This window comes from Pyrus communis, chromosome 5 (genome assembly GCF_963583255.1).
Source record: "Pyrus communis chromosome 5, drPyrComm1.1, whole genome shotgun sequence".
Classification (NCBI taxonomy): Eukaryota; Viridiplantae; Streptophyta; class Magnoliopsida; order Rosales; family Rosaceae; genus Pyrus; species Pyrus communis.
This window is the reverse complement of record NC_084807.1, coordinates 17,423,504-17,482,553: the sequence shown is the minus strand read 5'-3', so window position 1 is coordinate 17,482,553 and position 59,050 is coordinate 17,423,504. Positions and strand designations below refer to the sequence as shown.

Below are 59,050 nucleotides of genomic sequence, written 5' to 3'. Positions count from 1 at the left end.
CTTAAATCACTATAACAAATGGAAATTAGCTAAGTAAATGTAAGGAAATAGGCTAACAAAGTCGCATAAATATGCTCCTATCAAATTCCCCCACACTTAGCTTTTGCTAGTCCCCGAGCAAAACAAAGAAAACAAAACAAACCCTAAACCTTCCAACAATTGCCTCAGGGACTTCCAATGCAACATGACATGTTAAAAATCACTACTCCCACAGATTTTAGTTATCCTTACCCTCGAGCATATACTTCACCGTAGTAACCACTCACTAGCTGGCATTTAATAAATTAAAACAATATTTTGAATGTAGTAACATGCCTTAGAGAATCCCTCAATTTCTCACCGGATATACTCTCTATTTTCACACAGATTTTCTAACTACACTCCCTACACTAAGTATATGTGAGAAGATTGATGTAAACATGTAGACTAATACTCACATATGTATAATCAAATAAGACACTTTCTGGAATTATTAACATGTATATGATCTCATGAATGGAATGCGACTACTTAGACGCGAGAACCAGGGATACCATATGCTCAAACCAATTTTAAACTCCACATATTGAAACACATAACAATCAAGATAGAATTCAAAGTGTTGTAACGGGGCTAGGGTATTGGCTAACAAAGAAAGGTAAGGATAAACAAAAAGTTCTTAAAGCAATAGTAAGCAAAGTAATGAAATAAACACTTAGAATTCACTTTTGAATGCAGAAATCAACTTTGAACACAAAGGGAAACTTCACACAACGAATAGGGTCAGATTCAAACTTTTGGACTCTTTCTTCAATAACCAATACTTGTGAGTTCATTCTCACTTAATTTCAACTCTTTTTCTTTCTTTTCTTCAACTTTCTTCTTCTTTTTCTTCTTTTTCACGTTTTTTTTTTCTTTTTTTTTTCCTTTCGTGCCCTTTTTTTTTTTGGCACATCAATCATACATCCTCCTAGATTTCCACGAAAAACACCTTCCCCCACACTTGTTTTTCTGCAAATTGTAGATTAAAAGGGATTCCCTCTAAGTCATGCTTCACTATACTTTAAGAACAAGGGTATGGATATTCCTATTCTAGGCTAGGTAAGGATAATGTGGTTAACAAAGAAAATAGGCTAACTAAGGCTCAAAGGGGTTAAACCTACAATACATATGCAAAGGGTAAGGCTTTTTGGCTCTGGTTTTAACTAAACAACTTCATCTTATTGTATGTTATGCAATCAATATCATGCTTTGAATGAAACGGGCATGAGGTCTAGTATTTAGAATTATAGTGATGAAACGCATTCTAAGTAGCAACCAAGCAAAGAATAATGAGATCATGCAACGACTTTAGAAAACAAAAACATCAAGATTAATAACTCTCCAAATAAAGTTTAGGCTCAAGTCTCTCAAGGTTGTAGCGTTAGTTTGAGTTCCTTCCTTCAAGCATGTTACAAAAACTGATTTTTTTTCTTTTTGTGATTACATGTGAATTCGTAAATGTCAACTACAACTAAGCATAAACCAAAGAGCATATCAAACGTCCATCCATGTTTGTAACTTTCTTTAATAGTCATGCAATTAAAAACCAAATCCTCATCATTGTGTTGGAAGGTACCCTAAGACACAAACACACAAAAAATGACTCTAAAAACAACTCTTTTTGGGTTTTTCAAAACTCTTTTTCGACTTTTTTTTCAAATTTTCGGATTTTCTGTTTAAGACACATAAAAACATTTCAAAACACACTAAAAACACTTAAAAATAGTGAGAAACAACATTAGAAGTGATAGGTGATAAAATCCCACAAAAATCATGCAAAAATAGCTTGTTTACCCACCCCCCCCCCACACTTAAACCAAACATTGTCCTCAATGTTTCAAACATAGACTCATAAACAAGCAAACAAACAACATAACTAACAAAAATGACAATTATGGCAAAGTAAAAGCAATAAAGAGTAGGGTTTAGGAACGCAAATCTGGTTGTGGAGTCGGAGATTCCTAGGTCTTCTTTATTTGTGTGGGTTGCCTCCCAAGAAGCGTTTGCTTTAACGTCTTCCAGCCGGACGATACCTCCTTTTAAGCTTCATTGGAGCCCACGATGTGGAAGGGTATATCCTCCACGACATGCTCCTCAAAGTGTTCATAGTATGGCTTCAAACGATGTTCATTGACTTTGAAATCGTTTTCGATCTTTAAACTTTGAATTTGGACTGCACCATAAGGAAAGATATTAGTAATAACAAAATGACCAATCCATTTAGAACAAAACTTACCTGGAAACAATCAAAGGCGAGAATTGAAAAGTAACACTTTTTGCCCTTTAGAGAACGTCTTGCTACGAATCATCTTGTCATGGAAAACCTTCGTTTTCTCTTTGTAAATGCGAGCGTTCTCATAAGTCTCATTCCTTATCTCCTCAAGTTCATTCAATTGAAGCTTCCTATGAATTCCAGCGGCATCTATGTCCATATTGAATGTTTTGACCGCCTAATGTGCTTTGTGCTCCAATTCAACTGGAAGATGACATGGTTTCCCGTAGATGAGCCGAAATGGGGACATCCCAATTGGTGTTTTCTAGGCCATACGATATGCCCACAATGCATCATTCAAACGTAAGCTCCAATCCTTCTAGTTTGGCCCCACAATTTTCTCCAAAATCTGTTTAATTTTCTGATTAGAAACTTCGGCTTGCCCACTTGTTTGAGGATGATAAGGTGTTGCCACCTTATGCGTAACATTATACTTTTTGAGTAGCGCCTCAATGGTTCGATTGCAAAAATGGGAACCCCCATCACTTATAAGAACCCTTGGCATTCCAAATCTTGCAAATAGGTTAGTTTTCACAAATTTTGCAACCACTTTGGAATCATTAGTAAAGGTGGCTTTTGCTTCCACCCATTTCGAAACATAATCAACCGCAAGTAAAATATAAACAAAACCATAAAATGAAGGAATATGACCCATAAAATCAATACCCCAAACATCAAAAATTTCGAAAACAAAGATGGGATTTTGCGGCATTTGGTCCTTTGCACCTATATTGCCCGTTCTTTGACAACGATCACAAGTCACACAAAAATTTCTAGCTTCCTTAAATATAGTAGGCCAATAAAATCCACATTCTAAAACTTTATTTGTTGTTCTTTGAGTGCCAAAATGACTCCCACTTGCATAAGTGTGACAAAAAGTTAAAATTGAATTAAACTCCGATTCATGCACACCTACGTAGAATTTAATCAGGGCAATATTTCCATAAATATAGGTCATCCCATACATAAAACCGAGCATCCTTTTTTAATTTATCACGGTGGTGCTTAGTTAGGTTGCTTGGAACTTGTTTAGACACTAAATAATTCACTAAATCATCATACCATGGCACACTTACCTCGATGGACAGCAGCTGTTCATCTGGGAATGTCTCTGGGATAGGCACGGCATCCTCTTCATGCATCATACGGCTCAAGTAGTCAACCACCACATTTTCACTTCCTTTCTTGTCCCAGATTTCGATATTGAACTCTTGGAGAAGAAGCATCCAACGAATAAGCCTTGGTTTGGCCTCATTCTTCATAAGTAAGTACTTCAACACTGCATGATCAGAATAAATTATAACTTTAGTGCCAAGTAAATAAGAACTAAACTTATCTAAAGCAAAAACAACAGCAAAAAGTTCTTTTTCCATTGTGGAGTAGTTCAATTGAGCATCATTTAAGGTCTGGGATGCATAAAACAGCTCCAAATGCATCACACATAAGCTAAAAAGGAAGACTCCAATTTGGTGGAACAATGATGGGGGCCAAAGTGAGCATCTCCTTGAGGTGTTTGAAGGCTTTCTCACATACATCATCAAACTTGAAAGGTACATCCTTTTGGAGAAGTCGGCATAGGGGTTAGGAAATCTTTGAAAAATCCTTGATGAATCGCCTATAGAATCCTGCATGTCCAAGAAAATAACGATCCTCTCTCACCGAAGTAAGAGAGGGTAAGTAGCGTACAAGATCTATTTTCGATTATCAACTTCAATACCCTTGGTCGAAACAATGTGACCTAAAACCATGCCTTGTTTTACCATGAAATGACATATTTCCCAATTTAAAACAAGGTTAGTTTCAATGCATCGTTTCAAGATTAAAGTGAGATTATGCAAACAATCATCAAACGAATCACCAAAAACACTAAAATCATCCATGAAAACTTCAATAATCTTCTCGAAAAAATCTGAAAAGATACTTACCATGCATTTTTGAAAGGTGGCTGGTGCATTACATAAACTGAATGGCATTCGACGATAAGCAAAAGTACCAAATGGACAAGTAAAAGTAGTCTTTTCTTGATCACCTGGAGCTATGACAATTTGATTATATCCTGAATAACCATCAAGAAAACAATAAAAAGAATGACCGGCTAACCTTTCAAGCATTTGATCAATGAACGGCAAAAGGAAGTGATCTTTCCTAGTGGTGGCGTTGAGCTTCCTATAATCAATGCAAACTCTCCAACCTGTTTGGATACGGGTTGGCAGAAGCTCATTCTCAACATTCTTCACCACTGTAACTCCTGATTTCTTTGGAACAACTTGAACCGGCAAAACCCAATGGCTATCTGAGATAGGATAAATCACTCCACAATTGAGAAGCTTTATAATTTCCTTCTTCACAACTTCCATCATTGGAGGGTTGAGTCAGCGTTGAGCCTCTCGAGTTGGTTTAGCCCCTCCTCTAGAAGTATGCGATGCATGCAAGTTGTAGGGCTAATACCCCTAATGTCGGCCAAGGTCCACCCTATGGTTGTTTTATGCTTTTTCAACATCCGTATCAATTTCTCCTCCTCCATTGCTGTGAGGGATGAAGAAACAATGATCAGAAACCGTCTCTTTTTCTCCCAAATAGACATACTTCAAATGATTCGGCAATGGTTTAAGCTCAAGAATGGGTGCCTGGATCACCGAAGGTAACAACTTGTTAGTAGAAACAGGAATTGGAATTGGGATTGGAGGCTTACCAAGGTGTTATGACAATGACTCAAGTGCAGCAACCTGATAGGAGCATATTTAGGCGACTTAACTACCTTATTCTTGTGCATTTGTGCTATTATTTCTTAGTTAATGTCGTATTACAACTCAATTTCGTGTGTTTGTAGGTCCTATGGGTCAAAGTACCAAGAAAGTGCATTTTGGTGCATTTTGGAGCTATTTTGGACACTATGGGGATAGCTTGCATATGGGCTAACATGGATGGACGAATTTGAACTTCAAGAGGCTAGATATGTGATAAGAAGAGGAAGGAACTAAGCTAAGGACAAAGTGGATAAGGAAGGAGCTCAAAAGAGGAAACCTTATCCAAAACATTATCTAAACATTATCCAACCTTATCCAACATTATCCAATTATCCAAAACATTATCCAAACCTTATCTCATCTTATCTTATCCAAACCTTATCATGTCTTAATCCTAATTGCATGGGGACCTAAATGGATAATTCTAGAACCTATTTCTAGAAGCATCCTATTCTAGAAGGCCCAAATATGCCACAAAACCTATTCTTTCTATAAGCCTTAGAAAAGTGGCGCCCCAATCCATTCTAGAAGGCTTTGGCTTGCCTTGCAAGCCAAGCAACCCTCTCCCCTAAGTCAGCCGCACCTCCCTAGGCCCAATCCCTTTGGGATTCTGATTTCCAAGGCCTAATCCTTGTGGATTTGGGTATACAATTCCTTTTATAAAACTATGTGGGCCAAAAACCTCTTCCTAGGTGGATTTGACAACCCATGGCCGAATTCTAGGGCCCTAATCCACCAAATCTGCTAAGTAAACCCTAATCTAATAAACCCTAGGACTATATAAACATATTTTCAGCCACAAATTCGAACCAGACCCCTTATGCTAGACAGAAAACCCTTGTGCCGCACCTCCATTCCCCATTCTTGACCTCCATAGACCTCCCTCCACATCCATACACCTCTGCCGCACCCTTCCCCACCATAATCAACCATCTTCCATCCCTCCAAACTAGAAAACACCATCCAAAACCCCCAATTCCATCACCCACACTTTGTGCCGCAGCAAGGAGGAAAGGAAGAGGAGCCAATCTGTGCATCGAATCCATCTTGGAATTGCTGAGCATTTAGGTGTATTCTTTCTTATGATTTCAATGTTTAAATTCAATACTTTTTGTTGTGCAAGCATGAGGAACTAATCCCCCCTTTGGCTAGGGGGGAAATTCGAAACCATGGTTGTATTTGCATGATGATTTGATTACTTTCAGTTGTGATTTCATGAATGATGAATTCAATTTACTTATCTATTTTAATTAAAACTTGCTTATGTATATGAATTGAGAGTGCACGCTTGATTTGCATGCATAAACATGATGCTAGGGTATGAGGGAACTTCACCTAATCGTTGGGAACTTATATTCATGAGTAGTTAAGATTGTTGGTCACAATTATGATAAGTGAATTCTTGGCATAAGTATCATGCGCTTTCATAGTTACGAATGCCTCGTCAACACCTATGATTTCCATAGAATCTAATGATCTTTGATTGTCTTTCTTTTATGCGCTTTCATATAGAAAACTTTTAAGGAATAATTTGATTGCAATGCGCCAATTCCATTTAATTCAATGACCTAAGGGAAATCTGAGAGTTAATTTAAGCGTACCTAATTAACTTGGGGTGTTGAGGTTCATAAATTCATCGAATAAGCAACTGGAGATTATTTTGTATGCAAGTATGCCATGTGTGGAGAAAAACCTCCTAGCCATCTCACCATCCATTTAATTCCACCAATTTCGTCAAAATCTGCCTAGTTTACATATTTGTTTTGTTTTGTTTATTTTCGTCCAAAACCAAATCCCCGTTTATTCTAGAGTGTCTAATTGGTCCAAATATGTTTTAGATTGTGTTTTTAAGAGTTTTGAGTCAAGTTAGAACCAATTTTCGTCCAAGTTTGTGTTTAGGCTCAAAACTGCCCAGATTGTGTTTTTAAGGCAGTTTTGAGTGTTTTTAGCCTATTTTGAGTCTTGTGAACGTGTTTGAGTTTTTTTTAAGTGAGTTTAAGTGTTTTAAAGGTCAGTTTTATTTAATTGAGTCAGTTTAGAGTGTTTAGCAAGCCCTCCTAATCCCCGGTGTAAGAACGATCCCTACTTATTTATATGCTACAATTGTCAAAAGAGGGTTAATTTGTGTGTTAAGCTAATTTTCACATCAAATTTTGGCGCCGTTGCCGGGGATTAGCAAAGTTGCTAATCCCTTGTTATTTCTTTTTAGTTATTTTCGTGTGTTATTAGTTTGTTATTTATTTTAGTTTCTGACCTATTTGTTTCCTTGTTTTAGGCACTAGTTTATGACTCGGAGTTCTCAACCGGTTCATGCGCATATCTTAGACTTTGACGACGATTTTGAGCGAGCCTTGAGAAGAAAGAAGAATCAACAAGAGCCTCAACCACCTCCACCTGCACCAGACCTTGAAGAGGACGAAATACAAGTGGAGGAGGAGGCCACGGCAAGGGTTGTTGAGGAATAACAAGTTATGGCAGCCGACAACCGAACAATCAAGGAGCTTTCCGCTTCGGGATTGGTTAATGCCATGCCTCTATGCATTCAATATCCATGGGCAGCCCCCGACAAGACTGACGAGTTCGAACTCAAGTCCAGTTTATTGCATCATATTCCTAAGTTCCATGGCTTGTCTATGGAAGATCCTAATAAACACTTGAAGGAGTTCGAGGTTGTTTGCTCAAGTATGACCCCGGTGAATGTTGATGGGAGCATTTTGAAGATGAAGGCGTTCCCCTTTTCTCTCTTGGAAAAGGCTAAAGATTGGTTGTATGAACTGGCTCCCGGAACTGTCACATCATGGGAGAGTATGAAAATGGCGTTTTTGGAGAAGTTTTTCCCAACCTCTCGAGTCATTCTTTTACGTAAAAGAATTAGTGGCATTCAGCAAAATCAAGGTGAATCATTTCCAACTTATTATGAACGTTTTAAAACCCTTGTTGCTTCATGTCCACAACACCAAATGAAGGAGGAGCTTCTTCTTCAATATTTCTACGAAGGGCTTCTACTAATTGAACGTCAAATGCTAGACGCCTCAGCGGGTGGAGCTTTAGTGGACAAAACACCTATGGCCGCCAAGACTCTCATTGCCAACCGAGCTTTGAATGCTCAACAATACGAAGGAGTTGGCCAAAGAGACATGCCACGGCAGCAACAAGTCAACGAGGTAAGTGCTATTTCCGAACTTCAAAATCAAATGGCTAATCTTACTTCTCTTCTTTCGCAGGTGGTTGAAATCCCAAAGGTACAAAACGTGGCTGTTTGTGGCGTGTGCTCCATGAATGGACATCTCACGGACAAGTGCCCTCAATTGATTGAGAACGGAGGGTGGGAATCCCTCAATGCCGTGGGTTATGGGAACCAAAACCAACCAAGGAGTGATCCTTTCTCTAACACATACAATCTCGGTTGGAGAGATCATCCAAATTTCAAATGGAAGGAGCCACAACAACCCCAACAACAAAGCACATTTAGGCAGCAACCTCCGGGGTTCTACCAAAGGCCATATGCACCCACACCACCCCAATCACAACCTACACAACCCAAATCAGGTTCGTCCATAGATAATGATCAAAATTTTCAATTACTAACTTCTATGGCGCAGGGAATGCAAAATAGGGACAAAAAGGTTGATGAATTAGAAAAGCAAGTAGGGCAGATTGCGGAGTTCATGGGCCAATTTAGAGAGCAAGGTAAGTTGCCTAGTTCAACCATTGTCAACCCGAAAGGAGGATTCGAATCTGCGAAAGTAATCATGTTGCGAAGTGGAAAACAAGTTGGAACGGCTTCACAACCCTCTAATTCAGCCCTAATGGAGGACGAAAAGTTGCAATTTGAGGAGGGGGAGCAAGAGCAAGCCACGACAAGGGTAACACCACCCATGCCGCAGCCACCCAACCTGCACCATTCGGCTTCCAAGGGTAAGGAGGTTCCAAATTCGATTATTTCTAATGTTATTCCTCCAAATGCACCCTTTCCTCGTAGATTCATGCAAACAAAGAAGGAGGAAGCGGAAAAGGACATCTTGGAGACATTTAGGAAAGTACAAGTCAATATACCACTTTTGGATGCAATTAAGCAAGTTCCAAGGTATGCTAAGTTTTTAAAAGAACTTTGCACTACTAGGAAGAAAATTTCGAACAAAGAGGTTGTAAAGGTAAGTGAAAATGTCTCAGCCATCTTGCAACGTAAATTGCCCCCTAAATGCAAAGATCCGGGTAGTTTTACAATTCCTTGTGTTATTGGCAATAATCGTTTTGAACATGCCATGCTAGACTTAGGTGCATTTATTAATGTTATGCCTTACTCAATTTATGCATCTATGAACCTAGGTGAGTTAAAAAATGATGGTGTGGTTATTCAATTAGCCGATAGATCTAATGCCTATCCAAAGGGTGTTTTGGAAGATGTTTTAGTGCAGGTTAAGGATTTAATCTTTCCGGCTGATTTTTATGTACTTGAAATGGAAGACTCGGTTCATTCTCCACCCTTGCCACTCCTACTTGGAAGACCATTCATGAAAACAACTCAAACGAAGATTGATGTGGCCAAGGGAGTATTAACAATGGAGTTTGGTGGTGATATAATTAAATTCAATGTTTATGACTCTATTAAGAAGCCTAATGATGTTCGTTCTTGTTTTGCCATTGATGTGCATAAGGATATAGGGCAGGAACAATCCACACCTATCAAGAAGGATGCATCAAGAACCACCATTGAAGAGGGAATTGGAGTGGTTGCCCTAAAACCATCCAATCTGGCCGAGAGTAGCCATAGTGACTTTGTTGATATGGCTGCCACTTTTGAGCCTCCATCACAATATGTGTGTAAGTCTCCAACCCCAATTCCAATTCTCATTTCAACTAATACGGTGTTACCTTCTTTGGTGCAGGTACCCAATCGATTTCAAGGTGGTGGGAGCATTTACATGGACTTTAGGAACCAAAACACCACAATCCGGGAGGATCACTATCCCCTCCCATTCATTGAGCCATGTTATGAACACTTTGGGAAGCATGCCGTGGAGGACAGATCCTTCCATGCCGTGGGTACTACTAGTGAAGCTTAACACGGCGTATTCGTCCGGCTGGAAGACGTTAAAGCAAGCGCTTCTTGGGAGGCAACCCATGCATTCAACAAGGAGAAGATGGAACTTCCACTCCAAACCCAGATTTGCGTTTATAAACCCTTCTCCTTGCTGTTTATTTTATCGTGCTTAGTTGCTTATTATTTGTTTGCTTTTATGTGAGTCTTTGTGTGAAACATTGAGGACAATGTTTGATTTAAGTGTGGGGGGGTAAACATGTGTTTTTATGCAAAAATTCGTGGGATTCTATCACCTATCACTTCCAATGTTGTTTCTCACTGTTTTTAAGTGTTTTTAGTGCGTTTTTAGCTGTTTTGGTGTGTGTTGAAGTAAAAATCCGAAAATTTGAAAAAGTTTGAAAAAAGTGTTTTGAAAAAGCCAAAAAGAGTTGTTTTTTTTGTGTTTGTGTGTCTTAGGGTACCTTCCAACACAATGATGAGGATTTGGTTTTTAATGCATGACTGTTAAAGAAAGTTACAAACAATGATGGACGTGTGAATTGCTCTTTGGTTTATGCTTGGTTGTAGTTATAGTTTACGAATTCACATGTAATCATAAGGGATAAAATCAGTTTTGTAACATGCTTGAAGGAAGGAACTCAAACAAACACTACATCCCTGAGAGACTTGAGCCTAAACGTTTATTTGGAGAGTTATTAATCTGTGCATTATTGTTTTCTAAAGTCGTTGCATGATCTCATTATTATTTGCTTGGTTGCTACTTAGAATGCGTTTCATCACTATAGTTCCAAATACTAGAACTCATACCCGTTTCATTCAAAGCATGAAATTGATTAGCATAACAAATAACAAGATGAAGTTGTGTAGTAGTCACCACCATAGCCAAATAGCCGAATCCACCCTTGTCATTTGTATTGTAGGTCTAAACCCCTTTGAGCCTTATTTAGCCTATTTTCTTGTTAACCACATCACCCTTACCTAGCCTAGAATAGGACTTTCCATACCCTTGTTCTTGAAGTATAGTGGAGCATAACTTAGAAGGAATTCCTTTTGAGTGACATTCTTGCAGAAAACAAGTGTGGGGGAAAGGATTTTGTGAGTGTGTGTGTGCCAAAGTCTTAAAAGGGGCACGGGAAAAAGAAAGAAAAAAGAAAAAAAAAGAACGAAAGAAAAAGAAAGAAAAAAATCGTGAAAAAGAAGAAAATAAAGAAAAGAAGTGAGAAAGATCTCACAAGTGTTGATTGTTGAAGAAAGGGTCCAAAAAGTTTGAATATGGCCCTAAGTTTTGTGTGCCTTTCCCTTGGGTATTCAAAGTTGACTTCTGCATTCTAAAGGGAATTCTAAGTGCCTAATTCAATACTTTGCTCACTATTGCTCTAAGAATGTTTGTTTCCTCTACCTTTCCTTGTTAACCAATACCTTAGCCCCGTTACAACCCTTCGACTTCTATCTTGATTGTTATGTATTTCAATATGTGGAGTTTAGAATTGGGTTGAGCATATGGTATCCCTGGTTCTCGTGTCTAGGTAGTAGCATTCCATTCATGAGATCATATACATACATGTTAATAATTCCAGAAAATGCTTTTCTTGTTCTAACATATGTGAGTGTTCATCTACATGTTTACATCAATCTTCTCACATATACCTAGTGTAGGGAGTGTAGTCAGAAAATCTGAGTGAAAACAGAGAGTATATCCGGTGAGGAATTGAGGAAATTCTCTAAGGCATGTTACTACATTCAAAATGTTGTTTTAATTGATTAAATGCGAGCTAGTGAATTGTGACTATGATTAAGTATGCTCGAGGGTAAGGATTGCTTAAATCTATGTGAGTGGTGATCTTTGACATGTCATGTTTCATTGGAAATCCCTGAGACGAACGTTGGAAGGTTTAGATTATATGTTTTGTTTCTTTTGTTTATTTGTTTTGCTCGAGGACTAGCAAAAGATAAGTGTGGGGGAATTTGATAGGAGCATATTTAGGCGACTTAACTACCTTATTCTTGTGCATTTGTGCTATTATTTCTTAGTTAATGTCGTATTACAACTCAATTTCGTGTGTTTGTAGGTCCTATGGGTCAAAGTACCAAGAAAGTGCATTTTGGTGCATTTTGGAGCTATTTTGGACACTATGGGGATAGCTTGCATATGGGCTAACATGGATGGACGAATTTGAACTTCAAGAGGCTAGATATGTGATAAGAAGAGGAAGGAACTAAGCTAAGGACAAAGTGGATAAGGAAGGAGCTCAAAAGAGGAAACCTTATCCAAAACATTATCTAAACATTATCCAACCTTATCCAACATTATCCAATTATCCAAAACATTATCCAAACCTTATCTCATCTTATCTTATCCAAACCTTATCATGTCTTAATCCTAATTGCATGGGGACCTAAATGGATAATTCTAGAACCTATTTCTAGAAGCATCCTATTCTAGAAGGCCCAAATATGCCACAAAACCTATTCTTTCTATAAGCCCTAGAAAAGTGGCGCCCCAATCCATTCTAGAAGGCTTTGGCTTGCCTTGCAAGCCAAGCAACCCTCTCCCCTAAGTCAGCCGCACCTCCCTAGGCCCAATCCCTTTGGGATTCTGATTTCCAAGGCCTAATCCTTGTGGATTTGGGTATACAATTCCTTTTATAAAACTATGTGGGCCAAAAACCTCTTCCTAGGTGGATTTGACAACCCATGGCCGAATTCTAGGGCCCTAATCCACCAAATCTGCTAAGTAAACCCTAATCTAATAAACCCTAGGACTATATAAACATATTTTCAGCCACAAATTCGAACCAGACCCCTTATGCTAGACAGAAAACCCTTGTGCCGCACCTCCATTCCCCATTCTTGACCTCCATAGACCTCCCTCCACATCCATACACCTCTGCCGCACCCTTCCCCACCATAATCAACCATCTTCCATCCCTCCAAACTAGAAAACACCATCCAAAACCCCCAATTCCATCACCCACACTTTGTGCCGCAGCAAGGAGGAAAGGAAGAGGAGCCAATCTGTGCATCGAATCCATCTTGGAATTGCTGAGCATTTAGGTGTATTCTTTCTTATGATTTCAATGTTTAAATTCAATACTTTTTGTTGTGCAAGCATGAGGAACTAATCCCCCCTTTGGCTAGGGGGGAAATTCGAAACCATGGTTGTATTTGCATGATGATTTGATTACTTTCAGTTGTGATTTCATGAATGATGAATTCAATTTACTTATCTATTTTAATTAAAACTTGCTTATGTATATGAATTGAGAGTGCACGCTTGATTTGCATGCATAAACATGATGCTAGGGTATGAGGGAACTTCACCTAATCGTTGGGAACTTATATTCATGAGTAGTTAAGATTGTTGGTCACAATTATGATAAGTGAATTCTTGGCATAAGTATCATGCGCTTTCATAGTTACGAATGCCTCGTCAACACCTATGATTTCCATAGAATCTAATGATCTTTGATTGTCTTTCTTTTATGCGCTTTCATATAGAAAACTTTTAAGGAATAATTTGATTGCAATGCGCCAATTCCATTTAATTCAATGACCTAAGGGAAATCTGAGAGTTAATTTAAGCGTACCTAATTAACTTGGGGTGTTGAGGTTCATAAATTCATCGAATAAGCAACTGGATATTATTTTGTATGCAAGTATGCCATGTGTGGAGAAAAACCTCCTAGCCATCTCACCATCCATTTAATTCCACCAATTTCGTCAAAATCTGCCTAGTTTACATATTTGTTTTGTTTTGTTTATTTTCGTCCAAAACCAAATCCCCGTTTATTCTAGAGTGTCTAATTGGTCCAAATATGTTTTAGATTGTGTTTTTAAGAGTTTTGAGTCAAGTTAGAACCAATTTTCGTCCAAGTTTGTGTTTAGGCTCAAAACTGCCCAGATTGTGTTTTTAAGGCAGTTTTGAGTGTTTTTAGCCTATTTTGAGTCTTGTGAACGTGTTTGAGTTTTTTTTAAGTGAGTTTAAGTGTTTTAAAGGTCAGTTTTATTTAATTGAGTCAGTTTAGAGTGTTTAGCAAGCCCTCCTAATCCCTGGTGTAAGAACGATCCCTACTTATTTATATGCTACAATTGTCAAAAGAGGGTTAATTTGTGTGTTAAGCTAATTTTCACATCACAACCATCTCAGCCTCTTTTTCACATGTAGGCACGGCAAGGACTTCCTCATGCATGCCATGAGTATGGTCATTTCCTGCCCCTTTGTTTTTTAGTCTCATTCTTTTTGTAATGGTCGTTTCAAGGGAATCCCTCTCCAAAGAGTCAAGATAATCCTGCACCAATGAATCAAATACAACAATAGAAAAACAAGAATGATCATCTTTAGGATATTTTATAGTTTCAGAAAGATAGAAATCAATAACTTCCACGTCAAATTCCATTGTTAACGTTCCCTTGAACACATCTATCTTGGTGCGGGCTGTTTTCGTGAAAGGTCTACCAAGGAGGATTAGCAGTGGGGTAGAATGGGCTGAATCTTCCATATCAAGCACATAAAAGTCCGCTGGAAAGATCAAATTGTTAACCTGCACCAAAACATCTTCCAAAACTCCTTTCGGATATGCATTAGAACAATCGGCCAATTGAATAATCACACCATCATTTTTAAGCTCTCCTAAGTTTATAGATGCATAAATTGAGTAAGGCATGACATTAATTGAAGCTCCTAAGTCTAACATAGCATGTTCAGACTTAGTATTGCCAATAACACAAGAAATTGTAAAACTACCTGGATCTTTGCATTTAGGTGGTAGTTTCCTTTGTAACACCACATAAACATTCTCACTTACCTGGACCACCTCCTTGTTCGAAATCCTCTTCCTTGTTGTGCAAAGCTTTTTCAAGAATTTGGCATACTTAGGAACTTGCTTGATTGCATCAAGGAGCGGAATATTGACTTGAACTTTCCTAAAGGTCTCCAGAATGTCTTTCTCATTCTCTTCTTTCTTTGATTGCTTAAACATGTTAGGAAAGGGCACATTTAGTGGAATAGAACTAGAAGAATTCGAATTTGGACTTACCTTGGTGGTTTGGGACGGTTTTGAGGCTTTAGAGGGATGCGGCAAGGTTTGATCTTCCCTTGCCATGGCCCTTGATTCCTGTTCCTCTTCTTGCAGTGCTTTTCCTCCTCGTTAAGGCCTTGTTTGGATGGTTTTCGTTGATTTCCAAGCTCCTTACCACTTCTCAACGTAATGGCCTTGGTGGTTTCAAAGCCTCCATTTGGATTCACAACGGTTGAACTAGGAAGTTTGCCGTGTTCTCGAAACTGCCCAAGGAACTCTAAAATCTGCCCCATTTGATTCTCCAATTCATCCACCTTTTTGGCTTGATTTTGCACTCCCTACGCCAAAATGGTTAATAATTGAATAATTTGATCATTATCTATGGCCGAACCTGTTTTTGGTTGGGCAGATTGTGGTTAGTTTTGAATTGGTGCGTATGGCCTTGGAAACATCCCAGGGGGTGGTGGACGAAATCCCCCTTGTTGTTGAAGTTGTTGAGGCTTCTTCCACTTGAAATTTGGGCGATTTCTCCATCCCGGATTGTATGTATTTGAGTATGGATCATTCCTTTGCTGATTTTGGCCTTGATAACCTATGGTATTGGCAAATTGCCATCCTCCATTCTCAATCAATTGAGGGCATTGCTCAGAGGGGTGTCCTTGCATGGTGCACACGCCATATACACTATGTTTTTGCACTTTGGACTCATCGGCAACCTGAGATACAAGCATAATGAGATTAGCTAATTGAGATTGAATTTCAAAAATTGCACTTACCTCATTCACTTGTTGTTGCTGTGGGGGGTCTTTTTGTCCAACTCCTTTGTATTGTTGTGCATTCAAGGCTCGATTTGCAATTAAGCTCTTGGCAACCACCGGTGTTTTGTCAACCAAAGCACCCACTGCCGAGGCATCTAGCATTTGTCTCTCAATTGGAAGGAGTCCCTTGTTGAAATATTGAATCAAAAGCTCTTCCTTCATTTGACATTAAGGGCATGATGCCACTAGAGTCTTGAAACGCTCATAGTACGCTGGAATAGTCTCCGCATGGTTTTGTTAAATGCCACTAATCCTTTTCCTCAAGAGAATGACTCTTGAAGTTGGGAAAAACTTCTCTAAGAATGTTCGCTTCATGCTTTCCCAAGAAGTGACGGTCCTAGGTGCCAATTCCTATAGCCAATCTTTAGCCTTTTCCAAAAGAGAAAATAGAAAGGCTTTCATCTTCAAAATGTTCCCATCGACATTGATGGGTGTCATGCTTGAACATACCATTTAAACTCCTTAAGATGCTTGTTTGGATCTTCCACGGACAACCCATGGTATTTGGGAATATGATGCAACAAGCTAGGCTTCAATTCGAACTTATTAGTCTTACCTTGAGCTGCCATAGGATATAGAATGCATAAGGGCACAACATTGTCTAATCCCGAGGCTGAAAGTTCCTTGATTTTCGATTATCTACATCCATGACTTGTTCTTCCTCTTCCACTTCTTCTTCTTCAGATTCAGCCTCAGAACTAGGTGGACTAGGTTTTGGACACCTCCTCTTTCTCCTCAACGTTCGTTCAAAGTCATTGTCAAACTCCAATATATGCTCACGAACAGGTTGAGAACTACGAGTCATAAACTAGTACCTATAACGAAGCAAACAAACAAGATAAAATCAGAAAACAAAGAAAGACACACGGCCAAAAACAAAGACGAATTAGCAATTTTGTCAATCCTCGGCAACGGCGCCAAAATTTGATGTAAAAATTAACTTGACGCACAAATTAAACCCTATTGTTGACAATTGTAGTATATATGTAAGTAGGGATCGTTCTAGACCGGGGATTAACTAGGGATGCTAATCCACACAAATAAGACTTAAAAACACTAAATTAGACTCTATAGACTCAAAACTGACTCAAAACAGCAACAAACAATAAAAAAAGACTCAATTCTAGACCTAACAAGTGATTTTGACGAAAATAAAACTTAACTTGACTCAAAAGACTAAAAGAAAACAGATTTTAACTCAAATAACAAGACTCAATGAAAGAGGGAATGTTTTGGACAAATTTAAAACTTAAAACAGAAACTTTGCATAAAACACTTTGTAAAAACGAATTTGGGTGAATTGAATGGGTGAAAGGCTAGTTAGAGGGTCCTTCTCCACACATGATATATGCATACAAACCAATTTCCAGTATTATTCCTTTAGACTAAGAATGACAATGCCCCAAATTAACCATAAAAAGCACAAATTAACTTTCAGATTTTCCTTAACTCATTAAATTGGACGGGATACGCATCACAACCAAATTATCCTTATCAAGTTCCCTAACTATGAAAAGCATGATAGAAAGACATATCAAAGGTCATTAAGTTCTTTGAAAACCATAAGCATTGACGAGGCACTCGTATGATAAGCACTCATACCAAGGATTTACTAAACACAATCATGACTTGTGACTTCCACTACTTATGAATATAAGTTCATAACGATTAGGTGAAACTCCCTTATACTCTAGCATCAAATTCATGCATGTAAATTAAGTGTCAACCCTCAACCAACATACATAAACAAGTTTTGATAACCCAGATAAGCAAATCACATTCAAGACTCAAGAAACAATAACTTGATGTAATCAATTCATATAAAACATATAATCATGGCTTCGAATTCACCTCCAACTATAAAGAAATTAGTTCCACATGTTCATCATAATTGAAAACCAAATTAAAATAAACATTGAACTAAAACTAAGGATAGAAAGAACCCAGAAACATTCCACACTCTAATGGCAAGCTTGCGGCACTCCCTTTGGATGGTGGCAGATTGCACAAGTCTTCTTCTCTTTCTTTCCTTGCTGCGGCACTAAGGTGAATTAGGTGTTTGATGGTTGAATGTATGAGTGAATGGATGATTGATATATGCGGCAAAGACATGTATTTATAGGCTAAGGTTTTGCACAATTTCTGAAGGGAAAAGGATTGCACAATCCAAAGGGAAAAGGACTAAGGTTACACGGTAAAGACCAAGGAGGAAAGGGAAAAAGATTGCAGGTTCTAGAGCTTTTAGAAAAGGGAGAATGCGCCACCTTTCTAGGGATTCTAGAAACAATGTGTTTTGTGGCAAAAATTGTGACTTCTAGAAGGGATAAAGGGGAAGGGTGCAGCACCCTTTTAGGAGCAAATAAGACTCCTAGAAATCAGGTTTTGAGGTCCCCTTGCAGCTAGAAATAAGGTAGAACAAGATTAGGTTAGGATAAGGTTAGGATAAGATAAGGTTGTTTAGATAATGTTCCATGTTTCTTGCTCTTTTCTTATCTTCTTTCTCTTGAACTTGTATTTCCAGATTTGTAGCATTTTCCTCGCCTCTTTTGACTTGAATTTCGTCCATCCACCTTGCTCCATATGCAAGCCATCCATAATAAGCCTAAAACTGCTCCAATATGCACCAAAGTGTACTTTCTTGCCTCTTTTACCATTAGGACCTACAAACACACGAAAACAGCTTAAATCACTATAACAAATGGAAATTAGCTACGTAAATGCAAGGAAATAGGCTAACAAAGTCGCATGAATATGTTCCTATAAAAACTCACTATGCATCTTCATATCGTGAATGTAATTGTCAAGTTGAATTGGAAGATTCATGAGGTTCATACGATCAAAATCTTGAGGATAAAGTTGGGCTAGACAAACAATTTTTGCTTTGTCAAAAGATGCAAAATTATTCACCAGACTCAAACAAGCCATACAAAGAACCAACTCGGTGTTACCTCATTGAAGTGATCATTCAATTCCTTTAGTTGCATATCAAGGACTTGAAAATAGAGGTCTACATGATAGTAATAGAAGTTTGTGAGTCTTGGAGTTTTATGCCTTGATTTTCGGGTACGAAATGCAAATCCTCCATGTTAGGAACGATAATATCATGCTCTTCACAAAACTTTTATACATCATCAAGCAAGTCCCCAAAGTCCTCATCTCTCAAGGATTGTAGTATTTGCTTGCATACTCCTACTAACGCCATCGTATTCACAATATCTTGATTTTTCTTTTGTAATGCTTGTGATAACTCATTTGTAATTCTCAATATGAGTCATAAAAAAAAGGTGAAACACAAAATCAAAAGTTTGTATGCCATGGAATAACTTACTTGCTTCATCGAAATTGTCTTGGTTGGTATCATCTTTAATCCATTCAAGCACCTCCATCAGGGCTTCAAACATAACAATGATACTAACTATAGTACCATAATGTGAGTTTCAACGTGTATCACAAGGATGCATGAGACTACTCTCTTGATTTAACCCTCTACCCATTTCAAGATCACCAATATCAAGAGCTTTTTTAATTTGTTCTAGTTGTTTCTCTCTAAATGCATCACAACGCTTACATGATGATTCAATAGTATTGACCAAAATACTAGCATTGTTGAAGAAGATGGCGATACCCTCACTTCCCTTTGCAACGGCTACAAGAGCCAGTTGAAGTTGATGTACAAAACAATGAACATAAAATGCTTGAGGATACTTATTGAAAATATTTGTTTTAAGGTCATTTAGCTCACCTTTCATATTACTAGCTCCATCATAGCCTTGTCCCCATAAATTGGACATACTCAAATTTATTATAGCAAAGAATCTCTCAATAACCTCTTCAAGCAAGCTACTAGTTGTAGATGAGACATGTTTTATACCCAAAAACTTTTCAATTGCTTATCCTTTTTTGTTCACATAACACAATACCAATGCCATTTGCTCTTTAGTTGAAACATCATGTGATCCATCAACCAAAAGAGAAAAAAATGCACATTCCATATCTTTAGTGATTGCATCTATAGTTTCAATGGCACAAGCACGGACAAGATCTTTTTGAATATCGGAAGAAGTATACTTAAGATTTTTGGGAGCATTCTCAAACACAATGTTCCTAACTTTCTCATTATGCTCGGAAAAAAAAATTGCATAAGCTCCATATAATTACCTTTATTACTTGATTTCAACGATTCATCATGGCCACGAAAAGGGAAACCTTGTCCTAACAACCATCTTGTGCACTTAAGTGAGGCACTCAATAAAGTATGATAATTAATGCGAACTTCATCGGTGTGCTTAATCACAAATGTTTCAATGTGTTATTTTTATGTCATCAAATCTCTAGCTTGTTGTACAGCTTTATTATGAAGATTTCCAACACCTCCCTCACGAACTCGAAGATTTTCGGGTCCTTTCTTCCAATTTGTAAACCCTTTCTTAGTGAAGACATCACTTCCAGTGCTACCCATTTCATCGAAATCACATTTGAAAAGATAGTAATAACAGCAAAATGCAACATCCTTTGATATAATATACTCCAACAACTTAAACTTAGCAAACCAACCAGGTAATAATTCAATTAATTAATCAATAGTCAAGAATTCAAATTTTAATTTTTACCCTAAAAAATAATTTCATATCAATAATCATATAATCATATCAATAACCGATAACCATATTAGTGAATACTATATCATTCTATACCAATTAAACAAAAATTCGTATTAAATAATTAATTAGGGTTAAGGATTATAAATTTAGGAATTAAAAATTTTACCTAAAAAGTGGCTTTGAAGCCTGGACGCTGGCGGCTGAAGAGTGGCTAGCTGCAGCAAAAAGCCAAACGGGATTGAGTGGTTTTCAGTTCTGTTGTTGGGAATTTTGGTGGGGGGGGGGGGGGGCAATGCTGCAGCTTTGCTCTCTGATTGGCAAAGGTTGAAAAAGAAAAGGATTTAAAGAGAGACTGAGAGGGAACGGGGGACACGTGGTCCCCCTATATTTTTTTTTCAAACATATACAAAATGGTGTCGTTTTGTTTGATTTTTTTTTTACCAGGACCAAAACGACGTCGTTTCGGTCTGGATGTTAAAAAAAAAAAAAAAAAAAAAAAAAAAAGAGTCAATCATCTCTGCTACCCAACAGCAGAACAAGATCATTGGACAGGGAGGGGCTAAACCAGTCTGGTTTTCCAACGAGGGGAAGGGCGGCCGCCACTCTTCACCCTCACATAGCTTCACCATTGTCGAGGCCCTTTATTTGCACCATATTCTCATTGATGTACGTATTCCATTTGTTATTAATGAATATCGTACCTTATTTCAAAAAAGATATATTAGAACTACAAATCATCATGTCACTTACCTCAGCTGTAAATTTACTGCATGTAAAGTAACCTCAGTTTACAATTACAACCCTTAATTATTAACAAAAAAAAAAAAAGGACAAGAATTTGCATGGGAAAATGCATATTAATGTGAGGAGCAGTTGGGCCTCAAGGCAATTCAATTAGGCCATATTGCATTGAAAAACAGCTAGGTCCACCAAAACCACGCGCACTTTACCAACTTCAATGTTGATTTATTGTTGGGTTTTTATCACAAATGGTTCATGATATTGATCAAATTCATTATTTTGGTCCCTCAATTTCAAAATCAATCAATGTCGTCCCTTACATACACTACCCCATATCAATTTGGTCATTCTGTTAAGATTCCATCAACTATTCTATTAGTTTGTATGTGGGACCCACAAATGTCACATCCCAACCCGGGGCGGATCACTTCCCGGGCCCGCTCCACCACCGTAGCATGATATTGTCCGCTTTGGGCTTACCATTCCCTCACGGTTTTGTTTATAGGAACTCATGAGCAACTTCCCAGTGGGTCACCCATCATGGGATTGCTCTAGCCCCTTTCTCCCTTAACTTCGGAGTTCCTACGGAACTCGAAGCCAATGAGCTCCCAAAAGGTCTCGTGCTAGATAGGGATGGGAATATACATATAAGGATCACTCCCCTGGGCGATGTGGGATGTCACAATCCACCGCCCTTAGGGGCCTGACGTCCTTGTCGGCACACATGCGGCCAGGGTTAGGCTCTGATATCAAATTGTCACATCCAGGCCCGGGGCGGATCACTTCACGGGGTCGCTCCACCACCGTAACACAATATTGTCCGCTTTGGGCTTTCCATTCCCTCACGGTTTTGTTTTTGGGAACTCACGAGCAACTTCCTAGTGGGTCACCCATCATGGGATTGCTCTAGCCCCCTTCTCGCTTAACTTCGGAGTTCCTACGGAACCCGAAGCCAGTGAGCTCCCAAAAGGCCTCGTGCTAGGTAGGGATAGGAATATACATATAAAGATCACTCCCCTGGGCGATGTGGGATGTCACAACAAATCCAATGAAATGGTGACACGTGGATTATACAAAATAAGGGTTTTTATTGTAAATCGTCCCTGACATTGATCCACTCCTTATTTTCATCCCTGAGTTTCAAATATCGATAAATTTGGTCCCTTACTTTCACTAATGCACATCAATTTAGTTATTCTATTAAAATTTCATCAATATTTTTCGTTTATGTGTCGATGTCCCACTAATCCAATCATATGGCTCCACGTGGATTAAATATAAGAAACTTTTTTTTTTTAAGAGCGAACCAACGAACGAGCATTCTGCACTGACATCGCATCCCACAACTGCAATTGGAAAAAATTCAATCTAAATTCGATAAAATCGAATCCAAATTCAATTCAAATTTGATAGGATTATAACCAACTAGAGAGAATGAGGAGTGAGTTCAGGAGGCCAAGTACTTTAGTGGTGTCAAAGTGTCTTCCTTTTCTTTTTGAGCATACCCTAATGAAGACGACGATGACTTTTTTTTCTTTTAGTTTTGGTTTTTAGTTTATTATTTTGCTTTTAGTTTTAAATCTTAAAAAAAATAAAAAAGTTTCTTATAGTTAATCCAAACGGTGCCATATGATTGAATTAGTGGGACAAAAGATGCAGACGAAACTTTAACAAAAATATTAAATTGACGTGCGGTATTGAAAGTCAAGGACCAAATTTATCGATTTTTAAAACTCAAGGACCAAAATGAGGAGTTGGATCAATGTCAAGGGACCATTGGCGATAAAAATCCTTTTTTTGTATAATCCATGTGTCACCATTTCATTGGATTTGTGAGTAGTTAACGGAATCTTAACAGAATGACCAAATTGATGTTCGATAGTGAATGTCAGGGACGGCATTAATTGATTTTGAAAGTAAGGGACCAAAATGATAAGTTTGATCAATCTCAAGGACTATTTGTGATAAAAACCCTTTATTGTTTAATCAAAAGCCCATATGAGCTACTCAATATTACAGTCTAGTCTGGTAGTATTCATCTTAATTTGTAAATTAGAGGTCTTATGTTTGAATCTTGTAGATGACGAATTCGATACTAAATTAGGTTGCTTATTGTGTGGCTTAACCAAACTCCTCATTTCCCTTGGTGTAAAAATATATCGTTTTACCCAAAAATAAAAATAAAAAAAGGAGCCCATATGAGACAAGCCAGTACCTTGCTCCTCTCCCCTAATGTCCATTGAATCATTTCACACATCACGTATATTTATAAAAAATTTATGGAAAAAAAATAAAATTCTACCCTAGTGTATGACTTGCATCCAAACAATGGATTGAAATCATTTATTTATTTATTTATTTGATCAAGGAAACTAAAGAATCTAACGGCCGGCCTAAAATCTCGAAATTTTATAAGAACAATTAGAACTTAAGTACAACGAGTTGAGCTCACTTCTCTAACCAACTTGATTACGGCCATAATAAAAAAAGTTGAGGGTAGCACAAATCGATTTAAAAATTAATCAAGTGGGAATTTTGTTGTTTAGAAAAGGGATGGACAATTGTAAAAGACAAGAACTTGGAGTTGAAATGTTTCTTTTTATTATTATAATTTCATCCCAAAGTCATCTTATTAGGTGTTGGGGTGGGTAAAATTTACAAATTATAAATTTAGACTTGTAGTGCTACTTAATATTACGGTCTAGTGATATTTTTCTTTACTTGTAAATGAGAGGTCTTAGATTTGATTTTTGCCAAAGGTAAATTTAAACCACATTATTGCTACCCATTGTGAGGCTAAACTCACCCCTCTCCCCTTTAGTGTAGATAATATCGTTTGTTCAAAAAATTTCGACTTATAGTGTGGCAAAGACCTCTTTATCTGATCACACAATGACAATGACACATTGACTATGCCAAATTGCCAACTAACACACAAGTGGAAAACAAGTTGTTTATTGTTTGGACAAAGGAAATTGCCCATTAAGGACAATGTCCAAGTTTTGGATCATGTTGGGAATTGTTTTTGTTTTAAGGAAACACTACTAGCTAGCTAACATGAATTATATCACCAAATCTGTTCATAACTTTTATAATTCATCTTAATATTGTTATTAATTTACATATTATAATATAATTGAGGTGACATGTTTATATTGTAAAGTACAATACTCGTTTTTATTTACAACTTTAGAAGTTTTACAACCATACCAACAAAATTTTATTTGATTAACGGTCACATTTCCTTATAGTGTTATCAATTTAATCATATATAGTATATAATGTATATCTATTAATTTAATTATTATCATTATTACTATAGAAACATGAAATATTAGCAATATCGTCCATCTCATTTTTTTTCCTTCGAATGTATAATTATTAAGGGGGAGGAAACGAGTTTGAAACTATTACAATAATTTAAGGGAAAGGGGAATGAATCAAAACGCATGAGTAGAAACCCAACACCCTGGACTATAGGATATTAGACCATATGCAAAAATACAACCAAATAAAATAATAATATTACGTGACTGCATGATCAACAATATTCATCTCATTTTATAACACTTAAATTAATAATATTACGTGATTGTATGATCGACAATGTCCAGTAAGTTTTCCAAATTTTTTCACGAAGGTGACGATGATGGGGATTGATTTATTTATGATTGTTTGAGTCTTGAATGACACATATAACCAAAAAATTAACAAAAATTAGTTTAATATTAATATATAAAAGAGTCAAATAGAAGAAGGCTAGAGAAGGGAGAGTGACAGGGAGAGCAAACAATGACGCAGCTTTGTCTTGCTTGCAAGTTGAAGATGCACAAGGGTTAGTGGAATTTCAAGGACCACAAGAACCACTCATCAAATACAATCATTTCCAACCAACTTTGCATGCAAATGGAGACAATTGGTACTTTTGGATTTACCATTCAACTTTCCTTCTTGCTTGTAACATTTTCTATTGATTTGGAGGGAAAATAGATGCACATTAGGATATGTTTCATACATAGGATTAGCTTAGTTTTTTTTTTTTTTCTTCTCGATATTATCTACACTGGAAGGTGGAAGAGTGGGCTAAGCCTCACAATGGACGAGCCATATTAATGTGGTTCAAATTCACCTTTTGACGAGAATCGAACCTAAGACTTCTCACTTAAAGAAATATCATTAGACCATAGTATTAAGTGACAAGAGTAGGTTAGTTTCGTCTATTTTGATTAGCTTGAATTGATTTGGCTTGAGTTGGGTTAGTTCTATTTAGGCTCCTCATTTTAAATGGTGTAAAATAAGCCAACATAAATAACGTATAATCCCAGCTTATTCTGTTGTTAATTAATCTCATGTTTCGTCCAAACTAAAATTGGTGTTAGTAATTCAATTTAGTTCTGGTCTGATCAATCAAATGCTCCACAAGAGTTTTAATTTTAACCCTTCCAAAAAGAAAAAAGAAAAAAAAAGGGTTTCAATTCATAAATGTTGCATGGTTGCTTAAAGACGTAACGGGTTATTTGGTGCAACTTATTTATTTGTTTGGTTGGTTATTTTGGTGCAAATTTAAGATAATTTGGGTTTCATTAGGTGTCTATAAAATTGTTGAGCTTGGACTATCAAATTTGGCCATTATCTCCTATCATCTTATTAGAATTACGTTTGTGTTAAGGTTATAATGTAAAGCTCGTACCAAATGATGTCACTTGGTTTACCCTAAATGTTCCATCGTCAATTAAAAAAATAGTATAAAATTCAAAGATATTTATTTTTGTCAGGAAAGGATACCAAGGCACACAATCTGGACCTTTGAAATTTGATCCAATGGCTAAAGTTATTATAGTTTTTAAAGTCGACCCTTATTTGTAACCGTTACATCAAATTTCAAAGATCCGGATTATGTGCCTTGATGGACTTGGTGGGAACGATCCATTGTCATTGTTTAAGAGGTTATGGGATGTTGATGTTTTAATAGAAAAAATTGGAGTTAAACTTGAAAACAGATTTAGGAAATATACGACCTTTAGGGATTTTATATTTGGTGAGAGTATCCCATGTTGTAAGTAGAAGTGTGGCCTAAATAAGTTGCTTGCTATTCATTGCCAATTAGTTTTGCATTAGTTGTTTATATTCTAACATATATAGTGTTATAGTAAACTATTCACGTGTCAGATTTAACAGTTATACGTGCTTTCATGTTATTCTCAATATAAATTGAACACATGTTAATCTAAAGTAACACCACACGTTAAGGGTGTGTTTGAATCTCTCTAAAATTCTAACCACCACGGGTAGTTTAATGGTTGGGGACGAATTCAGGGTCTGTATTTCACACAGTACGTCCTAAGTTTGAATACTGACGATAATGAATCATACGATGGTGGTCAGGGAGGCTGAAATGCCTCTGTGAGTTTTCTCGGCCCCTAAAAAAATGGATTACCATGACAAAGTCACCAGCTGGTCTTAAAAAAAAAAACAAAAAAACCTCTCTAAAATTCTGAAAGCCAAACAACACGTCCTGAGTTTGAATACTGACGATAATGAATCATACGATGGTGATCAGGGGAGGCTGAAATGCCTCTGTGAGTTTTCTCGGCCCCTAAAAAAATGGACTACCATGATAAAGTCACCAGCTGATCTTTAAAAATAAAAAATAAATAAATAAATAAATAAAAACCTCTCTAAAATTCTGAAAGCCAAATTCTAGATCCTTTATTTAATATGTTGCGTCATTACCCCAACTTACTCATATCATCTACCTATTTTAAAAGAACCCAGATCCTCTCCAGATCTTAAAAAACTGAGTCTAAGGATCAAATGATCTGGACTGTTGAAATTTGATTCAACGGCTACAAACAGAGGGCTCCTCTAAAAGTTATAATAATTGTAGCCATTGAATCAAATTTTAATAGCCCGGATCATTTGATCCCTAAGCTCAGATTTTTTAGATCTGGAAAGGATCTGGTTCATTTTAAAACTGACAATAAGAATAAAAAAATGATGAATCACATTAGTCACTATAGGTGGTAGTACTGGTATGATTCATATTTAGAAGAAGTTCATGACAATATATGATCATGGTCCCCAAAGTTTATTTTATTTTATTTAATGTCCTTTAAAGTAGTTTCATATGGCGTAGATTTCAAATATAGTCCTTTTCCAAAATGGTGGGTGAAGTGAGCAAACGACCATGGAAGAACAAAGAATGAACCTTGAGTGGCCAAATAGTTATTAACATTGTGAAGAAATAAAACTTTAGTATCTTTTTGTTATCAGTTTTGTGGTATCACTTTTTATTTATAAGTGTAAGTTTTCATATTTGATTCAATTGATTGATAACTTTGAACATAATTGTTATGACTTAACATATTATGTAATTAGCTCAAATCTCTCATAATTTAGTGTAAAAGATTATTGTTAAAAAGAATGTATCAATAAGAAACTTATAACTCTAATAATTAAAAACATTTTATCTTTGCAATTGAGTTACGTGTTCGATTCCTCTTGGTTCGATATCGTCGTAAAGAAAAAAAAACACCAAACTTGTAATTTTGCCTCCTTGTAAGTATTTTGTGACAAATTTGGGGATCCCGACATTACTCTTTGTTTACGCATTGGGTGCTCTCCTCCATCTTTTGAGAATCCAATGCCTTGACAGTAAAATTTTCATGATTCGTTTGCATGACACGTATACTCGACAAGTAATGAAAGATTTGGTGGCAAAATATAACAGGAGAATCCTCGCCAGATTCTTTTTGTGATGATCCTAGGAATCCTTCAATCACATCCGTTTATCGTATATCGTACGGTCAAAAATTATTGTAAATTTTTTATTTAAAATTAAATATAAATAGTACCTGACAAAAAATGACCGCACGATGTACAATGAACAGATGTAATTAGAGGATTTCCGTAATCCTCACAAAGAGAATCCAGCGAAGATCCTCACTTCTTTATTCAATATGATATGTACGAGGGGAGTGGTGATCCAGAGGAAGTATCGGAGTCCTGCCCATAATATAACTTTGACAACTACAAATTTCATGGAAATGTTCGCCACGATTTTGATTTTTGTTTCGATGATTGACCACCACCATAGGATCTTTTGTTTGGGAAATGTTTACATCTCAAGAGTATTCCCTTGGTGATGAAGGTTGACTGAACTTGTCACAAGAAGCCAGAGATAGAGTCAAAATTTTATCAAAGTAGCCGAGTCAGAATTTCTAAACCTAAAATTTATTGCCGTTTAATTTAACTTTTTTAACTCCTAGCTCCGTTTTCCACCAAAAAAAAAAAAAAAAAAACAATGAAACCGTTATGAAAGAAATTTAGGCAGAGACTTCCACATCATTCGTACGTTCAAAATAAAAATAGAACCACCTTACAAATGAGTCCACCAAAACAGATTCATGTCGATTGTCAAACTCAATTGTCGAGAGTCCTCTTCTATATGTCTTGAGTTTACGAAAAAGATGTGGTACAGGAGCACCTGTCTAATAATCCTTCGTTTTTGTGGTGGTTAGATGTGACGAGCATCACAATGGGTAGCTTTCTCGTTGCATCATGAAATTGATAAAAATAAGATTGAAGGGTATGGAGGATAGTATTTGAAAGATTCTTATAATGGCATCATATATACTAGAAATCTAACTTTGTAAACTATTTAAACATAGAACCAACCAAATAAGACAAGTTATATGTCATATTAGAGAAACAAAACAAAAGCAACTTGTCTTATAAACAACATTTTAGAATTCTAAATCACCTTTCCTTTCAACACATTTGAATAAAAAAGAACCTTATAATAATCCGTTAAAGTAATCCATACACTAAGCAGTCCCTTTTGAAATTCATTACGAAGATAAGGATCTATCACAATGATGTGCTTTCTGATAGAAAAAGCATTGGGAAATTGCAGTGTGACACTTAGCTTGTTGGAGAGCCCTATGTTTACGGGATTTTTAAGAGTAGTGATACACATACTTTTGTTATTTAAAAAAACAAAAAAAAAAATTTAATTTCAACCGTCAAATTAAATGAATTAAAAAATAATAATAATAATAAATTAATAAAAACGCATGAGAAATACAAAATTTGTGTGAATAATACGATCCTTTCTCAAATGATAATGATGATTTACTTATTTTATGTGATTATTTGTTTGTAAAACAAATATCTTGTCCTTATTCTCGAAAAATTAAAAGAGGTTGTACTTAGTTTGGTCGCACGTGTTGGTTCTGGAGAGTCGTCCGCCGACGGTAAAAATTGGGGCAGTTTCTAGTTGATGCTACGGGTTGTGTCGAGCTGGATAGGGACCATCGTAGGCAGCTAAGCATCTTTTGTCAAGCATGTGTTAGGTAAGGGACGTTAGGGCTCAGAGGTAGGGGATTTGACTTTTTTTCATCTTTTAATATTAGTCAATTGCAATAACAATTGAGTCAGAGAACTCATAGATTTATTTATAGTTTTCAAGTAACAAATATAGGATATTGCTATTCACAAACTTATTTTTTCTTGTTACACATTTTTAACATTCATTCTAGTTTCTCACACGTCTTTAACATTTGGTTGTCAGATTGAATAAATTTAATAAGATCGAAGGCCAAAAATTAAAGAGTAGTGAGAAGTGAAATGGCTGTAAATAGCACCATCCTAAATACATAGCCACTTACTGTCAATTCAAGACTTTAAACAAATTTGTTTGTTCTCCTCCGTTCTTATCAAATGCAAAAGTAAGAGACCTTAAATTTATAATCACCAAATGACAAAAGAGAATGAGACTTACAAAACTTCAAATGTTTTTTCATTATAAAATATGTCTTAAGAGGCTTATTCACGAAGAACCTTTTTACCACGTTTTCGCCACTTCCGTTTAACTTATGACGCTTCGAATTGATTGATTAAAAAACACGCTTCAAATTGAGTATTTTATTTACACACTCGACATGTGTGCGCCAAAAACTAAATTGAAAGTACTAAAATCCTACCCTTACGAAATTGAAATAGACAAAACTGTGGGCTCTAAAATAACACAGAGCCCAAGTTTAGCATTTTAAGAACCCAAACGCATCAAAAATATATGGGCCTGCATATAACCAAGAACTGCCAGATAACATTGTGTAATTTGTGAAGTGATTTGACCATTTTTCGAATTTCTGCAACTATGTGGGTCCCAAGGAACATCAATTGGTTTTTTTTTATTTTTTTTTTTATTTTTATTTGAAGAACATCAATTGGTTAATTTTATTCACATTGTAAGATCTGGAGTGGAAGGTACAAGTATAGAAAAGGGGAAGAAAAAAGAAGGTGAACAATTGGACATACCAAAAGCGATCCAACCACCTAATGTTGCAGTTATGGATTATGCCCCCAGCACATGGGAGGAGACATCCACTGCCTGTACAGATAGCAAAAGGCACAATAAATCAGCTAAGAACGTGAGGAGAATCCAACTGAGTTGTCCGTGTGTAACTGTCAGCCGTTGATTAGTTTACGCCTCGCGATGAGTCCCGATTTAATCCATGAATTTCAGTCAATCAAACAATGCGTGGACAACGGTGTTTAGAATATTTTTTATACAAGATGTAACAGTGTACCTTCAGATAATAATTATAGTGTTGCTGCATTTTCTCTTTCGCCTTCTTGCCCTCCTCAAAATCCTGTCGGTCTCTTCCATTACCTCCTCAGCCATATCTACGCCTTTCCAGAGGAAACGAATATGATTACACTTACACTTTGAGCAGATCGATTATATACATAATGCGCATACAAGTACAAATACAACATGCAAGAAGAGGTACAGTTTTTACCCTTTACTTTGAAAAAGTACCTGTTTCCTTCTCACCAAACAAGCAGGAAAAAGCTTCATCAATCTCCTCATCTGATTCAATGATAACTGTGCATTCTCTTTCCTGCATCATGAATTGTCATCTGTTACGGGCCATGGAACTAGATATGGCAACTAAACTGTAACTTGTATCCCAAATGAGCAATCAAACAGGTTTTTAAGCAGCATATATGATAAAAGGGTAACTTTGCTTCTAGTGCATTAGTAGAATGAATCAAACACACACCTATGATATTAAGTCAATCACCTTAACGCCAGAAACATATCTAAATCAGATAAAATATTCTATATAATCAGCACAAAAGACAGGTAAAGCAAGAAACAAAACTACGGGCTACCTGTTGAATGGAAGTAAATCTGCTAGGCTTTTGTGCTTTCTGCAACCCATTATCACTCACAGTGGATCTTTTTACCTTTACAGACTTCCAGCCTCCTGTTTCAATCTTTGGAACTACAACTGCTTGTACACCAACCTTCGGAGGCACAGCTGAACTGGAATCAAGACGAGGCTTTTTAAATTTCCCAGAGGGCCAAACACTACAACGACACAATATACCCTGTTATGGTGCTACTGGTGATCAATGCACCTATATTTCAAAGAAACGGTATAAAGAACACAATACTCTTTCGTATCAAATAAACAATTGAAATACACTTCCTCTCATACCCTTTAATAGGCTGTGGATTTCCTTGTGCAATGGCACAATAGGCAGCGCCCTGCAATTTCCAGATATAAAAAGCTTCCCAGTAAGGTACCATAGTCCGTGCGTGCTTGACTAAGTTAATGTGGTGTAAATGGAAATGTAGGTCACCTTTGGTGGAACTATAGAGGGTGCTTCACATATTTGAATGGAGGTACTCTGATTCCGGCTGCAAGGAAATATCTGCAAGCAAACAAAGATGAGAAAAAAAAGGATTTAATAATCTCCTAGTCATCGAAAGTTTTATAACCGAAAGTTCAACGGGTCGATAGAAAATGTCTGGAAACCCAGATCAGCATTTCTTGCGTCAGAAAGAAAAAAAAAAAGTTGCAATTTATTAAAGAGTTGCTCTATGTTATCTCAATGAAAATGTGATATTTCAAAATTGATGATCTCAAAGCCTTATATGTTTGCATGTGTCACAGAGCTGTCCATTGTACATCATACAGACCTGCATTTCCTTGACAAAGGATTCGTGCAGCTTGTTTTGTGATTTCAGTAAAGTTGCTTCAGTGGCTCCTATCTTTTCTGGTAAGGCTGAAAGCGCCAAGGAAATCTCCTGTAATTTGTCTTGATAGGTAATTTTGCTCACTTCTTCAGAAATAGACTTGATGCCTCCGTCAAGGCTAGTTTTGAAATCTTCTTGCCCCTTAATCTGCTTCACCACAAATCAGTTTGGTTAGAAAGTCCAGAATCATGGACGCGTGAAGGAACTAAGGAGAGACTTTATGTGGGTGCTGTTACCATTAACTGCAATAAGTGATCCTGAGCCATCAACTTCTGCCGCATTACTTCCACTGAATTAAAATTGAAATGGAAAATAATATTCAAATTAATTATGATCCGAAACTTTTGACAATGTGTGCAGTCGAGATCAGTTTTTCTTCCCCTTAACAAGTAATGTATAAGTCCTATCGGTCAGAATGAAGTTCTTTATTTAAAAATGGTGGTATGTTAGAATAATTTAACACTTGGATTAATGAGAAAATGGAACAAACAAGTTAAAATTTATGCTTAGTAATTCAACTTCAAAGCCACTCCTATATATTCAGTAGTATGTAGAGAAATAGATTACTCACTCTCCATAGAAACATCCTTCATCCCTTTGTTTACTTGCATGACATCACTCTGGACAGAATCCAAGATCATTCCGAACTTATTTAATGAAGTTTCCATCACTCCAATCCGGTGTTCAAATTCCTCACTATTCAGACCTGCTCAGGCATGTAATACATTAGGTTTCCAATTAATAGGCATGGTATACATAAAGAGCAAGAATTTAATTGGCTGCTATGCTTACCCAGTTACAAATTAATCTTAACAACCTTCCGTAGTACTTAACAAAAAAGACATTACAAATATACTTTAAAGGCCTTTCTGGACACTATATATTCCTGTCCAACTTTGGATAAAACTTACATTCACGATCTAAAACAGAAGCGGAACTCCACTTGCGCATGAGGTTGGTGGAAGATCTTGAGATCTGCACTTGACTCTCATCACGTGCATGACTACTTAGGGGTAAGTAAGCAACTTTCTTAGCAGAATTCGCTCGTTCTTGAGAACCAAACCTCTGCAGAGATTATATAAACAGAAACAAAACCTTTGAATGAGAACGAATTCTAATAATCAATCCAACTAAGTTCTGAGTAAAAGAAATGACAATGAATGCTATCTACTTCTTTGACTTGTCTGTTCATCAAAATAAAATGACGAAGACACAAATTAAGCTTTCTTTTTCTCCACTTCAATAACAAGCATATAAGAGCTTAACACTTGGCTCGAAGCTGAAACGAGATTTAACCTGATCGTTTGTGAGAATGTCACATTGGGAGTTCTGAGACAGTTGAGAAAACATGTTATGCTGAGATGAGAGTCCCTGAGAGTATGACTGGTCTGATGGTTGAGATCGAAGCTGTGATGCTTGTCCATTTGGTACAGCATTTGGTCTCCTACATAACAATTTAAAAGAAAATATATATTAGAATATCGAAAACAAGAGATTTCAGGAAAATCCACGGTATTAGCCTAATCACAGTTAATACTTGAAATCATATTTGATTTGTTACGCTTTTGCAAGAACTTCACATAAACAGCCGCAAGTTGAAAAGAGCAAGAAACAAAGAAACAGAAGCAAATTCGAACAATCAAATTCCCATAGGCTAGTTGCTGTGAGTATCATGGAAAGAAAATGAAATGCAAAGACTTCCTTTTCCTATCAGAAAGTGAAATCGGTACCTACAATGAGTTACAAAACGCTTACTGAAACAAAATCTGTGAATCCAATCATTTTAATCTCTTTTTTTATGTTTTCTCAGCGATCAAACAGAACCAATTAGAGGCGGAAGCGATTGAGATCCATGTGCTTCACAGGTCAAAAATTTATTTCCCTAGGCGTAGTTCCACACAAATCAAACGAAAGATACTGTGAATTTCAAATCGAACCTGAAATTCATAAGAATAAAATCAAATTCGAGCTCACAGTTTACTCAAATAAGTGAAAATCTGAGATGATAAGACGCTTCAGATTCAAAACTCGATTTTCTCAGCATTTTTCCTATATTCTCGCGAGCCAAACATAACTCTCGTGCATGAAAGGATGCAGAACTGAGATCGAACCTAGATAATTTGTCATCTAAATACAAGAAGTAGAAAGAAAAAAAATCAAATAACAAGCTAGATTAAGTGAAAACTTCCTGAACCAGTGAAATTAGAGATTTCAACAACTTCGACGTTTTTGTGAATCATTTTCCTGCGTTTTCTCGAGAACCAAACAGCACATTGCGATTGAATAATGAAAATTCAGAAAGAAATTACCGAACCTTGTGTGAGGAGGAAGGACGGAGATGGAGCTGAGATCGCAGACCTTGTTGATCTTCAACTTCATTTGCTCGAATCAGTACGACTTTGAGGTCGTTTGGGCTCTACGGAAAATGCGGAGTGGAAAACTACAAGATTAGAAGAGAGATCGACCTTTGATTTTAAAAAAGTACTCGACGGATCCTTTATATATGAAGCCTGGCGGGAAAGGGGTTTTAGAATTGCTTAGATTGGTTTAATGGGCCGGACTATAGTAAATAATTTTGTTAGTGAGGCCCATTATTCATCCAATATTTTGGGCTTATGAGTTTGGAAGCCTTTTAAGTGTAAGCGGGGGAGACTGGCTACATAAGATGCTTGTATTGCAAGTTTCCAAATCGGAACCATTGATTATGTTGGTTCTAGTCTCTGAATATGTAATTCAAAATTTTAATTCACAAGTCTCCAATTCCATGCTTGAACTCCCCCTAGATTCACAATTGAATTTTGAAATATCACTCAAGACCTGCCTCGAGTAGCAGTTGAACGCTCTCGATGAGTGCTTGAACACCTCCTAGATTCATAAGTTAATTTTGAAACGTTATCACTCCTGACCCACCTCAAGTAGCAGTTGAGCTCTCTCGATACTCGTAAAATTCTTCAACATGTTCAAATGTGATTGATATTTAAAATTTTCTAATTCACAATTTAGTGAGGTAAATGTTTGTCCGACAATAGAACATTTTGACAATTTATTATGGGTGAGTTTTTCATTTTCTTTGGGGCCTCAATTTCATTACAGCATTGCACTGAATCATAAGCAAGGGATGAGACAATGTCAAAATCCATCGTAGTAGATTCCTCACTCCTTCAGGGCATGTTTGGTGGGTCGACATGATTGGTCATGCCCAATTAAATTGAATTTGTAATCCAACTATGAGACTATGATTTTTGAGGGCCGAAGTGAGGCTGATCGAAATAGTTACTAATGAGTCAATATTATATTATATATTACCCTAATCTTAGTTTATTTTGGTTATTATTTTGAAAGAATTTTGATACTTTAATTTATATTCTTAATGTAAGACTTTCGACTTCCTCTCAAGCATAAAGTAACCAAACATACGAATTTTGGAGTGATTCTAATTGGAGGATGTTCGTGAGTCTTTCAAGATGATTGTATCAAAGTTTCAGATTTTTCTATTCAGCCATTTGACTGTGGCAATGAAATAAAGGCCCAATGCGCATCTTTCCCAAATTAACGTTTTTGGACGTTTTGGATATTTTGGAGGTCAAGATGACATATTTTGAGGAAGATTTTCCTTTTGAGGATTTGTAGGGGATGACTTAAGCTTTCAAAAGAGACCTTTTGAGACCAAATCGGAGTTGATTTGGTCGGTCAAAAGTCTGATTTTATGAGAAATCCGAATTTTAGTTTAAATAGAAAACCTTTTATTTTCTTTTCTATAATTTATTATGTTTCCTAGTTTTATTCTAAGACATTTTCTAGGTAGGGTTTTATTTTGTAATAGTATAAATAAGGCTATTTAGCCATTAGAGAGGGAGAAGGGAAGAAGAACACACGCACTACTTTAGAGAGCTTTTGAAGTTTATTTTCAAGGTGTTTTTTTTCCTTGTTTTTAATAATATTTTGTTTTATGATTGTTCATAACTAATTTCTTTTATTAGGGCGAGGCCATGAGCCTTTACAAGAATATGTAGTTTCTTTTCAATTTACTTATAATATTATGCATGCATGTTTTGAATTATTAATCATCATTTTAAACTATCTAAGTGTCTTAGTGATTCGCGACCATTATGATATTTAAAAAGTAATTTGATGCAATTTTTGGTCGGAAGGTTCTCTGAAATTGGCACTAGCTTTTTGTGAGAATATGTAGTTTCTTTCCAATTTACTTATGATATTATGCATGCATGTTTTGAATTATTAATCACCATTTTAAACTATCTAAGTGTCTTAGTGATTCGCGACCATTATGATATTTAAAAAGTAATTTGATGCAATTTTGGGTCGGAAGGTTCCCTAAAATTGGCACTAGCTTTTTGTGAGAATATGTAATTTCTTTCCAATTTACTTATGATATTATGCATGCATGTTTTAAATTATTAGTCACCATTTTAAACTATCTAAGTGTCTTAGTGATTCGCGACCATTATGATATTTAAAAAGTAATTTGATGCAATTTTGGGTCGGAATGTTCCCTGAAATTAGCACTAGCTTATTGTGGTTATCTATACTAAAGGGGAGGAGGGTGGGCTTAGCCTCACAATAGGCTAACAATAATGCGGTTCAAATTCGCCTTTGGCGAGAATTGAACCTAAGAATGTGGTTCAATTCTCGCCAAAGAATGTGGTTCAAATTCGCCTTTGACGAAAATTGAACCTAAGATCTCTCAGAAGAGGAATATCATTATATCGTAGTACTAAGTGGCATAAAAAGGTTGGTTAAGACGAAACAAACATAATACTCAATCCATTTTCTATGCATTTATTATCCTCAATTGTTAATGCTCTAATTACTAATTAGTATATTAATTTCATATATTAAATCCATTTTCAAAGCGTTTGTATAACACTTAAAACGATTTAGTTTTGAACATATACATTGTATCATCAACACAGAAAAATCTGGACTTGGTTGAGACATGGGCTGGGCAGTTTCAAGCATGCTAGAATTTCATAGGGGTGTATATATATTTATAGGGATAGGTTTAAGGGACAAATAATTTGACAAATATATTTACACTTCTTTTTAGCCATTAGATTTTATAACATTCACAATGGTCTTGATTAAGAGTAATGTCGAAAATTTTAAACGTTAAGTGACATGGATGACGACATGGATTATAATTAATAAATAAACAATGGGTTATATATTATGAATAAGAATCAACTAATAGATTTAAACTAAAAAAAAAAAAATCAAAACAATGTTGAAATCCAAGAATAGTGACTGGCCACGAACGTAAGAAGGAGAAGAGAGAATCCATCGTCTTCACTCCATGTTGATTTGATTCAATTGATATAAAAATAAGAATCACACAAAGCGTATCAAGCTATCACTCGATCTTTTGAATCATTTTGTTAGGTAAACAAAACTAAACCCGAAACCCTAATTCTTTTTTCCTGATATCTTTGAGTGATAAATTAGATTGTGGAAAACGATTTTTTCCCTCATTGGCCAAGCGTAAGAACAATCTGAATGGGAAAACATATCCCCCGATAAATGGTAATAACGCATGGGCTTGTAGAGTAAAGAGATCAGGAAGGGGTTTTTTTTTTTTTTTTTTTTTTAAACCAAAGAGCAGGAAAAAAAAAGACCAGTTGAAGATCCATATGTGGCAAATCAATGGAGGTCTCTTACCCTCCCCTTAAATTTGAAGTTCGAACGCTTACGGTTCTTTCTTATTTTTTTTCTTCCAGTTTTTATTATTTTTAGTTTTATTTATTATTTATATTATTAATTATAATCCACGTCATTTAATGTTCAAAATCCTTCACATCACTCTTAATCAAGACCCTTGAATGTTATAAAATCTAATAGCTAAAAAGAAGTATAAAAATATTTGTCCCTCGATCTTATCCCATATTTATGTAGTATATATATGCAATTATATCTGCTGATTAAAATTTTGCAAAATATCAAAACATATGTTTTAGCAAAAAATTAAGATAATCAATATTAAATTCATTTAACCTACTGAAAATGAGAATCAAATTTGGGTGTAGAAGAAGGAGCTCACTACTATTGTCAATTTGGCTAGGTTCATGTCTGCGGGTATCATAGCATGTTGGTATTACTATTGGTATAATGGTATAAGAAAATTGTCTTCACATATTATTGATGAATTTAGTGTTTTTTTTTAATCAATCATATACTTACACTAAAGAGTAAGAAAAAAAAAATGATCGAACTTGTTATTTACGAGATTTTAACGTAAGCTTTATTTGTTAATCAAGATACATACAAGTGGAATCAATTTGTGTAGTAGCAAAAATCCGCCGTTTTCAGTCTTGACGAATTTGTACCTACAAAACAATCAACCTCTTTAATCAAAGACCAAAGCCTCACACGCCCAAGAATTTGGGCAATGGGTCTCTATACCTAAGTTAGTTTCTCTAAGAACAGTGAGTGTTTTAATTAGGAGATAATATCTTAGGATAATGAGGTAAGTATCCTTGATTGATGGTGATGAGGATTCCTTACCTATTTGAGTTGTTCTTTAATCACGAATGTATTAAATATAAGATTTGGTGACTAATCCTATATTTAATGTCTTTGACTTTTCCATGCCACGATTAGAGGAATCCTGAGCAGTCGTAGTCAGCTGCTTGAATCTTCAGGATGTTGAGCTGGGCGTTGGAGTATTTGAGAGCCTTGCCCATTCAATGAGGACAATCTTGTCTTTTTTGATATAAAATCCACGCGTCGCCTGCAGAATTTTTGAAAAATATTTTTGGCTCCTTCTCTGTGCTACTAGCTTACTACTTTTTCTTTTAAATTCCTCAGTATGCAACCCAACAAGATCCTCTCCGGATCCTTTTGGTGAGGATAGTGGAGATCCATGAATCGTGTCCGTTCATCATATATCGTGCGGTCAGTTTTTGTCAAGTATTATTTATGTTTATTTTTAAATAAAAATATTTAAAATAATTTACGACCTCAAAATGTAGAATAAACAGACACGATTCATAAATCCTCGGGATCCTCACAACCGGATCCGGGACTCGTATGCAACTCTCTCTATGTACATATGGGCATGGTGATGGACCAACTGTACTTTATGTGGATTATGTCCTCGTTCTGGAATCTGTACATACTTTCTGCAACATCAAATATCTTATAATTTTAATAATTTTAATGATTTATAACTATAATTTATATTTCACAAACCACGGTTTGTTTATGTTTAATTTATCCTTAAATCAGTTTTTATTTATTTTATTTATTTTTATTTTTTATCAACCTTTACTCTAAGCTTAATGATGGTGACGAATTAAGGTAATTAATTAATTAAGTTTCATCACCAGACGAATTGATCAACAAATGGAAATGCTTATGTCCCTTTCTTTGGCTATTTATGTATATTTTTTTTTATGCTTTTCTCTCTTTACTTTTGCCTTCATGAGTAAGTTTATCACCAATTAGTCAACTTGTACAGGAATCCAAACCCTTATTGGAAGATATTTTAGTCGATTAACTCTGATTAAAGAATAAATCATATATCTAAGATTTTTTCCGTTAGCGGGGCACCGTGTCTTTCATCTCGAAGACTTCACCTAAGTCACTAATAACAAATTGTGGAATCTTCTCATCATAACCAATAATTATAATGGTATCAACATACAGTAAGTCGATTAACTCGGATTAAAGAGTAAATCATATATCTAAGATTTTTTTCTTAACAGAGAATGAAGTATTATCAGGTTAGAAGTAAAGGTCCTCGCTAGACGTATCTGATTGTTTTTGCGTATTTATGCTTTCTTAGATTGTGTTGCATTTATAAGTGGAGTATTAGTATTAGTAATTACGTTGGTGAATAAGGTCTTCTCTTTAACCCACTACATTATGAAAAACTTTACTAGTTCTTTTTAGTGTAACTTAAAGTAGGATATCGTTTATAATTAAAAAAAAAATAATGTTGTGTTGTGCTAATGACTGGCAGCTTTACCCTCCCGGCATGAGATGTACTGGTCTTCTAATTATCAATGAAAGTTTGCTGCCGTTGCTTTTAAAAAAAATGCAATAGGCTAATGACTATAGTAATATCTTATGCAAATTTTTTATTTACAAGTGATATTGTACACTAATCTATACTACAAAACGAGGGTTTGAACCTGTTCGCAATAAATTGAAAAAAAAGACTAACCACCAGAGAAATTCACCACTTGTGTATTCCAAAGCAATTTCAGTGGTCTATTTTTTTCTATTATACCATGCAATTTAAGTCTATTCTAGCTACATGGAGAAAAAGAAAAAAAAAGAAAGGCTATGTTGGAAAGGTATATAAGCTCTTGGACCAAAAGGATTAGGAAAAGAAAATTACAAATCAAAGGAAGGGAGATAAACATGGAGACCAGAATGTCCAAAAAAATTCAATGTAGAAACAAAAGAGTCTCTAATGCTAAAGCCACATGTCAAACAGGTGAAGACGAAAGTAACCTTAAATTAATCGACGACTAAAATAGTCGATAATAAAAAAGTGAATTAAACTTAAAACATTTCATAATCAGTTGAACGGTATACAAGTTCATTGGATTTGGTCTTTTAATACTAGTAGGATGATTGACACATAATACCATCCACAAACCGATTGGTCCATGTGTTTACTTATGAAATAAAGAGTACGTAACTTGGGAAGGTATCCATCGAGTGCATGAATTTCAAACTCACTCAATGACATCAAACAAACAAGGTGAAAGCAAAATCCAGTTTGGCGGCTGTGAGTTTTTCTTTTTACTTTTTATCTTTCCTTCTTATTATACCTACGGACTTTGTCATGTCAAAAACATTTTTTATTTTTTTTAACAAACTGATATTATACTAAAGGGATGGAGGGGTTTAATCTCATATGGGCTAGTAATAATGTAGTTCAAACTCGTCTTAAATAATAATCGAACATAAGACTTCTCACTTACTAGTAAAGAGGAATAATTAAAAATCATGATCAATCTTCATGAAGTTTCTTGGTTATTTCACCAAAGTAATTGATTCATTTGACTACCACTCATACTACGGTTTAGTAATATTTTTCTTTACTTGTAATTGAGAGATCTTAGGTTTAATTTTCGCCAAAGGCGAATTTGAACCACGTTATTGCTAGTTCGTTAAGAACATTAGCGCATTTCTCTACCCCCTTAGTGTATGGAATATCATTTGTTAGAAAAAAAGAAAATTGATTCATTTGACGTGATGAAATGGGTTTTGACATATGACGTCCAAATCAATAAAACTATTTCCACCACATTTTAAGCAACAATGCACCCTTATACTAGAAGTTCCTAAACTAATTCTCCCTTTAAAATAGTTCAACTTTCCTCAAGCACGAGGATATGAGGAATTCTGCTCAACACATTTTGTGCTCAATTCATGAAATTTCTATTTATAATTAGACTGTCATATTATAAGGGAAGTGTTATTAGCACTCATAAAATCTCATTTTACATTTCTCACAAATGTTTTTTTCTTTCTAATTATAGAAAATTTGGAGTGCAAAATGAGATTTTTGGAGTGCCAATAACAATTCCCTATTATAAACAAAATAAAAAAAGATAAAATCATAGATAGACAATATAATGTGCTCTCACTTTGTACCCAAGTGTAAAATTTCTTGTAATGTAATTTAGATTAAGTTAGGTTTCATGTCCCCACCTCTTTTCCTTGTATCTTTGTTCTAGAGCCTAAAATAATCTCAAAAATTCTAGAGACGACATGTGAACTTTTGCTCAAGAAAGACAAGATTGTCTTTATTAAATGGGCAGACTTCTCAGATACTCCCACGCGCAGCTCAACACCCCTGAAGGTTTATGCAGCTGAATACGATTGCTCACAGCTTACTTGCCCTTGGCAAGGAAAAGTCAAAACATTAAAGATAAGAATTAAATACCTAAGTCCTATATTTAATACATCTCTCCGTACACATTCGCCAATAAGATGCCGCTATGTATATGGTAAAAACCTTACACCATGGCCGACCCTCTAGCCATAAATTCTACCAAATTTCAGTAAGCTTTTGCTACCCCTAAAAAGCCCGAAACACTTCCTCTTTTTAGAGAAACTACTTAGGCATTGGAGATCCATTGGCCTAACCCTTCACCTCGTGGGCTTGTGAGGCTTAGGTCTTTGATAAAGGGTGTTGATTGTTTTGCAGGTGCATTTTCATCAAAGCAAGAGACGGCGGAAATTTGCATCGACATTTGTTATTTTTGTTTTTAGAGGGGTCAGGTTTGCAGGCCCTTTATGCAAAGGGATCCGGATTATTTGTGGGACCCATTCCATATCAACCTTCAATGATCCAGACCGTCTATTTTGTATGTCTTGATTCATAGATCATCTTTCAAAAATTCAATTAAATCCGAAAATATTTACCTATTTAATTATCATGATGAAATTTCATTATTTCTTTATTGAACAAAGTATTCGCTAATTTCTTTGAACCCAATTAGATATCTCAAATATTTTTGATTTGGCTAATATTTTGCAAGAATCTTGAAAAATATACACTCTGAATCATTGAGGTTCAATGTGGGGGGAGGGGGGCCCACAACTAATCCTTATTTTTAAAAATAAATGAGAACCCCATCCCTGAAAGACCTCCTTCAAACATGTTTTACTTCGGGGAGGCATCAAACGTTCTAGTTGTTACACTCAAGTAATGTGCAAACTAGTTAAATAGTTACGTACCTTTTAGTTCTCGGTTTTTTGTGTTTGTCAAGAATCAAGTAACCCGCAAACTAGGTGAACATGTACTTTCTAGTTTGGAGTTTTTGGCATGGGAGGAAGCAGAAGAAGAACCCGGCATGGATGGATCTCTTCAGTCTTGATCAGTGATGGATTATTGTCTTATTGTTAATTAACAAGCAAAAGAAGATAATGAAGATGTTAGCGCAGTAAAACACAAGTGCATAAGGACAATCCACGATCAATATTTTTAATTTGTAGCGTTGAATAATTGTTTTTCAATTATAATTTTATTCTAATATTTTAAGATGGGCGGCGTAGGCCTTACGGTGCAGAAACAATTATTAAATTATCAGAGAGACGTGCCAAAAGTTCATGACCAACAATATTGATATTGTCTTAAACTTAGTAATTAAACAATTTGTCATGTGTGGTAAAAGATCTCGATATTAATTACAGCAAAAATAAGATATTTAAATTATTCTTTAAAAAATAAAAATAATTGGTATGAGATATTTCAACAATAATTAGGGAGGAGGGACTGTCGAGCAGAAGAGTCAAAATGGCGGTGAAACTGAAGGCGTGGCAGCTGTTGCTCCAAATGGCGTGGACAAAAGCCGTCCGTGACGTTTTCAAGGGTAGGGATCACAAACATGCGACAGGATATTCCATATTTGTACCTTTGCAATATGTCTTACGTTTCGTCCATACATATGTTGACGTTGACTATTTTATTGATTTATTTTTAACTACGTTATTTGAAACTTGATTTTGATCTTATTTTGTCTTTTGAAACTCAAAACTCAAAAGTCTTTATTTTGCTCTCTAGAGCTCGATTTTGATCTCATTTTGCCCCATGAAACTTCAAAGTCGTCACTTTACTCTCAAAAACTTCGAATTCGATCTCACTTTGCCCTTGACTCTCCAAAGTTGCCGCTTTACTCCTTGAAACTCAATATTAACTTCATTTTGGTTTGTTTCTATGTATGTTGTTAAATAACAGTTAAGTTTACTTATGTAGCATAATTAAGGCACACTTATGACTGACATGACACAAGTATAAAGCTCACATATCTAATCAAATGGTGTCACATATACTGTAAAAATTTTAATTTCCAAACATTGTATAACATATTAACAAAAATAAAAAGTAAGAAAAATAACAATAACAATTTCTAGATTTCATCTCTCCGATCCCTCTCTCATTTCTCTCCAATGGTTGCCCATACATTCATCTCTTCTCTCTCCATCTTCAACACCTTATCATTAGTTTCATTGAAAAATAGAAACAATGAGTCACTTAGTGCTATGGTGTAGTGGTATTCAGGTTTGAGGTTCAATTATCCCTAAAGGTGGAGTTGAGCCACATTAGTGCTAGCTCATTATGAGGCTTATCTCACTCTTTCACCCCTCAGTGTAGACAATATCGTTTGTTAAAAAAATAATAGAAACAAGGCAGTGTAAAGCGAATTTTGAGTTTCAATGAGTAAACTGGTGAGTTATGAGTTTTAGGAAGCAAATTGAAATCAAAATCGAGTTCTAAAGAGTAATGCGACGACTTTGACATTTCAAAGGGCAAAATGGGTTAAAGATTGAGTTCCAGCAAGTGTAGCTAAAAATAAGCCTATTTTATTTGGGCGATGGGCTGCTAGTTACATTTTCATGATGTTTGCTAGTATTTCAAAACAAGACATGACAAAAAATTGTGCATTATTGATAAATTTGTTATTTAAAAACGTGTTAAATAATGTGTATTAAATGTGAAAAGTACATATGTACGTTGATAGGAGCATATTTAGGCAACTTACTTAGCTTGTTTTCGTGCATTTATGTTGTTAATTCATAGTTGTTTTAGTAGTTTAAGCTATTTTCGTTTGTTTTTAGGTCCTAATGGCAAAGGGAGCAAGAAAGTGCATTTTGAGGTTATTTGGAGCATTTTTGGGCATGGATTGGATAGCTTAACCATGGAGCCAAGAGGATGAACGAAATTGAAGCCTTGTGTGCACTTTAGAACATAAAACAAAGGGCCTAGCCCAATCAAACAATCCTTTGAGCCATGCAAAACCTCTAGCCCAATCAAACAATCCATCAAAGCCATGCAAAACCACCATTCACACACACTTCACACAAACAACACCCATTGCCGTGCATCCCCTTACATTTTCAGCATTCCACTTCATCATTACACCACATTCTCCCTCTTTAATCCACATGCATTCATCATCATTCACTCTAGTTTTAATTCACATGCAAACACATGCATTTCCAACCCCAAACAACCCTAAGCCGTACCTAACCATTCATTTCCAGCTTCCCCCCCTAACATTTCCAGCTTTTCTTCATCTTTGCAGCCACACTTCCACATGCATTCCCTCTTTTCCTAGCTGTTTTTCCATCATTATTTCATCCACATGCACTCTCAATCATAACAGCCACATTCACTCTTAAACAATCATCCACATATTCTCCCATTCCCCCTATAAAAACCCATGCATTCATACACAAAAACACACCTCAAACCAACACAAAAACACATCCATTCAAGCTTTGTCGTGGGTTCCCTTCCAATTCCAGCAACCCCTCTTCTATTTCCACCACTCCCCAACCCTCCAAAACACTATCCAACCATTCCTCCATACAAACACCAACCCAAAACCTATCCATAGATCTTGTGCGACAACAAAGAGGAGGAGAAGAGTGCTTAAACGTTCATACAATTCAAGTTTGAGTTGTTGGAATGTTTAGGTGTTTCTTTTCCTCGATTTCAATGGTTAAATTTACTTATCTTTGTTTTGTACGTATGAGGAACTAAACCCCCCATGGCTAAGGGTGTATTCGAAACCATGATTATATATGTGAAATAAGTTGATTACTTCCAGTTATCGTTGCATAAGTCGTGAATACAATTTGCTTAACCGTTTGATTTAGAACTTATTCTTGTATGTTGATTGAGAGTGCACGCTTAATTTGCATGCTTGAATTTGGTGCTAGGATATAAGTTTGTTTCACCTAATCGTTATGAATTTATATTCATAAGTAGTGAAGGTCGCTAGTCACGATCATGTTAAGTAGATTCCTGGCAAGAGTATCATGCTTTTCATAGTTACAAATGCCTTGTCGATGCTTATGATTTCCAAAGAACGTAATGATTCTAACTTGTATCTTTATCATGCTGTTCATATAGAGAACTTGTTAGGAATAATTTGTTTGCGATGCATATTCATCCAATTCAATGATTCTAGGGAAATCTGAAGGTTAATTTAAGCGAACCTAATTAACTTGGAGTGTCGAGGTTCATAACTTATTGAAGTGATAACTGGAAAGTGATTGACGTTGCATATATTTCATGTGTGAAGAAAAACCCCTTAGCCATTCCATCATCCATATTTTCTATCACAACTTGTCTTACAATCTGTTTTATTTATAATCTGTCCATTTAATTTAATCTCGTCCAAACACAATCCCCCCCCCCCCCCATATTTTGTTTAGTCATTACAATCTTTCTTATTTTAAGTTTTGCATTCTTTGAGTCTAGTATAGTGTTTTAAACTTTATTTTACGTTTTTGAGTCAGTTTCCAAGTGATTTTGCAATCCCTCCTAATCCCCGGTCCAGAACGATCCCTACTTATACATATACTACAATTTGACAAAAAGAGGGTTTAATTTGTGTGCGTATAAATCTCGCATCATACGTGCATCATATGTTCGTATTTACAAAAAAATTGTGCAATTTAACGAATTACTAAAACATGTATGGAAAATGAAAGTATTTAAAAAAAAAATACATACATGTATAATTACTAACTATGGAAGGCAGTTGAGGTTTCACCATAAAATCAAATGAGAACATCTTCTATAGGTTGCGTAATTGAGATCCTAAATTACAGAGTATGATTGGAACTATTCTTTTATGAAAAACTTATTTTTTATGGGTTGAAAATTATATTAACTTCCTAAATTAGAGAGTATGATTGGAGTAAAATTTAGAAGGAGCTCCTAAAATAATTTTGTAGTTTTTAACTAAATTTGATTTAAAAACAGAGAACATAATTGTAGATTCTTTGACAAGAATAGCTCAACAATGAGAACTACTATGGAGTTAATCTAAAAAATAGTACTCTTTATGGATTTTCTGTCATCTCATGTTTTTGATATAATATTTTATGACGTTGACACTTAAATTAACGTTAAACTGTGAACGTCACTTTGAGAGTCTCCGTAATAGTTATCGCCCAACAATTTACAAACATGTACAAAACTAATGACTTTGATGGATAGACATTTATTTTTAAAGAAAACTAATAAACAGAGCTTGAAAACTTTAAGTTTTAATGAGAATGACAAAATAAAGGGTAAAGTGAATAGTATCAGTATTGACTTTTTAGTGTAAAAATATAATTTTTCGTTAAAGTGAACAATACTATAGATTTTTCGTTAAAACTCCCTTATTTTTAACTCATACCATCCTGAATTTTTCTTGAGATACCATCCTGAATTAGGGTGGCTTAAAATAGTAAAATAGGCATTCAACTTTCAAGTGGTATTTTGGTCCAAATACACTGAAAAATTAGAACCTACCGGGAATGACACCTCATTTATGGTCCCACTCCCAAACAGTGGATCCCGTCTCTTCAACCTCAAGAAGCTATGCGAGCAGAGTCAGCAGAGAGAGAGAGAGAGAGAGAGAGAGAGGAGAGAGAGGGGTTGAGCCGCCGGGAGCCGAGGCAGTGAGTGGACTCGAGCAAAACTGGAGCCTGCCATGGAATTGTTAAAGTAACTTCCTTGAATCCCATCTTTAATATACTGTTTCTAATGTAGGAGCCTGTTTCAACGGACAATTAAGACAAGCAATCTAATTTAGACGACCTAATCATATCGATAGCGACCTTCAAGAATCATTACCCCCTTTGTATTTCTTCGTTCATCCATTTGTTTCTACTAGCCCTTTTGGTTCACTTTAGGGAGTGGAGAGTTGAATTCCGCTTTCTGGGTGTGGGAGTTTTATGGCATAGAGTTTCTGGATTGGGAAATAAGTTCAATTTATCAGATTGGGTGGTGATTTCTTTGCTGAATTGGTTAAATTTTGAGTTTATAGGGAAAAATCTGGACTGGGTTGTGTGAGATTTTGGTAAATTTCTTGATTTGGAGAAGTGGGTTTATTTTTCTGAGTTGAATTTGCTTGCCCTTGCTGTATTAATTTCTGGGTAGAGTGTAATTTTGATAAATAGTTTGAAGAGGAGCAAGAGTGAGTTGAATTTGTGGAGAGATAAATTTGTGTGGGTAGAGTGAGAAATTGATGATCAAGTTCTAAAAGTCCCGGAAAAAGAGGGGTTTTAGAGGAATGTAAAGTTTTGGAGAAAGATTGAGAGGGAAATTCATAGATAGGTAGGCTTTGATGCTTGGGATTTTCAATAGCTTTTGGCCATGGCTGTAGTGAGTTCTGTGCCTGCAATTGCTCAACCAGCAGAACAGATAAGGTAACCTGATATTTCAGCATACATGGCTCGTGGCGGAGAGATTGTGGAGGAGCCGGTGGCGGTGGCGCAGATAATCGAAGATATGATCTATGTTGCAGTGGGAAAAGATGTGAAAGATAGCAAATCAACTCTGTTGTGGGCGGTACATAATTCAGGAGGGAAGAAAATCTGCATACTTCATGTTCACCAGCCAGCTCAGATGATTCCCTTGAGTAAGTCTGCAGTCACACACATGTTTTGTTTGGTGAATGTTGTAATAAGAATCTTGTAACTTGTTGGAATTACTCTGTTGATATAATTTGTTCAACTCACAATTAATAGCTTGATAACGCTGTCTGTTGAGGACCATGGTTTTCGGTTTGATGGGCAGCACGAGCAATTCGAGAAATTTGCCAAAAATTAAAGCAAAGTAGAGAAGTGTGTATATGTATATATATATAAAGTAAATTAGGCACAATCAAATGTTTCATGAGTTGGCTGGGGTTTGAATCAGATACTTTGTATGCCAAAGTTTCTATTCTGCCTTTCTGTTTTAGGAATTCTGACTGGATTTAATTTTCTGCTGTTTCCTTGATTTGCAGTGGGGACGAGGTTCCCAGCAAGCTCACTGAAGGACCAGGAAGTTCGAGCATATCGGGAAATAGAAAGGCAACACATGAATAAGATTCTCGATGATTACCTTCATATATGTCGCCAAATGGGGGTATTTTTTCCTCTGCCTCTTCCCTTGTTTTCTTGTACAAAATAGAGCAATTTTTCTTAAAGAAGTTTGAATAACAAGATAACAGGTTACAAAGTTAGTACATCGTAGGATAAAAGAATGTATTCTTGTATTGTCATATGTTGCAAAACTTAAAATTTTGTTAGTTTAGGAGATCCCTTTCAAATGCTTTGTAAAATGCCAAGTTTTATGACATATTTTGCTTTCGACTGCCCAATGTAGATTCGGGCTGAAAAAATACATCCTGAAATGGACTGTATTGAGAAGGGAATTGTGGAACTCATCTCTCTGCATGGGATCAGGAAACTTGTTATGGGAGCAGCAGCGGACAAGCACCATTCAAGGTATTTATGCCTTTTGTCTGTTATTTTTTTAGTCCTATGAACATTTTCAAATGTTTAATTACCCCAGATGTGCTTTAATGATGCATTTTGTATACATCCAGCATAGATGAGATTTTTGTTTTCTTTCCCCTTCTGATGGGATTTCCAACAGAAGAGTTTATATATGAATCCTTTACATTGAGATTGCTCAATCACAATTTAACATTGCAGGAAAATGATGGACCTCAGGTCCAAGAAAGCCATATACGTCCGCCAACAAGCACCTGTTTCCTGTCACATACAATTTATTTGCAAGGGGCACCTTATACACACCAGGTTTACTTGAAACTTCTTAGAAAATAAAACTAAAATACTAAAGAAAAAGGTTTTTTCTTGGTACTTCTGTTATTTATCATTACATACAGAAAATCCAAGCTTCAAAACATCCATATAGTTTTTAATTGTTTGCGTAATGGTTATTATAATTATAACTGTACAAATAAATTTCTTCTCAACACCTATTTGCTTCTAAATCATGAACTGTTGTTTGATTTTGATGATCATGAATACTAATGCATATACTGTGATAAAATAGGGAAGGGAATTCAGATGGACTTGATACAGAGATTCCATTGCTGCGACCAAGTCCAAACACTGATATAGAACAGTCACCGCACCACTTTAGATCACGATCTGTTACAATCGTGCGGAATAATCGACCAAAACTCACCAATCCAGCTCAAGATTTGTTCCGCAGGGTAAGATCGATAAATTTAGGGAATGGAAGCAGCACAACAGATGTCACTTACACAGATGGTACTGACGGGTTTTCAACTCCAAGATGTAGTTATGAACCAGGAGCAAGTCCTGTGGAATGGGATCAGGTATCAAGTAGGAGTGTTTCAGGATATTCAACAGGCTCTTCTGCTGGATTGGGCGATTTAGCTTTGATTGAGTATGAGAAAGCTGAGGGAAGTGAAAATGGGTCAAGTGACTCACGCTCACTTTCTCATTTTAAAGATCTTAATCACTCATCCCCTCCCAGTGTATTGGTAAGTGCAAAACTACCCTTGGGCGTGCATAGATTTTTCATGAACCATCTGCATGTTTCATGTGCTGAATTTAAATTCTGGAATTAGTACTTCAACTGTCACCTTAGAAAGAATCAACTGAGTTAATTTAAAACCCTTGATGGTCTAGCAGGATGGAAATGTAGATGATACTCTGTACGATCATCTTGAACAAGCGATGTCAGAGGCTGAAAATGCAAAGAGAGATGCATTTCAGGAGGGAATTAGGCGTGTGAAAGCTGAAAAAGATGCCATTGACGCTATACGGAGGGTAAAGACTCTTTTCTATTTGGTGCTTCCTTCTACCCTTTCCATTTTCCCCCAACATAAATCATAAAAGTTATCTTTTCCTCTCTTCTGTTCTCCAATACTTACAGATGTAACATACACATTAAACTGTTCATCAAATAAGGTTATATCTAGAATTGGCTATGTTCAGTTGACTATCATAGAACTTGATCATCTAAGATGCGAATATGAACAGGATCCTTTGCAGGCAGAGGCATATGTGCCAACACTTCCCCAACCCCCTAATATTTCTCTGATGCTTTTAGTTGATCTTGTACCACTTAAAGTGCTAGTGGCTTTGGCATTGCATTAAACTGCATAAAATTATTGGTTACATGTAATTTGGAAAAGAAAACATAATATGTTCCATGATCTCTGTTCTTTTTTCATAGCCAAAAACTCCGTAAACAGAAACTTGTGAATTGTTGTATTCACAGGCTAAAGCATCAGAGGTCTTATATAATGAGGAGTTGAGACAAAGGAAAGAAATGGAAGAAGCACTGGCAAAAGAGAGACAAGAACTCGAAAAGATGAAGAAGCGACGAGATGAAGTCATGGAAGAATTGAGGGCTGCCCTAGATCAGAAATTAGTACTTGAGAGCCAAATTGCAGAGTCTAATCAGATGGTCATGAGCTTGGAGCAGAAGGTTATCTCAGCTGTGGAACTTTTACAAAATTACAAAAGAGAACGGGATGAGTTGCAGGTGGAGCGTGACAATGCACTTAGAGAAGCTGAGGAGCTGAGGAAAAAACAAGGAGAAGCCTCGAGCGCACACATGCCTCGGTTCTTCTCTGAGTTCTCATTTGCAGAGATTGAAGAAGCAACTCAAGGCTTTAACCCATCTCTGAAGATCGGAGAAGTGGGATATGGGAGCATTTTTAAAGGTTCCCTACGTCACACCCAGGTTGCTATAAAAATGCTAAATGCTCAGAGTATGCAAGGCCCCTCTGAGTTTCTGCAAGAGGTACGATAACCTGAATATTGTATGCTCCCCCTTACTTGCAGTAATTTATATTAGGGTTCGAAGTGAAATTTTATAATCAGGAGTCTAATTGTTATGGATAGCCCTGCCTAGGCTAAAGCCTTGAGGCGAGAGGCAAAGCCTCACAGGACCTCAAATTTATATATATATATATATATATAATAGTATGCTTTGTAAAACAAATTAACCAACAAGAAAACAAACAATCAAACTTTCCGGTACCAAATTGAGATTAGATTACTAAAAAGCTTACTTGAATTTTGAAATAAATTGAGGTATGAGATTGGGGTAAATTTGAAATATGGGATTGGGATTGAGAATTTAAGGTTTGAGGAATTGGGCAATGGGTATTGGGTGAAATATAGCAGAGAGACTCGGGTATTGGGTGGGGAAGGAGGGGACCTGCTGTGATTATAAAAAAATAAAAATTAGACTTGGCCATAACGACATTGTTTTAGGCCAGGTCATTTATAAATAAAAAAAATAAAAATCCCTCTTCTTCTTCGCACTGATCTTCACGAGTCTTTATAAATAAATAAAAATCCCTCTTCTTCTTTGTGCGGTTGTCTTCTTCATGAAGACGCCGCTGCAACACAGAACCAGAGCAGAGGTTTCCCTGAAAATTTCAAATTTCAAGCAAGATTTTGGATTGCTGAAGGGTCCTGAAAATTCTCAGTCAAACACGCATGCCCCGACCAAGCCTAGGCGAGTTTCCGCCTACTCCACAAAAAAAAAACAGAGGCGAAATTGCTGCCGCCTGCCTCCAAGGGCCGCCTCGAGGCGCATTTTTTAAAACCTGATTTGTCCACGTACTAAGAACATATTGGGGTAGTTTCTGGGTTGATGCATTTAATAGGTTACCTTAGTGATTTCTTGATCATCCAGTGGACTAGCCAAGAAACTAAACCTTTTTTAGGATGCATTTCTTGTTTCTTTGATGCAATAATTTAGAGACCGTCGGATTATGTCATATTTATTTACCTTTAAGGGCAGGGAATGTGGATGAATGAGGGAGAGATGAAGTTGAGAAAGTAACGAATGAGATACAATGAGCTGAAAACTACACTAATTATATATGGTTTTCATATAGTTTCCTCTACTATACTATCACCTGTCCTCTCTCTTTGTTGCATTTCTATCTTTACTATGTAAGTTTAGATTCAATAGCATGTGATGGCATCGCCGTTCAGAAGTTAAAAATTGAGCATGTGAAATGTTTTAGATTTTATTGCTTTGCAGATGCCAGAACTTTCAATGTTAGGCAGTTTTTTTCCTTTGATGTCTTGTTTACAAATATATATTTTACAACTTAAAATTGGAAGAATTAAACTGCTTGGAAAGTACTTTAATTTGCATGTTTGCCAATTTACTAAATTTAGTTGATGCTTCTCAGGTGGATGTATTAAGTAAGTTAAGACACTCCAATCTTGTCACACTCATTGGTGCCTGCCCAGAAGCTTGTACTCTTATCTATGAGTATCTCCCAAATGGAAGTCTTGAAGATCGACTCAGCTGCAAGGACAATACTTCCCCTTTGTCATGGCAGACTCGAATACGAATTGCCACAGAGTTGTGCTCCGTCTTAGTCTTTCTCCATTCCAGTAAACCTCACAGCATAGTGCACGGTGATTTAAAACCGTCCAATATTCTCCTAGATGCTAACTTTGTTAGCAAACTCAGCGACTTTGGAATCTGTCGTCTGTTGTCTCGTGGGGAGGGTTCAAGCAACAACACAAGACTCGGTTGCATAACTCAACCAAAGGACACTTCCGCATACATGGATCCTGAGTTCCTCTCATCAGGAGAGCTTACGCCAAAGTCAGATGTTTACTCATTTGGAATTATAATACTACGGTTGCTGACTGGGAAACAAGCTTTGGGGATAACAAAGGAAGTGCAGTCTGCATTAGATGCCGGAAAGTTGGAAATGCTCTTAGATCCTTTGGCTGGGGATTGGCCATTTGTACAGGCTGAACAGTTGGCTCGGTTGGCATTAAGGTGTTGTGAGATGAGCCGGAAGTGCAGGGCGGACCTTGTATCGGATGTCTGGAGGGTACTTGAACCCATGAGGGCTTCATGTGGTTGCTCATCATCATTCCTGTTGGGTACTGAAGAGCATTTCCAACCTCCTTCATATTTTATTTGTCCCATTTTCCAGGTAAGCTCTGTTCATTATTTGATTATATATTGCATTAACATTGTCATAATGACTATATTATATTGATTGAGAAATACTTGATGTATACACAGGCATATCGATCTACGAGGAATATAGTTTCCGAGCATTCTTATTTGTTTGAAGAATTTCATTAATTAACTGAATATTTCGTCCAGTAAAGTGCGTTCCTCTTATATGCAAACTTGCAGGAAGTCATGCAGGATCCGCATGTTGCAGCGGACGGTTTCACTTACGAAGCAGAAGCTTTGAAAGGATGGTTGGACAGTGGTCACGACACATCGCCCATGACAAATCTTAAGCTTGAACACAAGAATCTCGTCCCTAACCACGCTCTTCGTTCTGCAATTCAGGAGTGGCTGCAACTGCGTTGATCTCTTTATCCATTTCTTTGGATATTTTTGTTCAACGTAGATATTTTGATGACAACATACATATATATATTCACGTGTAAATAAATTATGTGGCTTACAGAAGACTGCACGTATTTGCTCCGACACTTTTTGATACTTCTTTAAAATGATCATATTCTTGCTTGATCATGTATGTTTGACATTGGTTACGATTATGATTACGAAAAAACGATGTTTATAACAGAAACACTTTTTTTTTTTTTTTTTTCTTCTTTTCGGTTGAACGTTTTATTTATCATTTTAAAAGCAATTGCAGAACTCCAAAAAAGGAAGGAAAAAAAAAACACTTGCAAGCATGGTTTTGGTCACGTGCTTTACATAAATGACTTTTTAACTTTACTCATTTCGGATAAAGGTTTTTTTATATTTATTTTTATTTTTTTACAAACGATATTATCTACACTGAGAGGAAAATGTGGGTTAAACTTCCCAATGAGTGAAGAATAATGTTATTTAAATTTGTATTTGGCGAGAATTGAACATAATACTTTTTACTTACAACTAAAGAGAAATACCGTTAAATTGCAGTATTAGACCAACTCCAATGGTGGGCTAAAAGACAAATTATCCCCCAAAATTTCCTTCCAAACCCACTCCAACCCAAGGGGAAATTTTGAGCTAAATGCTAAATGCTAAACCAATGCCAAATTCCCCCCGAAATTTAGCCCAGAAATCGGGGTGGATTCTACTCAATATTTATCGGAATTTAAATTTTTTTAGATTAAAATGTTCATAAAATTAATTTACGATAGTCTACATATTTATTTTTTTTTAAAAAAAAATTAATTTAACAAAAAAAAATAGCCTAAGTTTATTCTTTAATAATCCCGGACTAAAATTTTAGGGTAGAACAGTTGGAGTAAAACAACTGTTTTTAGGCTAAAAGCTAAATTTTTTGGATTAAAAAATTTGACTTTTAGCCTAACCATTAAAGATGGGTTTAAGTGGCCGTTTCAGATAAAGCTTAAAAGCTTTGGCAAACGTGCTTTAGGAACTTGACAACCAAGCACAGCAAAATACAAACTTGGGCCCACCACTCCCACCATTAAGTAAGGTGGCATGTGTGGAGAGCTGACCACTGAAAAGTGAAAACATTTGCGGGCCCCACATTATGGCTTTAGTGCCGTATGTTTAACGAAACATCAGTGCTCCGATGGGCGCAACCCCGCGCACTGCTACACGTGTTCGCTTGCCAGTGGATGGTAGGACGAAAGGACGGAAGGAATAATATTATTACCGCTTACTATGATGACATGCCCCCTTATGTTCTGACACGTTGCTACGTTTACGGTGCACACGCATGTAGGGAATCTCTAGTCTGTAATAATTTATACAGCCATCTTATTTGTACGGTCCTACGGAGGCTTCAGACCAGTTCGGACAGTAACCGGTTAAAAAAGTCCATATGCTCTCTCACGCCCTTTTGAATTCTTAGTGTCCAGTTTTTCTTGGTGATCACGATCCCATTTTTATATTTCACACACTTCGACCGTCGGATGTAAAGAAGATCTGATACGGAGAGGAAAACATAGAGAAGTTTTGAGGTCTCAAGTACAACTATGACCAAAGGAACATACGGAGAACTAGTCCCTGTTCACATAAACTCATTCAAAATTCGTAACCCATTCCTTCGTTATTAGTTTTAGCCTTTTAATGGGCTTAGCAGCAACCTGATTAATAGCACAATATTCCAAATATTTGATCAATAAAGATATTAACAAAGATCATCTTCAATAAAATGTCAAATTATAATAGTCAAATTACAATTGATGACTAATGTGGCAATATGAAGTCTTATGTCAAATTTTGTGATTCTCCAACTGAATTGTACAATATTGTTTTCTTATTAATGTAGAGCTTTAAATGGTTGTATTTATTTTAAAAATTGTTGCTTTTTTTTTATTGGTTGAAAGTGGAATGAAGAATCCACCATTAAACTAATCAAAATAAATTTGATGCTAATTTGAATCGAATAAAAATAAAATTGATAAATCAAATACACAATTGATGTCACATCCCAACCCGGGCGGGACGACATCCCGGACCAAACTGTCACATCCCGGCCCGGGCGGATCACTTCCCGGGCCCGCTCCACCACCGTAGCACGATATTGTCCGCTTTGGGCTTACCATTCCCTCACGGTTTTGTTTTTGGGAACTCACGAGCAACTTCCCAGTGGGTCACCCATCATGGGATTGCTCTAGCCCCCTTCTCGCTTAATTTCGGAGTTCCTACGGAACCCGAAGCCAGTGAGCTCCCAAAAGGCCTTGTGCTAGGTAGGGATGAGAATAAACATTTAAGGATCAGTCCCCTGGGTGATGTGGGATGTCACAATCCACCCCCCTTAGGGGCCCGACGTCCTCGTCGGCACACACGCGGCCAGGGTTAAACTCTGATACCAACTGACACACCCCGTCCCGAAGGAGGGCATGCTGGCCGTCACGTGAGAGTGACGTAACCATTTGCACAGTTCAGAAGCTTTAAAATATACTACTTCTAAAATGAAACACCCGAAGGTGAGTCCTTATTTGGTCCATTCTGTCAGAACTCCGTTGAATTTCCTCGTAGTCACCACACCTTTGCAATTCTTGAACCTGGAGGGGCGCAAAACAAAATTGAGTGGGTCAGCAAAACAAACTTATTCAGAACTTTCTTTTCTTTAAACATACTAACCCCTCGCCGTAAAACAAGTATACTTTCCAGAAAATAAACATATATACGTATGTATAGATATGCCAATCATGCTCCAAAATATGCCATTTATGCTTGAGCATTTACATTTATTATGAGATTCTAATGTGGCATATTCTCAAGCATGAATGACATATTTTGGAGCATGATTGGCATATCTATACATACGTATATATGTTTATTTTCTGGAAAGTATACTTGTTTTACGGCGAGGGGTTAGTATGTTTAAAGAAAAGAAAGTTCTGAATAAGTTTGTTTTGCTGACCCACTCAATTTTGTTTTGCGCCCCTCCAGGTTCAAGAATTGCAAAGGTGTGGTGACTACGAGGAAATTCAACGGAGTTCTGACAGAATGGACCAAATAAGGACTCACCTTCGGGTGTTTCATTTTAGAAGTAGTATATTTTAAAGCTTCCGAACTGTGCAAATGGTTACGTCACTCTCACGTGACGGCCAGCATGCCCTCCTTCGGGACGGGGTGTGTCAATTGACATATATTAATAATCATTTTGTACGGTATTACTATTGTTAATTTGATACACATTGATAATTATCAATTAAAAAGTTAAATTCACAATTTGATATCTTAAGATCTTTGCTGAGAACAGTACCAAAGCCATACAGGTGAGTGTAAATTATGTTTTAATCATTCAAGTATTGCTGCGCAGCTAATTTATTTTTGTTTGGTCAAACCATGAACATTATGTTTCAAATTACCATATCTTGATAATAATCGCTTTTAAAGTTAGGAAAATAACTTGGTGATTTGTGAATTGTGATATGCGTGCTAACTCTTTTGAAGTTCCGTGATGAGTATTATAAGAAAATGGTACAGTAAAGTTTTCTCTAAAGTAAGATGGGTGCAATTCAGAATATTAATCACCCATTAAGATATTTTGACAAAGAAAACTTGGGAATATATCAAGCTTCTAAATAGGTGTTAGTCAGGTGGCAAGTTAGAACCTAGCGTTTAGGTGACTAGGCAGATTTAAGTAAATTTATTATATATTGTATAAATAAGTGTCTACTTATACTTAAAAAAACACATAATTATATCAACATACATAAATTGCAAAATAAAATGATAAGTAAATTATAAAGTATTAGGACGTGTTTTTTTTGGTAAAATAAGGGGTTAAAACACCCACAGACAAATTGACTCAAACCATCAGAACAAACATATCTTGTTTTACAAATACCAAGTACATCATCCATAGGAGCAGAAGCAATCCAAGCAGGAGGATCATGGAAAACAAGGCTGCCCAAATCAGTATTGAAACTCCACATCGCCATCTGATTAGCAACTCTATTTGACTCCCTAAAATTTTTTTTCAACTGACATCTGGCCAAACCATCCATCATTGTCCTACAATTGGTCACAATTGTATGAAGAGGATGGAAGTTATCCGATGAATTCTGCTTAAGCAAAGCAACAGCAGACAGAGAGTCCATCTCAATAATGAGAGTAGTAACACCTTTTGCAATCACAAGCTGCAATCCAAAATATAGACCCCATATAAAGTATTAGGACATGTTGAAAACATGGGAAACAAACATATAATGAGTATTCATCTAAGTATTCAACAAGTCTTTTACATTTTATTGACAAAATAGAATGCAAAAAAAGAAAGTTATTGATTTTCTGTTTAAGTGAAAGTCGCAACCTAATCGGGTGCCTAGAAGGATTTATGTAGGTTGGGTGGGTGCTTAAACGGGCTAGGCAGGTGCTTAAGTAGGTTGAGGCGCATTTTTTTAATTTTCAAATGCTGTGGAACTAATCGAGGCGGTTACCAGCCGCTTGGTGCCTAGGCAGAATTTTTATTTTTTTAACTAACAATATTATCTAAACTAAGGAGGTGATGGAGTGCACTAAGTCTCAT

General features: G+C 36.3%; 2 protein-coding genes across 2 annotated transcripts; one reads left to right on the top strand and one right to left on the bottom strand.

Moving 5' to 3' along the window:
* Positions 1-30,857: 30,857 nt before the first annotated feature.
* Positions 30,858-34,769, bottom strand: LOC137734326 (putative recombination initiation defects 3). The gene is made up of 11 exons (XM_068473614.1): positions 34,630-34,769; positions 33,612-33,759; positions 33,227-33,380; positions 32,887-33,021; positions 32,552-32,604; positions 32,259-32,462; positions 31,919-31,990; positions 31,774-31,823; positions 31,445-31,643; positions 31,089-31,170; positions 30,858-30,958 (listed from the first exon to the last, which is right to left on the bottom strand). Exons 1-11 carry the CDS (start codon positions 34,692-34,694, stop codon positions 30,858-30,860), a joined length of 1,263 nt encoding a protein of 420 aa, XP_068329715.1. The 5' UTR covers positions 34,695-34,769.
* Positions 34,770-47,690: 12,921 nt separating this feature from the next.
* LOC137733461 (U-box domain-containing protein 33-like) lies at positions 47,691-54,675 on the top strand. Its single transcript, XM_068472614.1, has 9 exons — positions 47,691-48,718; positions 49,088-49,209; positions 49,450-49,571; positions 49,782-49,886; positions 50,146-50,602; positions 50,751-50,891; positions 51,346-51,873; positions 53,285-54,049; positions 54,259-54,675. Exons 1-9 carry the CDS (start codon positions 48,529-48,531, stop codon positions 54,439-54,441), a joined length of 2,613 nt encoding a protein of 870 aa, XP_068328715.1. The 5' UTR covers positions 47,691-48,528; the 3' UTR covers positions 54,442-54,675.
* The last annotated feature ends 4,375 nt before the right edge of the window (positions 54,676-59,050 follow it).

What these genes read in the sequence shown, in the direction of transcription:
- LOC137734326 (XM_068473614.1), bottom strand. Translation starts at nt 34,694, where the DNA reads ATGAAGTTGAAGATCAACAAGGTCTGCGATCTCAGCTCCATCTCCGTC. An exon ending in TTCTGTTTTAGATCGTGAAT is followed by an intron (nt 33,022 to 33,226) that starts GTAAGTTTTATC and finishes ATGCCTGAGCAG; the next exon opens with GTCTGAATAGTGAGGAATTT. An exon ending in CCTCTATAGTTCCACCAAAG is followed by an intron (nt 31,824 to 31,918) that starts GTGACCTACATT and finishes TGGAAATTGCAG; the next exon opens with GGCGCTGCCTATTGTGCCAT.
- LOC137733461 (XM_068472614.1), top strand. Translation starts at nt 48,529, where the DNA reads ATGGCTCGTGGCGGAGAGATTGTGGAGGAGCCGGTGGCGGTGGCGCAG. An exon ending in AGCTCAGATGATTCCCTTGA is followed by an intron (nt 48,719 to 49,087) that starts GTAAGTCTGCAG and finishes CTTGATTTGCAG; the next exon opens with TGGGGACGAGGTTCCCAGCA. An exon ending in CCATTGACGCTATACGGAGG is followed by an intron (nt 50,892 to 51,345) that starts GTAAAGACTCTT and finishes TTGTATTCACAG; the next exon opens with GCTAAAGCATCAGAGGTCTT.